Source organism: Hevea brasiliensis, chromosome 11 (genome assembly GCF_030052815.1).
Source record: "Hevea brasiliensis isolate MT/VB/25A 57/8 chromosome 11, ASM3005281v1, whole genome shotgun sequence".
In the NCBI taxonomy this organism is placed as follows: Eukaryota; Viridiplantae; Streptophyta; class Magnoliopsida; order Malpighiales; family Euphorbiaceae; genus Hevea; species Hevea brasiliensis.
Window position 1 is genome coordinate 20,900,664 of NC_079503.1, and position 72,089 is coordinate 20,972,752.

General features: G+C 35.3%; 2 protein-coding genes across 5 annotated transcripts; one reads left to right on the forward strand and one right to left on the reverse strand.

Moving 5' to 3' along the window:
* The first annotated feature begins 12,251 nt into the window (after window positions 1–12,251).
* Window positions 12,252–37,514, forward strand: LOC110673086 (uncharacterized). 2 transcript variants are annotated; one of them, XM_021836097.2, is made up of 13 exons: window positions 12,252–12,555; window positions 13,065–13,710; window positions 16,532–16,716; window positions 17,400–17,480; window positions 17,565–17,606; window positions 17,716–17,760; window positions 30,278–30,379; window positions 30,633–30,759; window positions 30,857–30,937; window positions 32,019–32,144; window positions 33,179–33,243; window positions 36,582–36,687; window positions 37,159–37,514. In XM_021836097.2, exons 1-13 carry the CDS (start codon window positions 12,523–12,525, stop codon window positions 37,257–37,259), a joined length of 1,740 nt encoding a protein of 579 aa, XP_021691789.2. In that variant the 5' UTR covers window positions 12,252–12,522; the 3' UTR covers window positions 37,260–37,514. The 2 variants fall into 2 exon arrangements, with proteins under 2 accessions (XP_021691789.2, XP_021691790.2); XM_021836098.2 differs by having other exon boundaries at window positions 12,253–12,555; window positions 30,296–30,379.
* Window positions 18,711–22,921, reverse strand: LOC110660928 (uncharacterized). Of its 3 annotated transcripts, none has more exons than XM_058129999.1 (5): window positions 22,795–22,921; window positions 20,492–21,495; window positions 19,586–20,398; window positions 19,376–19,494; window positions 18,711–19,272 (listed from the first exon to the last, which is right to left on the reverse strand). In XM_058129999.1, the coding sequence occupies exons 2-5, from the start codon at window positions 21,486–21,488 to the stop codon at window positions 18,826–18,828; spliced, it is 2,376 nt and encodes a 791-aa protein (XP_057985982.1). In that variant the 5' UTR covers window positions 21,489–21,495; window positions 22,795–22,921; the 3' UTR covers window positions 18,711–18,825. The 3 variants fall into 3 exon arrangements, with proteins under 3 accessions (XP_057985982.1, XP_057985983.1, XP_057985984.1); XM_058130001.1 differs by having other exon boundaries at window positions 19,221–19,264; XM_058130000.1 differs by lacking the exon at window positions 22,795–22,921 and having other exon boundaries at window positions 20,492–21,943.
* Window positions 37,515–72,089: the final 34,575 nt, after the last annotated feature.

The following is a 72,089-nucleotide window of genomic DNA, read 5'->3' on the forward strand; positions in this document are numbered from 1 at the left end:
GCTATGGTGCGGCTGGGATTTGGGAAGAAGATGGCTGTTTACTTTTTGTTTTCTTTGGTCTTTATTTATCTCTTTTATTAGTTAGTTAAGTGGTTGTTTAAATGCAATTGGTGGAAACTTTTAATTGACATCATAATGATGTCATAATTTGCTTTTTATGGATTTTTCTTTTCTTTTCTTTTCTACTAGCTTTACATTAATTTTTCATCACCCTTAATTCATATTTTATGCCATAATAATTATTTACTCAACTGGACAAGTCGGCCAAAAATTGTCTCTGAAGGCGAAATGATCAAAATGCCCTCCGTTTGGCTTAACGGGTCAGAATTGTCTGTACCGATTGAAAAATTTTTCTAAATATTTTCTTGGCATTCTAATGCCATAGGAACCTCAATGGCCCTTCTCTGGGGTCCCAAAAATTATTTTATAATTTTTCCCCCGGGTCTAGGGCTCCTTGTTGCGAGAACCGCAACTTCCCTCTGGGTTACCCATCGCTTGGGCACCGGCTCATTTAACTTGGCTGTATTTTATTTCTAAAATTTTTCCTAAATTTTTCTTATTAATATTTAAGTTAATTATGGTTCTTCACTTTAGTTTAAATATTTTTCCGGACGTTCTAGGTCATGGGACCGATCTTGATCACCGAGCAGTAGAATGTACGGAGTTGCTACCGGGAGGGTGTTACAACTCTTCCCCTCTAATTTAAATTTCGTCCTCGAAATTTACTTGATGCAAACAGTTGAGGAAACTATTGCCTCATCGTCTCTTCACTTTCCCAAGTTGCCTCCTCGGTATTGTGGTGTCTCCAAAGCACTTTCACCAGTGGAATCTGCTTATTTCTCAACTTTTTTACTTCCCGAGCCAGGATCCGTAGAGGTTCTTCTTCTTATGTCAAATCCGGCTGTATTTCAATTTCTTCCCTGGAGATGACATGTGAAGGGTCTGAGCGGTATCTTCTGAGCATGGACACGTGAAACACATTGTGGATCTTGTCCAGCACTGGTGGTAAAGCTAGCCTATAGGCCACTGGACCCACACGTTCAATGACTTCATATGGGCCAATGAACCTAGGGCTTAACTTACCTTTCCTTCCAAACCTCAATACCTTCTTCCACGGTGACACCTTGAGGAATACTTTGTCGCCAACCGCATATTCTATTTCTTTTCTCTTCAGGTCGGCATAAGATTTACATGCATGCGAGGCAACCTTCAGATTGGCTTTGATTAGTTTCACTTTCTCCTCGATCTGTTTCACAGTGCAGCCCCACCAGTTTGTATTCGCCCAATTCAGTCCAAAGACTGCTGGAGTTCTACATTTCCTCCCATACGATTACTTCATATGGGGCCATTTGGATACTAGCTTGGTAGCTATTGTTGTATGCAAATTACGCGATTGGGAGGTATCTATCCCAACTTCCTCAAACTCAATGACACAACTCCTCGGATATCCTCAAGGACCTGACATATATTTCATGTTATTATTATCATTTTAATTCAATATTTGTATCAATTCCATTGGTTTCAATTATTTACCTGGATTACTCTTTCGGATTGCCCATCCGTATGAGGATGGAAAGCTGTGCTGAAGTGGAGTTGTGTACCCAAGGACTCATGCAACTTCTTCCAAAATCTCGATGTAAACCTTGGGTCTCGATCAGATATGATGGAAAGTGGAATTCCTTGCGATCTAACTATCTCAGCGATATACAATTACGCTAACTTCTCCGGTGAGTAGTCGGTCTAATCGGCGAGAAAGTGTGCTGACTTTGTCAATCTATCAACTATCACCCATACTGCATCATGTTTCTTCTGGGCGAGAGGTAGACCACTTACAAAATCCATGGTGACCCGATCCTATTTCCATTCAGGTATGCGTATAGGCTGTAGCAAACCCGATGGAACTTGATGTTCTGCCTTGACTTGCTGACATGTCAAGCACTTAGTCACATAGTCAGCTATGTCTTTCTTCATACCAGGCCACCAATACTGAAGCTTCAGATCATGATACATCTTTGTACTTCCTGGGTGCATAGCATATACACTGGTGTGTGCCTCTTTTAGAATACTGGCCTTCAATTCCCCATCATCTGGTACACACAGTCTTCCTTTGTAATACAGACACCCATCTGCTTTCACCTCATAGTCAGTTGCTTTTCCCCCTGGGATTTTGCTCATAATAGCCATTAGCTTCTCATCTACCCTCTGCCCATCTAAAATCTGCTGTAACAGGTTTGGCCTCACTTGCAACTCAGCCAAAATAGTTCCATCTTGAACCAAAGATAGACGAGCATTCAATGATCTCAAAGCTGTCATGGATTTTCTGCTCAAAGCATCAGCAACTACATTTGCTTTCCCAGGATGGTAGTCAATTACACAATCATAGTCCTTCAGGAACTCAATCCATCGCCTCTGTCTAAGGTTGAGCTCCTTCTGAGTTGGCAAGTATTTCAGACTCTTGTGGTCTGTGTAAATGTAGCACTTTTCACCATACAAGTAATGTCTCCATATCTTCAGTGCGAAGATAATTGCTGCAAGCTCTAGATCATGGGTAGGGTAATTTTGTTCATGTGGCCTTAGCTGCCTGGAAGCATAAGCGACCACTTTCCCCTCTTGCATCAATACACACCCTAACCCATTATGAGAGGCATCACTGTAGACCACAAAGTCCTTTCACGACCTTGGTGTGTTAACACTGGTGCCTCTGTCAACATAGCCTTCAACTTCTCAAAACTGGTCTGACACTTGTCATTCCAGTCAAATCTGACATTCTTGTGTAACAACTTGGTCATTGGAGCAGCTATTAAAGAAAATCCCTTCACAAATCTTCTGTAATGCCCAGCTAGCCCCAAGAAGCTTCTGACCTCAGTTGTATTCCTGGGAGGCTTCCATTCCATCACTGCTTCTATTTTCTTGGGATCCACCCTAATCCCATCAGCTGACACTATGTGTCCAAGGAATGCAATCTCATTCAACTAAAAATCACACTTGGACAACTTAGCATACGGCTTCTTTTCTCTCAGGGTTTGCAGAACAATTCTCAAATGTTCATCATGTTCTTCCCTGGTCTTGGAATACACCAAAATATCATCAATAAAGACCACTACGAACCGATCTAAGTGTGGATGGAAGATATGGTTCATAAGGTCCATGAATGCCGCTGGTGCATTTGTTAGGCCAAAGGGCATCACTAGAAACTCATAATGCCCATATCGGGTCCTGAATGCAGTCTTTGGCATATCTGCATCCTTCACCCTCAACTGATGATACCCTGATCTGAGATCAATCTTAGAAAATACTCCTGCTCCCTTCAACTGATCAAATAGATCATCAATTCTAGGCAACGGATATTTGTTCTTCATAGTCACTTTATTCAACTGCCAGTAATCGATACATAACCTCAAAGTCCCATCCTTCTTTTTCACAAATAGCACTGGAGCTCCCCACGGTGACACACTGGGGCGTATGAACCCCTTATCAAGCAACTCTTGCAACTGAGTTTTCAACTCCCTCAATTCAGTGGGTGCCATCCTATAAGGAGCAATGGAAATGGGTGATGTACCCGGCAGTATCTCAATAGCAAATTCAACTTCCCTTTTTGGTGGCAAACTAGGCAACTCTTCAGGAAATACCTCTGGGAAGTCTCTTACTATGGGTATATCACTCAAGTTTGGCTTAGCCTGCCTAGTATCCATCACATGTGCTAGGTAGGCTTCACAGCCTTTTCTCATCATTCTTCTTGCAACTGTGGCTGAGATAACATTGGATAGGAAATCTGTCCTTTCACCCACAACAGTGATCTCATTACCCTCTGAAGTTTTCAGAGAAATTCTCTTTAATTTGCAATCAACTATTGCCTGATGACGTGAAAACCAGTCCATTCCCAAAATCACGTCAAACTCGTGGAAGGGCAACTCAATTAGGTCTGCCAAGAATTCATACCCCTGAATCCTTAACGGGCAACCCTTGTATACTTTGTTCACCACTACACTGTGGCCCAATGGATTAGTGACCAAACTGTCTTGGTCACTCTCCCCTACTAGTATCCCCCTTTCTACGGGTAAGTTGATGCAGATGTATGAATGAGTGGATCTTGGATCCACCAATGCATGCACAGATGTATTGTAGAGGGAGAACGTACCCCTGATGACGTCCGGGGCATCTTGCTCCTCCTGAGCTCTCAGGGCATAAGCTTTGGCAGGTGGTCTGTTATCTGGCCTCTCTGCTGGCTCAGATGCAGGCCTCTGTAATGGTCCTACTGCCTCAGATTTGCCAGATTTCCTACCCCTTTGTGGTGCAGGAGCAGGTCTGTCTACTTGTGTTGGAGCAGCTGTAGTAGTTCTGCGTGGACAGTTCTTCAACTGATGCTCTATTGACCCACACCTTAAGCAGGCACCAGTTACTCTCCAACACTCCCCCTTATGCCATTTCAAACAGTGTGGACATGCAGAAGATCTTGCTGGTCCTGAACCCCATCCATGGAGAGTCGCCTTGATGGTGTGGGTGACCTCTCCTAGGGGTAAAGCGTGGCTGGGCCTGAGGTGACCACGACCGTGTGGTGGCTGAACTCTGGGCAGGTGGACCCTTGAACCTCTTCCCAGATGCAGGAGCTGAACTAGACTGACCTGGGCTCCTCTTCTGCTGTCTTTCCCTTCTAGTCTGCTCACTGATTCTTACTTTCTCCACTTTTAATGCAGCTTCCACTAACTTGGTGAAGTCAGTGATTCCCAAGGCGGTGATCTGGATCTTTATGTTGTCATTTAATCCCTCTTCAAATCTCTTACACCTTTCAGCCTCATTAGGGACTATCTCCCTTCCATAGAGGCTCAATCTTATGAATTCCTTCTCATACTCGGCCACTGACAACTGTCTCTGCCTCAGGTTAATGAATTCCCTTCTTCTCTCTTCTAGATATACAGTACCCACATATTTCTTCTTAAATTCGGAGAGGAAGAAGTCCCAAGTTATAGCTTCTGGCTATACTTCACTGGACACCGTATCCCACCATTCATAAGCATCATCTTGCAACAGAGATATGACAGCTTCCAAGTTTTGCTCTGGGGTGCAGTGGAGTTGTTTTAAAACTCACATGCTGCATTCAACCAATTTTCTACCAGCAAGAATCAACTTCTCTCTTGCCAAAGAAGTCCACTGCTCCAAACTTCTTCAATTTTTCCAGGTGTGATTTTGGTTGTGGAGGTGGTGGTGGTGGTCTTGGCATTACCCGACCATTTGTTGCAAGAATTCGGCCATTTCTTTGAAACATGGCTCGTGGAGGTTGAGCGAGCTCGCTTGAGTGGCGGGCGAGTTCTCCCATACCCCCAGTCTAAGCTGCTGCAGGTGGAGCATGACTCTCCACCTCCTCCTCAACTGCTCTCTGTGATGTAGGGTCCATATCCTATTCAAAATAAGAAAGACAAACAGATCTGCATTAGTGTCACCTCGACTCTTACAAATGCAATGCATGGTATGGACTCAATCTAGGCTCATAAATGACTAAACCATGCTCTGATACCACTAAATGTGACACCCCTTACTCGTGTACAGTATACCCGAGTAAGCAATGTCACACGGTGTACCGGCACACTCTATTATACCTTAATTAACTTTTATCATACTTTTGAATATAACTTGTGAAATATAATATCTTTGAGCCATTTTTCAAAATTATAATTTATTGAGGTTCCGAAGATTTTATAGAAAATCCGGCAGAGTACCGGCTAAAAATGGAGAAAACAGTTCTTCGGAACCTGTGAAAAACACTTCCAATATTCATATTCAATCAATCCCAAACTCCAATATCAAAATCTCAACATTTTTCAATTTCATTTCTCAATCATTCGTCTCATGTGATAATCATGTATAAATCACAAATAAACATTCACTTTTCCATTCACAAACACAATTCTCATTATTTACATGAACATCAAAATACATTATATAAGTTCAATTACATATGAGAAAATAAAAATTTAGTTACAAAATACCAAAATGAAACCTAGTGTCCTACCAATGCACTGTGGAGAGTGAGGTGACACGGACACTATGCAAAGCTGCAGGATGGACTCACCTAGTCTGCGGTCTACTGGGCTCACGATCAGTATCTCCAGAACCTACGCGTGGCAAAAGCAACGTGCTAAGCAATGATGCTTAGTGGTGCAATAATAAAATAAAAGAAAATAGCAGAAAATAAATATGTATTGAATGTACATGTCTTATTTGTTTTGTATTTGTTATATTTATTTATTTCTTTAACTTTGTCCATTTTCATTTATTTAGTTGCCCAAGTAACCTATCTTTGGGCATCGACTGGATAAGCGGTAAACTGCGCCTTTGGGTATCACGTACCTCGTGCCGTCACACCATCGGTCACATATGTATCTCCCGGTGTGCAACAGAACAGCTAACAAGCTGTAAATAGTATTAGGCACGAGGCCAAGTCTCAACACAATATCAAAATGGCTAAAAGCCATAAAATCACATAATGGCATAATGCCATGTGCAGTACTGCTAACTGAACCCTATTGGCATGCCAAACTATCCAAACCAATCTTGTTAGGTATACTAGGGCATTTGATACTTTTGAATTCTTCAAATTTTGAATTTCAAGTTTTGGTGTCACTATTCACCTCATTGGTCAACAAAAATGTTGACTTTTTGATAAAAAATAGGTACATTGGTTTTGACACTCCCAACATACCACATTTTGCATTCAAAACTTGTTGGCATTAAGCATTAATACCATTTCTAAGCTTAAATCCAAGAGAGCAGAATTTGCAGTTTTTGAACCCTAACTTTACTGTTCCATTAAGCACTGTTGCAATGGGAATTTGAGGAAATAGTAAACATGAAAGTTGTTCCTTATTTTGTCTAGTTGAATTTCTTTTTTTTTTTTAATCACTCCATTTGGAGTTTTGTAGCTCCAGATATGGTCCAAAAACCACAGCTGGCCGGATTAGAAAACTGCAGAATTTACCAAATCTACAGTACAATGAACAGTGACTATGAGTGCCTTGTTGGATAGGTTCTGGTCATAATTTAGGGTAGGTTCTTTATGAAAGTTGTTTGTCTATATCTTATCTTGTTTCTGTAAAAATTTCAGGTCAAATGGACCATTCTACAGTGAGTTATGGCCAAATGAACAGTTACTGTTCATTTGGTCATTCTGCAGAATTTAATTGCAGGGTATCCGGATTGGGGCCAATTTTTGGTCCACTTGCTTTGGTCTTTTGGACATGGTTTCTTCAGCAAAATTGTGCCATTATAAGTCTAGTTTCATATCCAATTGGCCAAACACCAATTGGACCTACACAACCAATGTTATGGCTGTCTAAGTGGGCTGGAATCACAGCCACCCTGCTGCACTCACTAGGCAGCATACACATTTCACTTTGCCATGCTATATTTCAGTCCAAATTATGGTCAACTTACCTCAAATGGTTACTAATTGACCATTAAAATGTTCTTTAATAATTTCATAAACCAAGTCAAATTTTCACTCCCAAACCCTAGCCCAAATTCAAGGTTCAAGGTTCACCCATGTTACCTTATTTAACTAACCAATTCATTATCCTTATATTTACATACTTTAAATATGATCTCTAGTTCACTCCAAGTCCATCAAGACACTCAATCTTGTTCCTTCCTTAGGGCTGCCGAAATTCATGGTAAACATAAACATAGATTTCATTCATTTGACTTTCAAATTCTTACTCATTTTTAAGTCTTTAACATGGAAATAAAGAGTTCTAAGTATATATGTGCACTAACCTCTTGTAGGGCAGAATTTTCCAAGCTTCCTTCCCCTTTCTTGGCTGCCAAAAGGTTATGCAAGATGCAAGGATAAATTTTAGTGAAAGTGACTTAGGGTTTTAAGGTGAGGTTTGAGAGATCTTTAAGCTTGAATGAAGAAGAAAAAAAATGGAGGGTTTCTTGGCTATGGTGCGGCTGGGATTTGGGAAGAAGATGGCTGTTTACTTTTTGTTTTCTTTGGTCTTTATTTATCTCTTTTATTAGTTAGTTAAGTGGTTGTTTAAATGCAATTGGTGGAAACTTTTAATTGACATCATAATGATGTCATAATTTGCTTTTTATGGATTTTTCTTTTCTTTTCTTTTCTACTAGCTTTACATTAATTTTTCATCACCCTTAATTCATATTTTATGTCATAATAATTATTTACTCAACTGGACAAGTTGGCCAAAAATTGTCTCTGAAGGCGAAATGACCAAAATGCCCTCCGTTTGGCTTAACGGGTCAGAATTGTCTGTACCGATTGAAAAATTTTTCTAAATATTTTCTTGGCATTCTAATGCCATAGGAACCTCAATGGCCCTTCTCTGGAATTCCAAAAATTATTTTATAATTTTTCCCCCTGGTCTAGGGCTCCTAGTTGCGAGAACCGCAACTTCCCTCTGGGTTACCCATCGCTTGGGCACCGGCTCATTTAGCTTGGTTGTATTTTATTTCTAAAATTTTTCCTAAATTTTTCTTATTAATATTTAAGTTAATTATGGTTCTTTACTTTAGTTTAAATATTTTTCCGGACGTTTTAGCTGTCCGGACCGACACTGGTCACCGAAACAGTAGAATGTACGGAGTTGCTATCGGGAGGGTGTTACATCAATGTGATTACAAATAGTCCAAATAAATTAGTAAAATCAGAATCGAAAATGCCTAAAAAGGAAACTAAAATTTAGATTTGACCTAGTTATGGTTAATTGACCATAACTTGAGCTATACAACTCCAAATGGAGTGATTCAAAAAGAAAATTTAAGAAGACACAATGAGAAACAATTTAATGAAGAGAAATCTGTTAAATTTAAACTGTAGCTTGGTCCAATAGACAGTAAACATTGCCCATGAAATCTGAATAATTACAATAAAATGCAATAAGCTTTGAAATGAAATTAGCAACATATATCAACATGTGAGGAATGAAAAATGGAACATATTAGTGACATTAAAACTAATTCACCTATTGTGCATTAAAGGTCAATATTATAGGTTGACTAATGAAAGGAATAGTATTAATAAAATTTAATTATTGAACCTTATTATTAGAAACAATTTAAATGAGTACTGAAACACTTTAAATTGTGTGTTTCAGTTAGAAAAGACACTGGGAAGGGAAAAGACCCACTGAGTCAAGGCCAAGAGGCAACTCATCAAAGGTTTGTACACAACTAGTTTTTAATTAATTTTGTTCTGAATATTTCATATGATTAAATGACGTTATTTTCTTTATGTATTATGTTTATCAAGTATTGGATTTAATTCAATGATTATTGAAATTGTTATAGTATGTATGAATTTAGCTTTATGAAATGGTATTTCAACAAGTATTAAGCATTGTTGTAGATTGAATAAATTATGTTTTGGAAAATTGTGATAAAATATGTTTTGAATTGTGATGAGTATAAAAATTATTGGATATTGAAATTGACTTTGAATTGAATTGTGTTGTGATTTATGCTCACAAAAAGGACAAAGAGATTCATGATATTGTTTTGTATCTCACTATAGATGCTTGACTAGGTTATTACCTGTCTCTCTCATTTGTTGAGGAGACAATGGAGTTAGCTTTATTTTGATTATCATAGTACATGCACAGGCTTAGATTCTCCTCTTATTAGAGATTAGATATAAGTTTTTCATGGCCCTTTCGGAAGTTTCATTATTGTGTTGTGTACTGTGCACAATGATTCGACCTCCCCGACCATAGAGAGTTAGAATCACCCCAGAGATGGCCCTTTCGGATTAGTCTTGCATAGTTTCTAAGATAAAGAATGATTTTTGAATAGTAAAGAATTTTGATTTCAAATGGGATTTATGCAAACTTGATTTTGTTGAAATTAATATTTATTTCCATAAATTGCTGGAATTACTTTAATTGTTCAGTTGTGATTTGACAAATTGAAATTCTTGATCAAAGTTATTTTAACAAATGATTATATTATTGGCAACGATTATTTTGACCTTTGAAATTTTTATGAAGTTCAAGATTTTCAAATTATTTGTTATAATTTTGTCAACATATATATGGTATTATATTTTAAATTATAGTTGTGTACCACTGAGTTCACTACTCAGCAATAGCTTTGCATGCTGTCGCAAGTAAAAAGAGTATAGAGCATGTGAGTAAGCTTTCTTAAAGACACTTTTAGATTAGCTCTATACCCATGTACATAGGTTTTGATGTATACATGTAATAATATGTATGTAAGTTATTTGAGCAGTTGTATAAAAACTCTTGTAAAATATTTTGGTATGTAATTAAATATAAATTATTGTAATGTAAATTTGAGATTTCATTTACCTGTATAGTTTTGTAATATTAATTTTTGAGTCTTATAATAAATGAAATGTTTCTTTTATGATGAGGTTGGTTTGAAAATAAATTGATTTGATTATTGAGATTTGAATTGTGAGATGAAATGAAGTTTATTGGAGTTGTATTTGAGAAATCATATTGGAAGTGTGTTTCTTTGCAGGTTTTGAAGAACTGTTATCTCAAAATACAGCCGGCACTCCGCCGAAATTTTAAAAATTTTTTGTAACACCAGATTTTAATCAATGATTTAATTTCACGAAAATTATTTTAAAATCCCTTGTAGTATATTTAATGGGTTACTAGTAGGTAAAGTATGATAATTTATTAGGTGTACTACGGGATCATGTTACATCTTACGGAGGAGTAGGGTGTGACAGCTAATGATATTATGAACAGTTAAATGTGTAAAGTCGAGCTTGCTATGGGTTCCAATAGCTTTAAGCCAACCACTCTAGTGTTGGCAATGGTCCGAATTTGGGCTGTTATCATTTTTAGTAATGTTAAAACTCTATCTTGCTTAACACTACTTTAGAGTAGAACTTTGTTTGGAAAAGAATCCTTTTGCATCTAATTAACTTAGAGACATGTTAATTAGAGGAAATGGAACTATGGTAAGTTCAATTTAGGAAAAAGGAATGTTTAGGGCATTATATGCAAATGATATGGTTGATTACTCTATTAATATGTGTGTGTAATTTAGAATGCATTCTTGTATAATTAAGAAATTTAATAATAAGATAATAAGACAGACTTTGGTAAACACAAATGGATGTTAGCCCAATACCTAGTATGGATAAGTTCGAATGGAGATGGTGCCAATATTCTAATCCTTTCTTCCTTATTTCTCTCTTACCTTCATTTGTTTCTCTCTTCCCTTATATCTTTCCCCTCTAAATCCACATCCTTTTTCCTCTCTCTAATTCCCCCCTTCCGCTCCTTCGATTCAAGTAACTCCAATGTTGATGGCCTTAAAACATAACTCCTCTCGTCAAAATATCAACAACTCCAATAACACTTTCTCGCTTCCTCGATAAGCAAACTTGTTTCTATCTCTAATGCTATATCTCTATCTCCCAACACTACTCTCCCAAATTGCCCAATGATCGAAACAGTGAGAGGACACTAGAGAGCCTGGCAATAGCTCCTCATTGGCTTTAGCATTCATTCAGTCCTTAGTCCTTACGCATGCATTCCATCTTCATGTTGTTAACAAGTTATTCTATTCTCTAAGTTCTCTCAAGTTGTAATCTTGAGTATCCTTTCAGTTCATTACTCAATTAGGTTTCTTACATAGCAACCAACCTAGAACTTGATTTTCCCCTTAGTTTATCTTTGAGTTGGTTCATTTTAAAATTTATATGTTGATAGACTTGTTTTTATAAAAATTTTTTATGCGGATGAATTATTTTTTAGTATTTTTCTAGATTTGTTGGAAGAACATGAAGAAGAATATATCCACCCATATATATATATATATATATATATATATATATATATATATATATATATATATATATATATATATATTTAAAAGATTTGAATTAATTGACTATTGAAGAAAGAATGGTAAGTGGATAAGAATTAATAAGCAAAGGAAATGGATGGAGACATCAAGTAGTTGAGTTAATCAAATATCATAGATTACAGATGATATTTTTGATAATAGGAGAATTAAATCATTAATTTTACATTACTTCATTGATTAAACAGTAATTTATTAACTTTTAATTTAAAAAAAAATAAAAGTTAAAAAGTTGTAAGAATGCGTAAGTTCCAGCTCGAATTGACAGCAGAATGAAATAAAAATGATCAAATTAAATATTTACATCTATGTTATACGAACTAGTATATTTTAATTAATTTTACACTTATTTCCATATAAATATTTAATTTAACTTATTTCATGTACCCATATTAAATGAAACAAATTTGTATTATTTTCATCAAGAACCGTTGTATCATAAATTTCCCGCGTACCAAAAAGACGAAAACGAGAAGACAATTTTAAGTCATTGACAGTAGATGAGTTGTTCCAATGGCGGAGTCTTCCACCTTTCATATAATGTCTTCTTCGTTTCTTCCTCGTCCGCTCCATGGAATCTGCCGTCTCTTCGCTCCTCCCAGATTATATCAAAGTCTCCTCTTCTCTCTCTCTCTATCTCTCTCTCCATCCAACTCCAACTAGAACAACATGATGAGCTCTCCCAGAGGAATCCCCCTTCAGGTTTCTCTATTTTTCTACTCTTAATTTTCTTGGTTTTCATTGTTGTTGGTACTTTGAAATTAGGGTTACTGGCCCATTTTCTTGTTCAGTCGTTCCATCTCTGTAAAATTTGAATCATATGATTGTTCATATTCTTCCTGTTTCTCGTTTCATGCCATTTCTGTTATTAATCGACTTTTCGGATTTAAGATTTCATCAATGCTTCCAACAGTTCAAATTTCCAATTTTCAACAGCGCCTAATAGCTTAGTTGATATTCAAATAAACTTGATAGTTCAAATTAAGCTTCTACAATATGGGAATTTAGTACCTTATAATGATGAATATAAAATAAACCCCTTTGACCATTTTTTTAAAATTATTATTTTATCGTAGTCGTCTTCAGTGCAAATAGATATTTAGGTGTACACTTTGATTTGCGAGAGCAAGGGATACCATCATACCAATATTGGCTTCTATATGCTACTAATTTAACTTGCTCTCTTCTGAATTTTTTTTTTTGGTTTTCAGGAACCATATATCCGTACCAGAGAGAATCCATACTTTGATGGTCTATTAAGAGATGATAATGCCTCAAGGGATCAGAGTTCTACCTTGGGCTTTCAAGGAAACGATGAAAGCCGGAATATTTCTCGGACCACATCTGATATTAGTGATTCAAGAAGTAAAAGTTTTGTTCAAGATATATCTGATAAGTCCATGGAATCGATGGATGACTCATTCTCAGATGTTGTTCTGAATCCCATAGGGCAGTCTACATTTAGGAGGTTGTCAAAGATTGCTAAAGCAACTTCATTCGGATTCCCAAATATTCAAGCTGATTTGAGGTTAGAGTTAGGTGATACATGTAAGTCAATGGAAGAATATAGCCCAAAAGCCTCTGAAGCAACTGAAGAGTGTCATATTTTATCTACACTATCGAGACCTATAATAGAAAAATCCTATAGCCTGAACCAAAGGAAACAAAACCTGTTAATGATACCACTTCCTCAGTCTGCGGCATTCTTTTATAATGTATTGTCCCCCCTAGTTGAAATTGTGGAATCATCTGAAAGCATTAATAGGCTGAATTTGTACTTAAAAGCCAGAAGAGATGATGTAAGTGCTGGTGTTCCTGGAAGATTCTTGCATGCTGTCATTGGGCAATATGTCTCTGGTAATTTTCTTTGATATACTCTGATGACACTGCTTGATCAGCTCCTTCAATCTCTTAAATTTTTTTCCTCCCAAATTGGGCAACTATTTTTCCTTATTTTGCTTTGGAAAACCCCTGTATGCACTAATGTAGTGTAATAGGATTTACGTTTAGAATAGAATTTGAAGAGAATGGACAATGTTTTAAAGATTAAACCAACTTTTCCATTGTGTTAATTAAAAGTTTTCTGGTTAACTGAGAATTGGAAACTTGTTGATTCTGTAAAGACGGTTAGATCATGTCATCATTCGTAAAAGATTTGGTAGGGGTTTCAAATATTTCTTTGCCATTTCATTGTGTTTTTTCTTGGAACTGTATGCAGTTTTTAAAAACCTTTTAATTTTCATCGATTCATTATGGAACATTCAAGAATAACTGAAACTTCATATTTGAGAAGGATTTTCAAAGTACCCAAATTTTGATTGAAATTCATGTTCTTTTGTCATTCTAGATATATTTACGATCACTTTTTTCTCTTTATACGTAACATTTTATTGATTTTGCTGCTAATATCCTGCATACGGGTGTGTGCGGTTCAGTTTAACACCTGGAACTCTTTAGTTTTTGAAGCATTGGAACCATAACTATACTTCTTGAGAACCTGAACCAAATTGAACCAAAATTTAGTTCAGTACAGTTTGGCTGTTCAATTCTCTCCATTCACCAGTTACTTAGGGGGCCCCATTATGGGCCAAATCCTTTGTATTTGATGTGGGAATCTGTCATGTAACCAGGTTCTCAATCACAAAAAGAATCGACATTAGAGAGGAAACAGATAAAGAAAGGGAAGAAGGAATAGAAAAAGAAGAGAAAGAAAAGTTATGTATTTGATATTAGTAATGGAATGAATTACATGGGTGCAATATGGCTTTATTTTTATACAGTTCCAGTCCCTCTCTCTCGCGTCTATAATTGTCCTAACTAAAATAACTGTATCTCACCCTTTTCCCTCCTTTCACTCAACTGCATCTAAATTCATTGATTTATTGCATATAAACATAATGTATATAGAAGTATATAAGTGTAATTGAATTGATTATATATAAGCATAAAACTATATATGTATTATATATAATATAATACAATTTATTAATGTCTAATAAATCATATAAAAACATATTATAGTTGGTTTTGTTTCAGTTCGCTATGATATATTATGATTCTTGGTTCAATTATAAATAAAGAACTAGAATTGTACCAAAATATTAAAATAAGTTAGTTCAGAATAGTTAATTCTTATAATGTTAAGTTCTTTTTCAGTTTAGTGTTTTGGCTTGGTTTGGGAAAACCAAGAACTGTGCAAACCCCTATTGTGTATAGTGGTTTAGGTAATTTATCTTTTTCATCAATTTGTAATTAAACAACCATTTGTAAGACTTCTTCTAGGGCATAAAAACAAAGTCTTTGTTGTCAGTCAATAACATCTTATCATAATGATAAGTTTTGAAAACTTGAAATATGGCTTGTGGGAACAAATCCCATTTCTACAATGTACAAGAAAATTAAAGGATATATAAGTGCAAGCAGTGTTGTCAAGAGGTGCTCGGGCACCTGGGCAATGTGCCTAGAGTGCCCGGGCGAGGCGAAATCTAGGCACCTCACCTAGGAAGCCTATAGGCAAGGCGCCTTCAACTAGGTGCTACCTAGATGCGGTATCACTAGGCTCCCCGAGGTGAGAAATTAATTTAAAACAAAAAAGAAAAGAAGAAGAAGAAAAGTTGAGAAAGAGAAACTTACCTAATTTGTTTTCATCTTTTGGCATCCAGGTGATGACTAGATAATTAGAATTTTCAGATTGCACAACATAATGAATGAAACTGAGCAATTCATCTAAAATTTTAAATTGTATTATGCGATTTATAGTTTTTGCTTTAACTTTTTGTGTTATTAGAGCTTTTGATTTTAAAGCTTAAAACATAAAATATATTATGAAATATGAATATGAAATTTGACAATTTATAAATTGTGTAATATGACTTTTTTACACTATATATTTAGTTATTTGTTATTTTATAATAAATTAGCACCTCACCTCGCTCAGGCAAGCGCCTAGCACCTTGAGCAATGGAGGACCTTCTCGCCTTAAGGGTGCCTAATGCTTTTCACAACACTGAGTTCAAGGTAAAACAAACCAAAATGGCTTAGGCCATTTTGGTGATAGGGAGCCCTTTGTTTTTTTATTTTTTATTTTTTTATTTTTTTTATGCAATTGGCTCCAACTAGGACTCAAACATGAGATCTTATAGTTCTGGATATGACTTCAGTACCAATGAGCTAAATCTAATTAGTATAAAGAGCCTTTTTTCATGCTTAGTTCAGCACTGAGGCTGCTTGTTTGATGTTCCACACTCCTGGGCCCATATTTCTCAACAATAAGAATGCTGGCTAGATAACTTGCGTGCCCAAACTTCAAGTTTTAAAACTCTCTTAATGATCAAGATAAAAAAAATGGAAGTTAACCTAGTGATTTCAATAAAAGAACTTATTGTGAAAGATCAATGTGTATAATTACCAAGTAACATCCCTTCATTTTCTAGTAATAATTCTTGGAATGATATTTGACAGATTTCTTGGAGTTGACCTTGTGGTCATGTTAGTACCTTATGATTAGTTGATAACTAATGAAAAGAAAAATGTGTCATATTAATATGATAGGAAGAAACAAAAAGTGGTAAAAAATACAGAAAGTGAGAAGGACTAAGAACATCTATGAGATGTTTTTTTCAACTGGCAACCAATTGTAAAGAGCATGCTCATGTAATTATGTTTTAAATTTTTACAGATGTTGGATCCATTGCTTCAACCATCATGTATGCCTTCTATTTGAATGAAACTCTTGAAAGTGACCAGTTATGCAGTGTACCTGTTATCAATATGAAAAGGGCAGACCTAAGCTCTCATTCTGAACTGAAATGGTTGCTGGATTCATGCCAAATTGATGAGTCATCTCTAATTTTTGTAGATGAGGTATGCTCTGTTAGACTGATAAATAGTCATCCCTAAAATAGTTATTTTTTCTGTAGTTACCTTTATTGTTAATATTTTTAGTATTGCTAATACATATTTACTAATTCCACATAAACTCAATGGTCCAAGGTGAAATTCAAGTTTTCCTTAAAAATCTCAGTTTTCTCACTCTGTTGTAACCATAAACTTCTATACTGGTTGCATGATCTGATTTTGATTCCTTTGTGTTATGAAACTTTAGCATATAACATAGTTCTGTCATCGTTTATAGTTTATAGAAATTATAATGATTAAATAATTATCTTGAATAATTTGACACATTGTTACATGAACAATAGTTAAAGATCATACTAATTACATAGAGTAATTGGTGAACATAGTCTATACTACTCACTGCAAAAGTTCCCGATGTTAGTTCCTATGAATTAACAATCTCATGTGCACTGTATGTTTATTTTAGTTAATTTTGAGAAAAAAAATCATCTGGACCATTTTATATTATGAGATAGTTTGACCAGGGTATGAACAGAACTATGCTGTAGAATCCTTTCATAATTGGATGTGCATTTTACATAGATCTTATGTTTGTCCTTTTTCTTTAAGTTCTGGAAGTAGCTTAATTTTAAACTGAAGTTTAGGCTCAAGTGAAATCCCTTTTTTCTGAGCAATGAAATGTTGAGCAGATTGACCTGTCATATTATGATCTGTTTGGGAGTCTTAGGCTGGTTCTGCTAAATGGGCACAAGCTCCCAGCCAAACAAGAGGTAATAATTTGTTGAAAGAACTGAATCTTATTTTGATTATGATCAACAGAAAGGCCTGTACTTATTAGTTCCATATTTGAACAGGCATTAAAGGGAGCAGTAGTTGAAATTTTCAATTGCAGAAAGGTGGTTTTTTTTTTTTTTTTTTAAAAAATATGGTTAACTTTAGAAAACTTCTCTTGGCCTTCAAGAAGTACATGTGTGAAATCACGTAACTTATCTGCCTTTTTTTCAGGGTGAATCTGTGTATCCTGGGGTTGAGAATGCTACTGTGGGGCAGGTATGATACTAAATTATGCCTTTGTGTGAAGCTATTTATAGTTTGGAAACAGAATCTATTTGGGCACCAAACCTACACCAAACCTATCAGCTCCAATTTTGCCTTTTTATGGATAAAGGGTAAAGCTTTAGGAGATCTTGATTGACCAAATAGAACAAATAATAATAGATCAGTTGGCAGGATTATCATAAATTTTATTCTATTTAGTGATAAATATGAAGAAAAATTACTAGAAGGCATCAACAGGGATGCAATCCTTGAACAAAATCTAAAAGAGAATAAAAATAGCAAGATAGAATCCCTACATCAGAATGAATAGTTTTAGTCCAACAATATAAAATGATGGAGCAAGTTAATTCCTTTGTATCAAAAGCCCTTCTATTAGGTATCCTTTCCAATTTTCCTTCAATGCCCTTCATCTTGTGATGCAGCAGAAGCTGTGATGGAAAATTTAAGGGCTTCAAAGGACCAGAGGCTGTTCCATGAGATTAAATGGGCAAGCCAACCAGTGTCATCAAGGCGAAAGGCGACACTAAGGCGATAGAGCATTCTATTGCCTTAGGCGAGAGGCGAGAGGCGAGGCGAGGGCCTTTTTGAAGCGAGGCGCCGTAACCTTAATTGTTTAAATTATATATATATATATATATACTTTTAAATAGTTGATAAGTAAAAAAACATATTAAAAAGAAAAAAAATATGATTTACACTATGTTTATATCTAAAATAAGAGAAATTGAAAATAGTGCATACCTGTATTTCCAGCTTAAGTATAAGATACAAGTGAAAGTATGAGACTGTAAAATTAAAATATATAGCATGAGTAAAAACACACATAATAATAAGAGATGTTAAAAAAAGAAATAGTTCATACCTGAATTTTCAGCAGATGTATATGATAAAAGTGACGCTATAAAATTATACATAATAAATAAAAAATTAGAAATAAGTCATAAGTCACATAATAGAAAATATAAATTATAGAAGTTCAGACATTAATACATAAAAATAAGTTGTAAGTCATAATAAACAGAATGCAATAAGTACATAAAAAACTTATAACTAAAACTACTCATCATCAAGATTTCCAAAATCATCTTCATTTTCAACAACGTCCATCACAAATTCTTCCTCCTCTTCATCATCATCAACTTGCGAAGAGGATGCACCTGTCATTGCACGAGGCCTTCGAAATGATGGAGTTTCAATTGGTGGTGTTGATCTTGCAGCCGTTCTCGATTCATAACGAGATTCAGAAACTCCAGCTGCTCTACCAACATCACCCCAGGTCAATATGTCATTCATGAAAACAAGAGAATCATCATCATCATCATCCCCATCACCTTTTTCTAATTCACCAAGCAACCATTCATTACTCTCATCAATATTTGCCAAATCAATAGGTGTTGTGATATCCCCAAAAGTGTGTCGGCGTAGCAACGCTCTATTGTACTTCACATATACCAAATTGTCCAAGCGTTCTTGAAATAGCCGATTTCTTTTCTTACTATGAAGCTGTCATTTATTTTACAGTAACAAATAAGTTAAACTTCAAACTCAAAAGGCTCAAGATAAAATAACAAATTAAGAAATCTATATATATATATATATTACTTACATGCTCAAATACACTCCAATTTCTTTCGCAACCACTTGCACTACATGTGAGACTCAGAACCTTTACAGCAAACTTTTGTAGGTTTGGAGTTGAAGAACCATATGTTTTCCACCAAGCAGCTATTAAAATATAGAACCAATGATTGTTAAATTCATGATATAAATTAATAAATGAGCAAAATGAAAAATTAATAAGAATTAAATTAATAACCTGGAGATTTGGTTGTTCTTCCTCTAATAGCTGAAGGAAAACCAAAGGTCCCTGCAGCTGCCTTGTATTTCTCAATTTCATCAAGAATCATATCAACTTTTGCTGAATTTTTTTCCATTTTATGAATGCATGAAAGCAATCCTGTATTGACCTCTTCATCAGATTCAATTCTCATCTTATTTGGATAAAAAAATTCAGGATTCAAAAAGTATCCAGCAGCATGCAAAGGACGATGCAATTGAAGTGACCATCTCGCATCAATAATCTCAAAAATGCTCTTGTATTTCTCTTCATTGCCATTGAGTGAGTTGGCAATGGCTTCTTTAGCCCTATCCATGGCTTCATAAATATATCCCATAGCTGGTTTTTTTTCATTATCAACAAGTCGAAGCACACGAACAAGAGGACCGGAAACCTTAAGAGCATAAACAACATGATTCCAGAAGGCAGGACTCAAAACCGTCCTTTCACACTTTTTGCCTTTCACCTCTTTAGCCCATTTACTAGTTGTCCAACTTTCCGAAGTAAACATTTTTCTAATGTTGGCTTTCTGAAGATGAATCCTTCCCAGTGTAATAAAAGCAGTAGCAAATCTAGTTTGCCCTGGCCTTAGCAATTCTACTCCATTAGTAAACTTCCGCAACATATTTAGAACTCCTGAAGAGCCATATGTGAAACCAGTAAGCTCAACAGCTTTGCGGAATGTTTCTTTGAAAACACGGATCTTAAAGATATCCTCCAACATCAAATCTATACAATGAGCTGCACATGGAGTCCAATATAGATGAGAAAAATTTGCTTCCAATATTCTCCCTGTCATAAACAAGTAGAAAAATTCATTCCATTAATAATAAAAATAAAATGATATTTTTTTTAGTAATATAAAAAATTAAATAAAAATTTTACCTGCTGCAACATTATTTGATGCATTATCTGTAACAACTTGAACTACTTTTTCAGGACCAATTTCCATCAATTCTTTCTCAATCAAACTAGCTAACAATGCCGCTGTCTTTGATTCATCACTTGCATCAACTGATTTAATAAATACACTTCCCTTTGGACTATTAACCAAGAAATTAATCAAGGTTCTCCCTTTTCTATCCGTCCATCCATCACACATCAATGTACATCCATAATTTTCCCATTCTTCTTTATGAGACTCGAGAAGATCATTTATGATTTGCACTTCTTTGTTAAGTAACCGAACTCTAACCTCATGAAAACTTGGAGGTTTCATTTCTTTCCCATAATTTCCAATTGCTCGAATCATTTCCCCAAAGCTATCATAATTCACAGCATTAAAAGCTATTCCAACATCATACATCCATCGTGCTATGGCAACACAAGCACGCTCCCTTAACTCCTTTTTAGCTGGACTATTTTCATCAATGGTAGTTTGCCTCATATTTTTTCCCAAAACAGCAGGTCTAGGGGAAAAATAACAGTCAATAGGCCCTCTACTACTTTGTGGTGGTAAAACTTTTGGTTTTTTAAAAGCACTAGTACCTGTAACTTCCAGTACTTGCCTTCTTCTTTCACTGCCAATTTCTTGCATCAACTCTTCCTCTTCCTCATTTTCATCTAATCCCAGTGCTTCAACATCATCAAATTCAGGTGGTCTTTCCATATTCATAATTGATTTTTGCTCTCTTTTTTTAGCAATGAATTCCTGCATTTGATTCCTTACATCTTCTGGACATTTTGGACACCGAATTACATTTTTGTAACCTCCAGCAAGATGTTGCTTGATTCTATTAATTCCTCCTTTGTAAACTTTCATACAGTACATGCATTGAAGATCATTGGTATTGTTTTCACTAACTTGAATTACATGTGCCCATCCTGGGTCCGTTCTTCTACTACTAGCAGAAGATCCAGATGTATTATTCTTATCACCCATTTATAATCTAGCAAAAAAATTAACAAGAATAAAAAAATAAATTAATTAACAACAAATTAACAATATCCAATATAAATTAAATAAGTAATTAACAAGAATAATAAGTAAAAAGTAAAATAGTAAACTAATTAACAACAAATTAACAATGCCCATATAAATTAAACAATTAATTAATAAGAACAAAAAGTAAAATCATAAATTAACAATGCCTATATAAATTAAACAATTAATTAATAAGAACAAAAAGTAAAATCATCAAATTAATAATAAATTAATAATACCATATAAAATAAACAACTAATGTCTAATTAACAAGACAAAAAGTAAAACTAATTAATCTAACAACTAATTAACAATGATAAGAAGTAAAAAGTAAACTAATTAACAACAAAGTAATAATGTCCATATAAATTACACAATTACTTACTAAGAACAAAAAGAAAAATAATCAAATTAACAATAAATTAATAATACCCATATAAAATAAACATCTAATATCTAATTAACAAGAAAAAAGTAAAATTAATCAAATTAAAACTAATTAACAATAATAACAAGTAAAAGGTAAACTAATTAATAATAAATTAACAATACCCATATAAATTAAACAATTAATTAATAATAATAAAAAGATAAAAAATTAAATTAACAATAAATTAATAATACCTATATAAAATAAATAAATAATTAATAAATAATGTCTAATTAACAAATCAAATTAATAAGAATAACAAATAAAAATTAAACTAAATACCAACAAATCAACAATACCCATATTAATTAATCAACTAATTAAACAAAAATACAAAGTAAAATAATTAATTTATCAATACCCATAAAATTTAAATAATTAATTAACAAAAATAAAATAAATAAATAAATAAATAAATAAATAATAATAACTAATTAATTAAAAGGAGGAGAAGAAAAAAAAAAGAAAAAATAAAAGGGACTGCTGAAAGAAGAAGGAGAGGAGAAAAAAAAAAAAAAGAAAAAAGAAAAAATAAAAACAGAGCAGCAGGAAAGGGACGTGCAGTAGAAGAAAAGTGAGATGGAAACAGAGGAGAGCAGCAGTAGAAGAAAAGTGGAGAGGGAGAAAAAAAAAAAAAAAAAAAAAAAAATAGGACCTCAGAGCGATCGCAATAGCAAAGAAATAGGAAAGAAAAAAAAAAAATGAGGTCCCGTGAGAGTTATCGAACTGAGGTGGAGAGGGAAGCAGAAAAAAAAAAAAAAAAAAGGGAACAGAGAGAGAGATCGAAGCGGGAGAAGAAGAAGAAGAAGAAGAAGAAGAAGAGGAAGAGCGTACCTGTTGTCGTCGAGGTTGAGCCGTTGAGGAGCGTCTTCGTGAGGTTGAGAAGAAAAGGCTGTCTGCTGGTGGAATGGCTGACGGTACGCAGATAAATTTATCGACTTTTTAATTTAAAAAAAAAAAAAAACAACACTTTACCGTTGCTGTGAAGAGGCGCCTCGCTGCGTCGCCTCTCGCCTCTCGGCTGAGGCCTCCTCCAAGCCGAGCCAGCGTTCGAGGCGGCGAGGGGCGCTCGCCGCTGGCGCCTGGCGCCTTGCTCGCCTTTGATAACACTGAAGCCAACTATATAGAAAAAACCATTATCACATAGCAATCCTAAATATTGCTTAGTAATGCGTACTAGAATTCAAATTTAGTATGGCATCTCACTGTAGACAAGGCATTAAGGTTAAAAATTCTCACTCAGAACTTCCATTTTATGGGAGCAGTTGTTGATAGCATCTTGGTAAGTGTAGAAAGAGATGATTCTCCTTAATTTCAATTAATCTGTGGGTATATATATACAATTGATTCCTATAATTGTGTTCTACTAATTAGGAAGAAATCCTAAATAAGAGATCCTAAATAGGAATACAGAATACAGAATATACAAAGAAATAATATAGTGATTGATTTTCCATAACACTCCTCCTCAAGTTGGAGCATAGATGTTAATCATGCCCAACTTGTTACAAATGTAGTCAATCCTAGCTCCATTCAGAGCTTTTGTGAAAATATCTCCTAACTGCTCTTCAGTTTTGATGTGTCCTGTTGAGATGATCTGTTGTTGAATTTTTTAACGAACAAAGTGACAATCAATCTCAATATGTTTGGTCCGCTCATGAAACACCGGATTAGAAGCAATATGGAGAGCAGCTTGATTATCACACCAAAATTTCGCAGGCAGGGAGGTCTTAAAACTTGTTTCATCTAGTAATTGAAGTATCCATATTACCTCACATACTGATTGTGCCATGACTCTGTATTCAGATTCAGCACTAGATCGAGAAACTACACTCTGCTTCTTGCTTCTCCAAGACACCAAATTTTCTCCAACAAAAACGCAATATCCAAAGAGTTGACCTCTCACAACCTTAGATCCATCAACAAGATCTGAAAAACATTCAACATTTAAATGCCCATGATTACTATATAACAAACCTCTTCTTGGAGCACTCTTCAGATAACACAAGATTTGTCCGAAGGCTTCCCAATGAGCAACAGTTGGGGAAGACATAAACTGACTTACCACACTAACGGCATAGCAAAGTCAGGACGAGTGACTGTAAGGTAGTTCAATTTTCCTACCAATCTCCTGTATCTCTCTGGATCTTCAAACAACTCACTATCCCCTGCTAACAGTTGTAAATTTGGAGTCATTGGTGTACTACAAGGCTTAGCCCCTAATTTTCCTGTCTCTGTCAATAAATCGAGGACATATTTTCTTTGAGACAAGAAAATACCATTCTTACTTCTCATAACTTCAATACCCAAGAAATACTTTAACAATCCCAAGTCTTTGGTCCGAAACTGGGTTTGGAGAAAGGTTTTAAGAGATGAAATACCTGCAGAGTCACTCCTAGTGATGACAATGTCATCCACATAGACTATCAGGAGAATTAGACTAGCATCAGATTACCTATAAATAACTAAGTAATCACACTTACTCTTTTGCATACCAAATTCCTGTACTGCTTCACTGAATCTCCCAAACCAGGCCTTAGGACTTTGTTTCAAGCCATAAAGAGACTTTCGAAGCCTACAAACTTTACCCAACTCCCCCTGAGCAACAAACCTAGGTGGTTGCTCCATATACACCTCCTCCTGAAGATCACCATGAAGGAAAGCATTCTTGATATCCAATTGGTGTAGGGGCCAATCATATATAGCTGCTAAAGAGATAAACAAGCGAACAGAAGTAAGTTTAACTACAGGAGAAAAAGTGTCAGAGTAATCAATCCCATATGTTTTAGCATATCCTTTTGCTACAAGGCGTGCTTTTAACCTAGCCATAGAACCATCCAGATTTACCTTTACTGTAAATACCCATTTGCAACCAATAGCTTTCTTACCAGTGGACAAACTTAACAGTTCCCATGTACCATTAGCATCCAAAGCCTCCATTTCCTCTATCATAGCAGCATACCAGCCAGGATGAGACAGTGCCTCACCAACAGTATTAGGGATAGGAACAGAGTCTAAAGAAGTAACAAAAAACCGAGAACAAGAAGACAATTGATTATAAGAAACAAAAGAAGAGATAGGGTAAGTACATGAACGTTTACCTTTACGAAGAGTAATTGGTAAGTCTAGATTAGAATCATGATCAGTATGAGGTACAGGATCTTCCAACAAAGTAGTTGGTGGAGGATCTGAGTCAGGAATCTCCAATCTCCTGGAATAAACAGGAACAACGGGAGGTCGAGTAGGTCTAGAGACAGAAGGAACAGGCTGTGGGAGAGGACTAGACATTGGTTGGACATTATATATTAAGAGATCATCCTCCTCCACCTGACTCTCATACACAGATGATTGAGGAAAAAATGGAGTGGACTCAAAAAATGTGACATCTGCAGAAACAAAATAACGATTAAGAGTAGGAGAGAAACAGCGGTACCCTTTTTGCAGCCGGGAGTACCCAAGGAAGACACATTTGAGAGACTTTGGATCCAATTTAGTAACCTATGGACGAATATCACGCACAAAATAGGTACAACAAAAAATACGGAGTTCAACAGGGAACAAAGATTTTGTAGGAAACAAAGCAGAATAAGGAATATCCCCATTAAGGATAGAAGACGGCATACGATTGATCAAAAAATATGCCGTAGAAACTGTATCCGCCCAAAAGTGTTTAGAAACTTTCATCTGAAAAAGAAAAGCACGAGTTAACTCAAGAAGATGCCGATTTTTTCTTTCGGTCACGCCATTTTGGGATGGGATATCAACACAGGAAGACTGATGAAGAATGTCATTTTGTGTCATATAAGACTGAAATTGTGCTGAAAAGTATTCTTGGGCATTGTTACTTCTTAATATGCACACAAAAATATTAAATTGAGTTTTGATTTCATTACAAAAGGCATAAAAGATAGAAAACAACTCAGAACGATTCTTCATTAAATATAACCAGGTAACACGAGAGTAATCATCAACAAAAGTAACAAAATAATGAAATCCAGTTTTAGAAGTAATAGAACAAGGATCCCAAATATCAGAATGAATTAACTCAAAGGGGGATGAAGCCCGTTTATTGACTCTAGACACAGAAGGCAAACGATGATGTTTTGCAAACTGACACGACTCACATTCTAGTACTGATAAAGACTAAAACTGAGGACATAGCTTTTTCATGGTAGAGAAAGAAGGATGGCCCAGTCTACAATGAGCTTCAAGAGGTGTTAAGGTACTGAAGCAAACAAGCGATCACAGTACATGATTTTCCAGAATGTAGAGACCACCTGACTCACGTCCTCTACTAATAATTTGCTTTGTCATAAGATCCTGAAACAAACACTGGTTAGGAAAAAAGGAAACAGAATAATTTAAGGTACGAGTAAGTTTACTAACAGAAAGTAGATTAAAAGAGAATTTTGGTAGACACAAAACAGATGACAAAGAAATTGATTTAGGTGTTAAGGTACTGAAGCAAACAAGCGATCACAGTACATGATTTTCCAGAATGTAGAGACCACCTGACTCACGTCCTCTACTAATAATTTGCTTTGTCGTAAGATCCTGAAACAAACACTGGTTAGGAAAAAAGGAAACAAAATAATTTAAGGTACGAGTAAGTTTACTAACAGAAAATAGATTAAAAGAGAATTTTGGTAGACACAAAACAGATGACAAAGAAATTGACGAAGTCGGGTTCACAGTTCCAGAACCCATTACACAAGAAGTAGAACAATCAATTAAAGTAATAGTAGAGGAAGTGAGATTAGACTGAAAAGCAGATAGAAGACTAGAATTACCTGTCATGTGATCTGTCGCACCAGAATCAATAGCCCATTTGGATGAGGAAGACACAAGGCATATAGTGGATTTACCTGACTCAACGATCACAGTGACAGGGGAACTGGTAGGCTTTAGAGATACCTGATACTGGGAAAACTGTGCAAAATCCTCTGCAGATACCAAAATAGTTTTCTCAGAGGAAGATACTGTAGAATCCTCTGCTGCCATATTTGCCATCTGTGATTGCTGATTTTCCTCTGAAGTTGCAAACAATTATATTTTGTATGGCTAGGCTCATGGCAATAATAACAAATGACTCCTCTTGAGTTAGAACTAGCCTCTACATTACGCTGATTACTTCTGTTGACTGTAATTCCTCCTCTACTTCCTCTTCTATTACCCTATTGTCCATTTGGATTACGGCTAATAAGAGCACTACTGGCAGGCTGTGAAGATTGGGTACTCTCTGTACGAAGGACCAGTGTGAACGTTTCATGCAAAGAGGAAATCTCAGAACTAGAGAGAATCTGAGATTTAGCAGTCTCATACTCTGAAGGAAGGCCTGCAAGAAAACTCATAATAGCCAGTTGCTCCCGTTGGGCTTGCTGAACTTTCACATCAGGATTAAAAGGCAACAATACATTAAGTTCCTCATATACCCGTTTAAAATCCACAAAATAAGCCATGAGAGACTTATCCTTTTTCTCAGCACGGTAGAATACCTTACAAACATCATAAATACGGGAGATATTCCCTTTACCAGAATACAGAAAATCTAAGTAATCCATTAATTCTTTAACAAATTCACAGTGATTAATTAAACTAATTACCTCACTGTGAATCGAGTTTCGAAGCTGCAAAAACAATCGAGCATCCTCCCTTAGCCAAGTTTGTCGTGTATCATCCGTAGGTGGATTTTTAGTAAGGTGATCATCCTTATCAATGCTACACAAATAGACCCTAACAGTCTTACTCCACTCCAGGTAATTCGAACCATTAAGTTTGTGTTCCGTGATCTTAGTCATCACCGGAATCACATCAGAAATAACATTCTTATTGTCTGTGATTTGTTGAGACAAAGAAAACTAACCAAAACGCTAATCCAAAGTGCTTACAGCAGCAAAATAACCCAAAATCACAAATCAAGCAAATACCAAAATAAGATCTGAGAGCCAAACCTCAGAAGTCCTTTAATGGTATACTGGTTCAGGCAACAGCACACAGTGGTGGAATGAGGGGGTTGAGGCGACGCCGGCGATGTTGATCGGAGTCGAAACTGCCGGTCGGCGGCCAAGGTCTCTCCTGAGCCGGGTGGTGAGGACAAATAGTCACCCTAGATAGATAACCTGCTTTGATACCATGTAGAAAGAGATAATTCTCCTTAATTTCAATTAATCTGTACATGGGTATGTATATACAATTGATTCCTATAATTGTGTTCTACTAATTAGGAAGAAATCCTAAATAAGAAATCCTAAATAGGAATACAGAATACAGAATATACAAAGAAATAATATAGTGATTGACTTTCCATAACAGTAAGAAGCTGCTGATGATATGCAACTTGTTAACAAACTTATAGAATTGCTCCCAACAAAGCCCACCAAATTGATCGATTTATCCATTAGTTTTTTGACATATGAGAATTTGTTTCTGATAAATTTAGAGCTTTCCTTTTCCATCTTTTTTTCCACATCCATCTGCATGAAAAATAAATCTTTTCAAATCTTGATTATTATTAGCAGTGCATTTGTTGCAATATTGGAATTTGATTCAATCTAAAATATGTAGGAATTATATTCATTGTAGAATTAGGAAGTTTAGAGTTTTGTTATTTAGAAATTCTATTTAGGAAGTAGTATTTTATTTTATTTGGAAATTTTAGTTGATTTGGGATTCCTAATCTTAGTAGTAATAGGACTAGTTATTTTACTATAATAGCTATATCTTCTAGGTATTTTATTTAGATTTGATTATGATGATATTATTGACAATTAAATAAACATTTTGATAATTAGTTGTTTGGAGAATTTGTTTCTCTTCGTTTCAATCTCGGGAATTTGTTTCTTTGAATCTTTATTTTTTCGGTTCTACATCAATGTGGTATCATCAGAACTTAAAAATTCAACCTATGTTTTAGCTTCCTTTAGATTTTCCTTCATTAGCCTATTGTTAAAAAAAAAGGGAACAGTGAAGCTTTTTGAATCAGAAGCAATGCTCTCTTTGTTATGAAGCTAGGCTGCTGCCTCCTTAATACCAACCATCACTTCCTTCATTGAACAGCCTCAACAAAACCGCCAAAAAACTCCTTGGTCTGAGGCGACTTCAACGCTGCAACTTTGGCTACCGTAAGTTTCACAGGAAGGAGATTTGTTCGGGTAGGATCCCAACCTGACCCCAGATTATACGTGAACTTGATTGTTACAGAAGTTCGGTCCACCCCAATATCTCATCAATGTCCCGTGACCCTATCCTTGTTGTTGAAACTTAATTCTGGTGCCCCAGCTACAAGAACTCGACGAGTCGAGTCAAAAACCATCGAGTGAGGAACACAAGCTCACACAGCCATTGTGAGCTGCAACACATAAGATGTCTCCTTGCTGACATCATCTACTAGCTCAATCCATGCACCTTATCAGGTTCCAAATCATCAATGCCATGTCATCTTTCAGTCCACATTATCTGCTATGTCATCAACATCAATGCCATGCAAACACTGCCACATTACCAACCATGTTAGCAATCATTGCCTTGTCAGCACCTTGTCAACAAAATTTTGAAAGTGTCCCTCTTTGCTAATTTCAACATTATGTGTCCGATTTTTTTTTTTTTTTTTTTTTTTTTTTTTTTTTTTTTTTTTTTAATAGAAATGACTCCTAATTGCTGAAATTTGAGTTTTTTTCAATGAGGTGTATTTTTTCTTGTAATTTAATGTTGTTGAATCACATATGTTTCAACTTTGTTACCCCTCACTTGATTCCTAATTCTTCCACACTTCAAAATTCGGGGTCAAGTTTTCACTAACCAAAGGAGAATGATGCAGTATTGGAATTTGATCAACCTAAAATTTTTAGGAATTATATTCATTGTAAAATTAGAAAATTTAGAGTCCTGTTATTTAGGAATTCTATTTAGTAATTAATATTTTATTTTATTTAGGAAATGTAGTTTTCTTGGGATTTCTAATCTTAGTAGTAACAGGACTAGTTATTTTATATCTAGGTAGTTTATAAATATATATGTCTTCTATGTCTTGGGATTTCTAGTTATTTGTTTCTTTTCCTTTCATTCTTGAGAATTTGTTTCTCTTGATTTTTATTCTTCCTGTTCTAGATCAGCATTTCAAGAGTAGGTTTGGAGCATTAGTTCAAAACTAGGCAATTTATCTATACATTATTGTAATATCAGAGTGGATGCATTTTTTTAATATAAACAACTATCAAATAAGTAAGGCCCTTAACCTTTGTGTTTGAGCAAATATTATTTGACATGTACATACTTCCTTTTGACACTACTATTATCACTGTAAACCCGTATGGATTAGCCTATTGCATATGTACAGGACTCTTGCTGCACCCTCATTGCCGAAAAGTTTGCTCTGACTTCTCCGGAGATTTTGGCTGCACAAGGATTCAGTAGACTTTTGGTACTTGTTGCCTCTTCATTCTCAAATCCCAAGTTTTCAAATGATTTTTCCATTCAGCTCTGTTTTTGTTTGCTCTATCTAGTTGCAATAATTAGGATTATACATGTGTGTGTGTGTGTCAGTTTCACTTTTTTTTTTTTTTACTGTTTTGTGGATAAAAAGCTCTAAATAGTAGAAGCATATCTTTTCATTTCTGAATTTTGAACCATTCTCCTCTTTCTTTTTAATTGTTGGTCCTCTTATTTGTGTGCAGTTGGCAGGCATCCTCTTGGACACTGGAAACCTCACTGGTCCACATTGTACAACTAAAGACAAATACATGGCTACATTGTTGGTCAATGGTGCTGGTCGCTTTGGATGCAATGGTCTTTACCAACTATGTATGTTTTGTCCTGAACTTCTATTTGGGATTCAAAGCTTGCTGCTTTTTATACTTGTCCAGTTCTAATTTATAGAGCAAAAAATTTGTGTTTGCAGTGAGATACAAAATGTGTGATGTCTCTGATCTCACAGTAGTTGACATATTGCGGAAGGATTTTAAGAAGTGGACAAGAGTAGGTCTGGACTTGCACTACCCTCTAGCTTTGTTGTTAACATGCAACTGATTTTATGGTGCTACAAGTTCTTATTATTATGGTTACATGTTAGCTTTTAATTCATATGATATTATATCAAATATTTCCTTGCAAGGTAACCATATTTACGAGTCGATATATTTGTATTAAATAGATCCTGTCATGGATACTGTTTATAGTGAGCTTATCTAGTATGACCATTTTGTTGACTTATGAGTAGGAGACTTGTACAAAATTAGTGACAGCAAATGGTGTCTGTAGGATAGTGAAATTACTTTTTTTTGGTGATTAAAGTTGAAAATTAATCATTTTGTAGTCAGATACAGCCATTTAATAACAGATCCAACAGACTGTCTCAACCTCTCTTGTAAACAATCGTGAACTTCATGAACACAAGTAAGATGGTATTACTTTTTCATGGTATACAGAGGTATCAGGATATAAATTTTGGTAGATTCAAGCCAAGCATCCAACTTATGATAAAGGTTATGTATTGCTAATTATCAACTAGCATTTGCTTGCTACTTGCTTTTGAGAATTATATTATCATTTCAATCATTAATGCTCCAGTTATAAACCTCTACAATACAATTTCCAACATTGTCAAAAGCTTAATATTTCTTATCGACTGACTAAATAGGCTACTGATTTGGGATTACAGATCCCTGCTTGTAAGTGTTATTTTCTTCATTATCATATTGAAACTTTAGTTTACTTGCACCAATGTATTGCCCAGTATGGTTTTATTTGTTATATTACAGATTTATATCTTCGGAATTATTACTCAGTGAGTTAGTGACTAATAAGTGCAAATAAATTTCACAATTGCACTCAGGCATCATAGAATATAATGGATTCTTTAACTTGCCTCATCTTCTAGAGTGTATATGGATGATGGATGCACCAGAACCATCCACCCATCTATTTATTTGCTGGTTTACTTGAAAATTTAAAATTAATTGTAAATTATTTGCTCTTTTTTTATATGTTGGTATGAGATGAAGTTTTTCTTGACATGTAATAGCATTATTACCTACGTTTTAACAAGGAAATTGTTTGACCAGGCAAGGTAGATAGTGTTGGTTCAAGATCAGTGATGTCATATATTGGGATGAGTTCTATTGGCATATCAATTGAGCAACTTCTTGCTCATGACGCTACTTCAACTGAAGAAATCAAATATTTCCAGCGTGAGTAAATGAATTCATATTCAACTTTAAAATCTAACTTTAAAATGATTCTGTTTTCACCTTGAGGGCAAGTTGCTGTAACGTAAAGCAATAAGGGCTTAGTCCTTAAATGCTTACTTTGGGTGCACATTGTCTGTCACTTGGACTCATTTTTGCTACCATAAAAATACAAGATTCTGCATACTTTTGTGCTATCTTCTTTTCTTGTGAACATTCTTCAAGCCCTTAGTTTGGTCCATGTTTTCCTTTGTTCAAGGAGTCTGGAGTATGCTCTTTTAATATTCCCTTATTGATAATCGAGGAACAATCTTATTTGGCTATAACAAAAGAAGGCTAGAAGTTTCATCAAATTTGTGATTATGGTCCTAATATGGAAATAAACAAATCTAGCCCATACTTCAACTATTGGTTGTAGTCATAGCCAGGCCACCCAAACTCAATTCATATATGTAAAAATGACTTATTAAAAAAAAAAATTGAAATGTACATGCCAATAAATTTGATGGCCTACCATCTGTAAGTCCATCCCTTTATTTTTTGGTACAATTGGCCCCAACTGGGACTCGAACTCGAGAACTTACAACCCTAGAGACGACTCAATTAGGTAAAGCTTATTGCTAAGTCCATTCTTTTATTGACATATCATTTTTATAATGATCATTTTAAGAGCTGATTTTACATATAACTAAATGAGTTTGCTCCTCATAGCTCGAGTGCAGTACATAATTATCATTTCTAAAGCATAAGCCATAATTGCAAATTTTATGAAATTTCTGTGAACCCTTATTGTTTCATTGCTGTTAGCATTACCTGATAAAAACAAGTTTGTGGATTCATTTTCTTCAATGATATATAAGACATACAGTATGTTGTTAATAGAACTTTTTAAATGGGAACACGTGCTAAAACACCTTTTTTGTCAACTTTATGCAATTATGCTCTCTACAATTGTATTTGATTTTGTTTTGACTTCTAAATAATAACTTTTGGAGATGTTTTGACCGTTTCTGTAATGCTTTGTTGTTAAATCTCAGAGTTGGAGAAACTTCAGCTACTCATGATTGTATCTGGGTATTATGATTCACAGAAGAACTTCAAGGTCTGTAGAAATTATTGTTTTATCATTTTGTTTATTTGGTATCACAACTTTAAACACAGGCCATAAGCCAAGCCCATTTGGTCCACTGGCACATTCACTGGCTAAGCAAGTCTCTACATAGAAGCTGACTGATATTATAATATGATACATTACCAATAGATTATAGTTGAAAACAGGAATGTATAATCCAAAAACACTGTTTGGAACAGTGTGTGTAGATAGAACTAATATAAATAAAAGATCTTCTCTAGCGCATTGTTGAAAAATTTAAACTGAATGTAACAAAGCATGTGGGTGTCTTATTGGCCAATTTATAAAAATACCATCAAGCTGAGAATGCAAGATGATGAGACTCTAACAGAATGGTTCAAGTAGCCAAACTTTTAGCTTATCAATTATGAAAACTATCATTCGTACACTAATCTTCAGAGATACTAAGGAGGTAAATAAATGCATCTTTTTAGTATGAAAATTCTAACTATTAAAAAAAAAACTGCATACCTAGAGGACCAATATGGTAGTCCTATGAAAATTTCAACTTAAAATTGCAAGTTACTGTACAAATATTTTAAATTCTATGGAAATGAATTATATGAAACTTCAAGTTCAGTTTTTATTGTAATAAAATTGAAGACCATTGGGTGAATACTAGTTTTTGCTTAAAAGATTTTTCTTTCTTTAGTAAAACTTGGCCACAATATTTCTGTCACCCCATTAGTACCTCATGTAACACTTGGGCAATCAAAGTGGACTTTACATGAAATTGAGGAAAATACTGATTTCCTCTTTACTAACTACAAATGAATAACTAAGTTGGAGGAAGAGAGTGATTAATGTAGAACAAAGAAGAACACAAAAGGTCGAGAAACAAATTCTAGGGAGAGAAATAAATTATTTATTGAAACATATTCCTAAATTCTCAATAATAATTTCATAATAAGCTCTCTCTAAAATAACTAAATGGCATAGCTATAACTAGCCCTACTAATACTAGGATTTGGAATTTCAAAATAAAAAAATATTAAATCCATACTAATTAGGAAATATAAAATCAATACTAACTATAAAATTCCAAACAATAGAATTCCTAAATAATTAAAATATTAGTATTTAATTAAATATCTTAAAGTTCATTTTAAAATATGTGGACTTAAAATCTCTAGTAGAAGGTCCTGCATTATTCCCCTTGGTTGAAAAAAAAAAAAAAAAAAAAAAAACTCTGTAGAGCAGAACTGTAAATAAAAACTCATAAGGGAATGATCCAAAGTTTTAAATTCTTCTTCAGTGATCCAGGTAGCATTAGAGTCAAAACAACCATGAACATCCATTAGATATGAACTAGATTTATTTTTTAAAAAATTTTTTTAAAGAAATTCCTCACCATGGGAGAGGAAATCTACAAGTGCTTATTGAATCTATCGAAACTTGCTTTGATAGTGGTTTGTTTGTGGGAAGAGTGAAGGCCTAGAGAAACACAAAAAAGCAACACCAAAAGAAGGAAAGAGCTTAGGTAGCAAGAGTGACCAATAGCAATGCAGCAAAATTAACAAAGAAGCGCTAATTGAATTTTTTGGGTAATTTTGACAAGCAATTAGATCAAAAACTCTGATACCAAATAGATGTAGAACGAAGAACACAAAAAGTTACAAGCATTGTATCAAAAACTCTAATACCAAATTGATGTAAAACAAAGAAGAACACAAAGGATTGCAGGCAATTGGATCAAAAGCTTTGATACCAAATTGATGTAGAATGAACAACACAAAAGGTAAAGAAGCACATTTTTGGAAAAGAAGAGAAATAAATTCTCAATTTTTTTTGTTCTCAATAATAATATCATAATAAGCTGTCTCTAAAATACCTACATGACATAGGTATTTATAGTAAAATAACTAGTCCTACTAACAATAGAAGTAAGAATTCCAAAATAAGAAAACATTAAATCAATATTAATTAGGTATATAAATCCAACACTAAGTAGGAAATTCTAAATAATGGAATTTTGTTTGCTGTGAAAATAATTTGATTGACAAACAATTTGAAATTGCGGACATATCAGATATTGAGTGTATCAATTAAAATGAGCTTATAACTTCGGCCTAATAATAATTAATGAGCTAGAATTAATTATTTTGGGCTAAAACAATTGTTAAATAATTGAAAATAATTTAGTTGATAAACAATTTGAAATTGCGGACGTATCAGATATTGAGCGTATCAATTAAAATGAGCTTGTAACTTTGGCCTAATAATAATTAAAGAGTTAGAATTAATTATTTTGGGCTAAACCAATTGTTAAATAATTGAAATTCTAATACTTAATTAAATATCTTAAATTTTTTTACTAAAATAGGTAGACCTAAAATATCTAGTAAAAGGTTCTGCGTTAGTGATCCTCTCAAATAACTATCCCGTTGGTTACCATTTTCGTGGATTAGCATCCTTTTATTATTGATTATGGGAATAGATATAGGAATTATCTGAGTATAGGTATAGGAATACTTTTGTGAATTTATCACATAACATTCCTTTTCAAGTCCATACTTAGCAAAATAAACACTAAAATGGACTTCTTAATCATAGGGTTTACATTTAAAATGGACTAGATAAAAGGTTTTGTATTCTAAATAGGTAGCAACAAATTCATTTTATCAATCATTGAACTCATGGTCCTTTGGTGTAGTATATGCAAAGCATCATGAGCACTTGAAGTTAGGAACCGATCGAATAGAAATTAAAATTATAGTATCTTAGGAAATTTCTAAGGCTAATTCAGTATTCTTAACAAGGAAAATTAGTCATTTATTCAAATTCTACTATACATGTGCGAAGTCCAATAGTGAGTCAACAAAATGAAGTATTGAAAGGAAGAGTATGGTAGACTAATATGCATTCAATTGAACAATTGAAATTCATAAATGGTTAATGAGTTTGGACATCATATTTAATGTGGCCATCAAATACCAAGTCTCAATGCATGTTCATTGTTATTGATTTTGAACTTTTCTTTTCATTCTTCTAACCATTTTTTTATTTAAAAAAAGCCACGAAAGAAAGTGCGATTGAAAGCAAATTAATATAAGAAAAATTTAATAATAGATTCAAAAGAAAAAAAAATTATGGAAAAAAATTGTAGTAAGTAATAAAAGAATATTACTCTAAATTTGCTTTTATGTTTGAAAATAAAATTAAAATTATGAACATTGTGCAATTATATAAAATGAATTTATGTGTGTGTGCACGGATTGGTATATGTTGCCCTTATTAATATAAACTTTTAGATATGTCATTAAGAAAGTGACATCACTTGCTACCCTGCATATTCTTGTGTAATTTAGAGAGAGATATTGGTCACTGCTGAATCTGTGGAGCTTATGAAGAATCTACTCATGTTCTTAAATTCAAAGGCCTCACACTTACCACTCAAAGTTCTCCATGACCCAGGTTAGTTTTACTGTAAAAATGCCTCCTGTAAAAATCATTTGGCAGCAAAATTTTTCTTTTTTCTACACCTACTAAAAGTGAAATAGAGCATTATGAGCGAAGTGTGACAGATAAGTGATTTAGTGTACTCAGATGTGCCATTTTGTTGCTAGATCATTGTAGTCTAATAACCTGTATTTTTTTTTTTTCACCTTTCCTCTTTAAGAGCCTTGTAAATAATACAATCAACTGCTGATTTTTCTAACTTGCCTAGATATTATCCTAGGACTTCTAGGTTAGATATCTAGTACTAATAAGAGACTTAAACTAGAAAAATATATTTATCATTTTCTTTTTGCAAAATTCTTAGTGTTAGAAAATTGAAATTTGGATTTAAATTATGGGGACCTATTTACCACAGTGTACAGTCGTATTTCCATTACATTAACTTGAGCATGTGTTGAACCTCCCTATTTTTTAATGATCTTGTAGGTCTCAAAGATGACATGAAGGTATTTGAGATTGACAAGATCACATCAAGAAAGACCATCGAGCGTCTCTTAGAAGAATTTGGTGGAGCATCAAAAGGCTAATGTTAAGTTAACACGCAAATAATGGTGCAGAAACAAGTAAATTTAGCGAGGAATATAGCCAACCATGATTGAAGAGTTTTGTAAGAGATATCACTGGCTATGTGTGATTAAAAGCAAGTTTTTTTTTTTTTTTGTTCAGACTTGTATTCTTCAAATTTAATTTTCGAGCTTATTTTCCTTATCTAAGATGCATCAAAAGCCTAAGAAACTGCATTCTTGCTGTTAGATAAGCGTGTTTTTTAAGTGATTGAATTATATATGGAGAAAAATATTGGTCTTAACCCATAAATTAGTTCATCAACATGATTTGACTGTTATTAATCCATTAGTTTCTATATTGTTCAATTCTTTTCAGTTATTAATTAATTAATATTATTAGTGGGTCTTACTTTTTTTTTTCTTTCTAATTTTTTTGGAATATTCCTCCATTTTGAAGGTTAACGTTTACATTAGTGTTTTTTTTTTTTTTTTTTCCTCATCTCATAACATTTTCAATAGGTTAATTTATTTGCCATGAATGTTTATCTAGTACAAAATTTTTTGATTAAACTATAAACCATCACCCTATATCACCTATTGAGAAGGCTCCTAAATGTGTTAAAGTCTTGATATTGTGATAAGATTTGTTTTATATTTTTTATATTATTAATATGGATGCCAAGCGTTAAGCATGAAATTTGTAGATTTGACAAAGCATAAGCAAATAACCTTAGATTCTAACTGTACATAATGTCTACAATAAGATTCATTTCAATTTTAAATAAATTTTATTTGGGCAAAAAGTTCATTTTAGCCCCTCTACTAAAGGGTGGCATTAAGTTTCACTCCCATATTTTAATTGGGCCCAATTAATCCATTTATCTATAAGGAAAGTAGATAATTGATCCTTAGTTAGACCATCTGCGGCACATGTTCATAATATCTATAAATCAAAAGCAAAATTTGCTTTGAAAAAATGTTGGCCACATAATTACTTTTACAAATTGATTGCCTGTGCCAAAATCTATTTATTACTGTTAGAATCATTGTATTTATTTGTATATCCATGTATTATAGAAGAATTCATTCTTTCCTATTTATATTTGGTCTTCCCACCTATATGAGATTACCTTTCCTTTTGTATTTAGGATTACTTTTTAAGGTAGATTTCATGTATAAATACGGCTTACGTACAAAGTTTGTGGTATAGATAAATACGCAAAATTTTCTCCAAAACTTTGTTTCAATATGGTATCAAAGCTCTACCATCCTTTCTTAGTGTGAGTTCATAAGCAATCAGAGTTAGGGTCAGGTTTTGCTTAGGTTATGCTTCTAGCAATGTCCATAAGGGGGATCAACTTACATCGCCTGCCTTAGAAGGAAGGACAACTGCTGAACAGCTTGTCACTAGAGGGAGTGCAATCGTTTGGTGTTGCACGTGACCTCATGCAACGCTACAAGTTTCGACATCATTCCCATGTGTTGGCATGTGAAGCCTTTTCTGGTGATATTTTCCAGCCATTCTCTTTTTTGACGACCTTCCACTTTAGTATGCCTTTGTCTAACATGTTCTCCTAACCTAATTTGCTCTGTGTCACCTAGACTTCTTTGTTTTTCCTTCAATTGTTACTGTAATTTTGCCTTTTCCCTAAAAAATGGCCGAGGGAAAAAAGAGATTACTGAAACTAATATGGATAATATGACTAACCATCTTTCTTTATAAATTAATCCTATGAAGCTTAATAGTAATAATTATCTTGCGTGGTCAAGATTTTGTTTGTTGTTCATTCAAGCTAAAGGATTGCAAGGACATGTCACTAGGCATAAATAAAAAACGAAAGCTGATATATGTCATTATGGATAAATAAAAAATTGAAGCTGATAGTTCTACTTATAGCTAGTGGGAATTAAAGAATTCCCTTGTGATGTCCTAGCTTATTAATTCGATGCAACCTCAAATAGCCCATAGATATTTTTTGTTGAATAGTGCAACTGTTATTTGGAATACAGTTTCCCGAACTTACTCTTAAATGGGCAATGATGCACAGATTTATGAACTACAGAACAAGGTTCAGAGTACAAAATGATGTGAGATGACCATTGCTCAATATTTTGCTAAATTGAGTGGTTATAGCAAGAATTGGACTACTACTAAGATTTTCAAGTCACATGTATTGTAATTTTGTTAAGTTGTAGAAACTGATTGAGGAAAAAACAAATTTAGGACTTTCTTACTGGGTTGAATATAGAGTATAATCAAATTTGTGTCCAAGTACTTAGTAAGGATTCCATGCATTCCTTGAGGCAAACCTATTCTTCTATGCAATAGGAAGAGAGCTAAAGTAGTGTCATGATCCACTTTACACCTACTGGCAAGGTAGGGTTAGTAGCTATTTCTTCCTGAAAGCAGTCACATGCCTCCTACAATCGTCCATCAAACAAGGATCATTTGCACTATGACTACAATGGGAAATTCCAATATACAAAGGAACATTATTGGAAACTGCATGGTTACCTAACTAAAAGGCATTGTCACACCCTACCCCTCTGTAAGGCATAACATGATCCCGTAATATACCTAATGAATTACCAACTCCGTCTACGGATAACCCATTAAATACACTACAAGGGATTTTAAAAACTTTTCTTACTTATTTTACAGTGGTGAGCACTATTTACAGGTATTAAAAACTTTGGTAAACTGAAGTGAAACAATTAACTCATTTGATTTATTTGGAATTTCTGTAAAAATTTTTGGCAGAGTGCTATCTGTATTTTGGATAAAACAGTTCTTCAGAAAACCTGTAAAAGACACTTCAATAATTTTGCAAATCTCAACTCCAATACATTTCTCAACACAACAATTTATCAACTCAATTCCATAGAAATTTTTCAAAGTCTGAGATAAGGAAATATAATACAATTTTCACAAGTCAAATAACTCATAATTAATTTACAACTTCAAGGTACAATTTGAATTTACAACTGCTCAAAACCAAAAAAATATACATACAAAGGAATATACATTACAAGACAAAATGCCAAATGTGGTATACTCACTATACCCAAAAATCTCTCATTGGTACTAGCAAATTTAGTCTCACGCCTGTCCGTCTCTCTACCTACGACAGCAATAGAAAGCTATCGCTGAGACAATGTCTCAGTGGTGCACAACATTAACCAAATACAATTTAAATCGCAATTCATAAATCATATCAATAGTGGATACTTAAAATCATAGTTAAATTCAAGACAGTAATTGTCAACAAGAATTTAAACTCCATTTGTCAATATCACAATAATTTTCAATAAGTCAGATCATGGTTGAATTCAATAGACAGTATATGTCAATGAGAGTTTAAATCAATTTCACAATCTCACAATACATATCAATAAATCACACACAGCTTAATCATGATCTATAGTTCAATTCGTCCCAAAAGCCGATGGCTAATGAGGTATTCAATTCGTTCCAAAAGTCGATGACTAATGAGGAATAATATAGCTAGCTAGCAAAAATATGAGTACTCATCCAATTCGTCCTCAACAGGCACACACCTCAACACTAAAAAAAGAGAGGGAATTCAATTCGTCCCACTAGACAAGCTAATGAGGAATACAATCAATATACATGATAGCTGTGGTTTCAAACCATTTCCAATGCTTTTAAATCAATAAGTATCCATCAATGTCATTCAAACAATTTCTCACAGTTTCAAATCATTTACAATGCTTTTCAAGCAATAAATATTCATTCAAATACATTTCCACAATTTAAAACAATAATATACAAATAGTCAATATTTATTTCAATTGAAAATAATTCAAAAGAAATAGTTGTTGTGCACAAACCTCTGATATTTGTCTCCTGGTCTTGACTCAGTATTTCTTTCCCTTTTGCTGAGTCCTTGTTAACTGAGAAACACAATTTGAAGTGTTTCAGTACTAAATTAAATTGTCTCTAACGATAATGTTCGATAAGTAATTCACTGAATACCTTTATTTGCTTAATCACCTAATATACCGACCCTCGATGTTTTCTAGGTAAATTAGGTTTTAGTGTCCTTTATATGTCACATTCGATAGGGTTTTAGAGTTGGTAGGTGTTGCCAAACTCAATTCTATGTATATTGCGTTTTCTTGCATTTCATTGCAAATTGCTGGATTTCGGGATACTAGTTTGACCTAGCCGGACGATCTAGTTCCCTCGGTTTTCGGGTTTCGGTCAAAACTACAAACTTGTAGATCTATGTCTTATTGCACGCGGGGCAAAATTTCAGGTCAATCCGAGTTAAGTAGACCAAGTTATGGTCATTATACTATTGCTGGTCAAATGGCATCAAATTAGGTCAATTTTAGGTCAATTTGGTCAACTTTGGTTCAGCCAGTTTTTGGACCCGAACTTGTGCAAGCTTTTTGACTTGCTTCTGGTCATTTCTGGGTTTTAGTGTCTTCATAAGACTTGTAGGTATGGGTCTTAACTATTCATGGTTAAAATTTCAGGTCAATTGGACCTGTTTTGAGTGAGTTATGGCCTAAACACTCACTGCTGCCCAATTGGTCATTTTTCAGGTCCTAATTGCACCTAATCCGAATTGGTCATTTTCTTAGGTCACCTTGCAAGCAAAATTTTGGTATGTTTTCTCAATGAAAGTTGGCACATTTTGTGCCTAGTTTCACCTCCAATTGGTCTCATACCAATTGAGGTTACACATTTAAACTTATTGGCTAAAATGTACACTGCCCTTGGTTACTTTGCTTAACACACATCAATTACACACATTTACCTTGCAATATGTTTACTTCCCTACCAAATCTGTTTTGGTACATTACCAAAAACACATTCCCCTTTACATTAACATCATTTTGGGCAGATTGCAATTATCCTCAACACACCAATATAACTCTAATTCCCAAAGTTCAAATACCATTACACATACACATAAATATTACTGGTTTTTACATACTCTTTACACAACAAGTTCATATACATATCCATCAATCCTTCTATGTCAATATTCTGCCAACACTTCCATGAATACATACATTTATTCAAGTGTCCCCAAGCTGCCGAAAATCTTCTTCAACACCAAAGTGTCCTATAATTCATCAATTCCCATCCAAGTGCCAAAAATCACCATATAAATATGAAGTAATTCACTAGGTTATTAAATCATCACAACCAACATAATTCTCATCAATTATATGTACAAATACTTCATCAATACATGATTACATGGCTGTCCAAAATGAACACAACAATAACTCTTCAAACTCAAAAATTTTCTTCACAAATCCAACACCCATAACATGCACACAAAACTTAACAAAGCTATCTTCAAAAATACTAACTTACCTTATGGTTGAAACTTGCCAAACCTTGATTAAACTTCTTAAAATTGGTATCAAACTCTTCCTTGTGATGTGTAGACAATTTTTCATGAAGCTACTTAAGGGATTGGAGTTGAAATGGAAGGATTAGATGAGCTTGCATGCACACACCAATGGAGGTTTCCTCTCACCTTCAATTCGGCTAGGTTTATGAAATGAGGAAGATGAAATTTTCTGATGGTGTAATGGAAGTACACCTGCCCCACTATGTGTTTAATTAATCCTTTAATGGTCCACTAACTCCAAATAATCATATAATAAGCTAATTGTTCATTTATTCCACATTAACCCATGATTTTAGCTATTTGTATTAGGAACCACTAAACTAATTTTTCATTTTATTTTCTAAGTGTAATACTATTTATTTTTAATGGAAATTTAGGTCAAAAGACAATTCAGGATGTCAAATGACCATAATGCCCCTGTTCGGGTTGCATTCCCGATTTTTCGGTAACACCGAGTTTTGTCTGTTTTTCGATTTCTCACTTTTTTTTGTACTAATTATTTAATTTTTTTTTGATCTTTCTAATGATATTTATTCTTCAATAAGGGTCTATTTAAGTCCTAAAAATGTTTTCCAAGGTTCCCCGCAGTCCAGGGCTAGTCAACGGTCCACGCCGTGACTTCCCGGTGCGGTCACCCATCGTTAGGTTTCCCGGCTCGCTTAACTTGATCACATTTCTTTGCTATTATTTTTCCTTTGTTTTTCTTGTACTTTCTTTTCTTATATTTCATTATTTTATGTCTCCTCACTCATATTGAAGTGTAGTTCTAGGCATCCTAGCTGTCCGGACAACACTTGTCACCGGAGCAGTAGAACGCACTACCGAACTTTGGGGTGTTACAACTCTCTCCCCCTTAAAATAAATTTCGTCTCGAAATTTTACCTGGCATTAGTCTCTGAACAGCTGTGGGTGCTGTCTCCTCATATCCTCTTCACGTTCCCAAGTAGCTTCCTGGCCTGAATGATGGTTCCACAGCTCTTTAACCAGGTATATCTGTTTGTTCCTCAGCTGCTTCACCTCATATGCCAGAATTTTTATGGGTTCTTCCTCATATGAAAGGTCTGGATTTACTTCAATCTCTTCAACTGATAGTACATGAGATGGGTCAGATCTGTACCTCCTTAACATGGACACATGGAAGACACTGTGTATCCTTGCTAGCTCTGGAGGTAATGCCAACCGATATGCCAAAGGACCCACTCTTTCCAGAACTTCATATGGTCCGATGAAACGAGGACTCAGTTTCCCCTTTCTGCCAAATCTCATAATTCTCTTCCAAGGAGAAACTTTGAGGAATACCTTATCACCCATCACAGACTCAATATCTCTTCTTTTCATATCAACATAGGACTTCTGACGGTCTGATGCAGCCTTGAGTCTATCTCTAATCAATCTGATCTTTTCCTCTGTCTGCTGAACAATTTTTGGCCCAATCATCTTCCTTTCACCTATCTCATCCCAACATAGGGGAGTTTTGCACTTCCTGCCATACAATGCTTCATATGGAGGCATCCCAATGCTTGATTGGTAGCTGTTATTATAAGCAAACTCAATCAAAGGCAAGTGTGTATCCCAACTACCTTCAAATTCAATCACACAAGCCCGTAGCATATCCTCCAATATTTGAATGACCCTTTCGTGATCGCCATCCGTCTGTGGGTTGAATCTTGTCTTTGAAGTTCAATCTAGTTCCTAGGGCTCTCTCAAGACTACCCTGAATCTAGAAGTGAACCTAGGATCTCTGCTGACACAATTGATACCGCACTCCATGCGCTTTACAATCTCATATCGCATAATCCGCCAATCTTTCCGTGCTATAATCCATCCGAATCGCAAAAAGTGAGCGGACTTGGTCAATCACAACTATAACCCATACCGCATCATGACTACTCGTGTCCTTGGAAGTCCTGTAACAAAATCCATAGTTATTCGCTCCCATTTCCACTGCATCGACAAAGGATGTAACAAACCAGCTGAAACTTGATGTTCTGCCTTTACTTGCTGACAAGTTAGGCATTTGGAAACAAATTCAGCTATATCTCTCTTCATACCCATCCACCAGAAATGTTCTTTCAGCCCTCTGTACATTTTAGTTCCACCAGGGTGCATAGCAAAAGGTGTAACATCCTCCCAGTAGCAACTCCGTACATTCTACTGTTCCGGTGACTAGTGTCGGTCCGGACAGCTAGAACGTCCGGAAAAATATTTAAACTAAAGTCAGGAACCATAATTAACTCAAATATTAATAAGAAAAATTTAGTAAAAATTTTAGAAATAAAATACAACCAAGTTAAATGAGCCGGTGCCCAAGCGATGGGTAACCAGAGGTAAGTTGCGGTTCTCGCAACGAGGAGCCCTAGACCCGGGGGAAAAATTATAAAATAATTTTTGGGACTCCAGAGAAGGGTCATTGAGGTTCCTATGGCATTAGAATGCCAAGAAAATATTTAGAAAAATTTTTCAATCGGTACAGACAATTTTTGACCCGTTAAGCCAAACGGAGGGCATTATGGTCATTTCGCCTTCACAGGTGATTTTTGGCCGACTTGTCCAGTTAAGTAAATAATTATTATGATCTAAAATATGAATAAATAACGCTAAAAATTAAATTGAAAATGAGTAGTGAAGAAAAGAAAAGAAAAATCAAAGAAAAGCTCATTTATGACATCTTGATGATGTCATTTATAAATTATGACCAATCACAATTAAGCCATCCTTTGACTAACTAATAAAGAGACTAAATGAAGACCAAATAACCAAAAATTACAGCAGCCATTCTTCTTCTTCTTCACCAAAACGTGACTTCTCCCCATCTCCCTCCATTGATGCACTCACCCAAGCTCCAAAACCTAGCCAATTACACCATAAAACCCCTATATGCCTTCATAAAACTTGGTCCTCACACCTAGAGCAAGCTTTGGACAGAAAAAAGAAAGGAAGAAAGTGAAGTTTTGAAGTCTTAGAAGTGGCTCCATTCAAGGCTGGTGCACTATATACCTAAAACTCTTTAATTTCATGAATGGGAACTTGAATTGAGTAAGAAGTGTAACTAAAATGAACAAGAATTATGAGTATGTGTACATGAATTTCAGCTGCCCTAGCTATGGAATAGGAGGGAGTGTTTTTTATGAGCTTGAAGTGAACTAGAATCATGTAGGAAGTTTATAAACATAAGAATAATAAGTTGGTATGCTAACTAAGGCATTTTGTAGAAAACCTAATGTGAAGCTAGGGTTTTGGGGAGTGAAAATTGACTTGGCTTAGGAAATTGTTAGAGCACATTTTAATGGTCAATTAGTGACCATTTTAGGTAAGTTGACCATAATATGGACTGAAAATAGGATTGCAAAGTGAAGTTGTAGGCTGCCCTAGGACAGCAGCAGAGGGACTGAAAATTCAGTCCACTTGCACTGCCATAACTTGGGCTGTGTTGGTTCAATTGGTGTTTGGCCAATTGGACATGAAACTAGGCTTATAATGGCACATTTTTGCTGAAGAAACCATGCCCAAAAGACCAAAGCAAGAGGACCAAAACTTGGCCCCAATCCGGACACCCTGCAACAGCCCCTGCAGAATTGACCAAATGAACAGTAACTGTTCATTTGGCCATAACTCACTGTAGATTTGGTCAATTAACCTGAACTTCTTACAGAAACAAGTTAAGACATAGATAAACAACTTTCATGAAGGAACCTACCCCAAATTATGGCCAGAACCTAACCCAAATGGCAGTGGCAGTCACTGTTCATGTTACTGTAGATATGGCAATTTCTGCAGAATGCAAATCCGGCCAGCTGTGGTTTTTGGACCATATCTGGAGCTACAAAACTCCAAATGGAGTGATTCAAAAAATGAAATTCAACTAGACAAAATAAGGAATAACTTTCATGTTTGTCATTTCTTCAAATTCCCACTGGAACAGGGCCCAATGGAACAGTAAATTTGGGTCTCCAAAACTGAAATTTCTGCCCTCTTAGATTTAAGTTGAGAAATGGAAATGGCAATCAATTCCAACAAGTTTTAAATACAAAATGTGGTATGTTTGGGGTGTTAAAACCAATACACCTATTTTCTATCCAAAAGTCAACATTTTTGTTGACCAATGAGGTGAATAGTGACACCAAAACCAAAAATTGGCAATTTTGCCAAAATGACCTAAGCTTTGAGAAAGTGACCAAAACTAACAAGTTTTGAATACAAAATGTGGTATGTTGGGAGTATTAAAACTAATGTACCTATTGTTTATGCAAAAGTCAACATTTTAGTTGACTAATGAAATGAATAGTGACATGAAAACTTGAAATTCAAAAAAATTATGAAACTTAAAAATGCAAAATGCCCTAGTAGGCCTAATGTGATTGGTTTGGATAGTTTGGCATGCCAATAGGGTATTGTTTTAGCAGTACTGCGAAAGGAAAGGCTTTATGCCTGTATTCATGGCTTTTATGCCAGTATTCATGGCTTTTATGCCCGATTATGTGATATCATGGCTTTTTAGCCATACTGACTGCATACATGGTTGACGTTCTGCGTCCCATGGTATGACGGCCCGAGACACCGCGGTGTCCAGTGCCAACGACCCGTCATCCAGTCCAGTCGTCCAGTATAGGTTACTTGGGCATGGAAAAGTATAACTGTGATTGAACTGATTATTAAAGAAAATACGAAAATTAAGTATCACGCATGATTACAAAAATACAAAGAAGCTCAAGATCATGAAGAAAATAATTAACGAAATGCATGAAGAAGTTAATATCATAAAACATGATTAGCCCTCGACTAAACATTAAGTTGGTAATTATTCAGTTCTTATGAACACAATGGCCAAGAAAGTATGATTTTTATTTGCATATTATTTTTTTTCTATTTTATTATTTGCACCACTAAGCTTTATGCTTAGCGCGTCGCTCTTGCAACGCGTGAGTGCCAAGATACCGATCGTGAGCGATAGACCACAGATTGGGTAAGTCCATCCTGCAGCTCTGCATAGTGTCCGTGTCACCTCAACTTCTGCAGTGCATTGGTAGGACACTAGGTGTCATTTTGGCATTCTGTAATAAATTTTGATTTTCTCATATGTAATGAAACTTATGTAATGTATTTTGATTTTCATGTAAATAATGCAAATTTGTGTTTGTAAATGGGAAAGTGAATATTGATATGTAACTGGTACATGATTATCAAATGAGGTGAATGATTGAGAAATGAATGTGAACTGAAAAGTATTGAGATTTTGATAAATGGAGTTGAGATGAATGAATAAGAATATAGGAAGTGTTTTTCACAGGTTTCGAAGAACGGTTTTCTCCATTTTTAGCCGGTACTCTGCCGGATTTTCTATAAAATTTTCGGAACCTCAAATAAATTATAATTTAGACAAAAGGCTTAAATAAATTATATTTCACAAGTTATATTAAAAAGGAAGAATAAAAATGAATTAAGATAAAATAGAGTGCTCGGCACACTGAGTGGCATAACTTGCTCGGCTACACTGTAGTCGGGTAAGGGGTGTCACATTTAGTGGTATCAGAGCACGATTTAGGCGTTTCTGGGCCTAAATTGAGTCCATACCATGCATTGCATTTGTAAGAGTCGAGGTGACACTAATGCAGATCTGTTTGTCTTTCTTATTTTGAATAGGATATGGACCCTACATCTCAGAGGGCAGTTGAGGAGGAAGTGGAGAGTCATGCTCCACCTGCAACAGCTGAGACTGGGGGCATGGGAGAACCTGCTCCACCAGCTCAGGCAGAGCCTGCTCAACCTCCACAGGCCATGTTCCAGCAAATGGCCGATTTCTTTAGACAAATGGCCGGGGTAATGCCAGTACCACCACCACCAGCTCCACAGCAGAAATCACATCTGGAAAGGCTAAGAAAGTTTGGAGCAGTGGACTTTTATGGTAAGAGAGAAGATGACTCATTGCAGTAGAATTGGGTGGTTGAGCAGAGTGAGTACTAAAACAACTCCACTGCACTCCAGAGCAAAACCTGGAAGCTGCCATCTGTTTGCTGCAAGATGATGCATATGAGTGGTGGGACACTGTGTCCAGTGAAGTGCAGCCAGAAGCTGTAACTTGGGACTTCTTCCTCTCCGAATTCAAGAAGAAATATGTGGGTACTGTATACCTGGAAGAGAGAAGAAGAGAGTTTATTAACCTGAGGCAGAGACAGTTGTCAGTGGCCGAATATGAGAAGGAATTCGTAAGATTGAGCCGCTATGGAAGGGAGATAGTCCCTAATGAAACTGAAAGGTGCAAGAGATTTGAAGAGGGACTAAATGACAACATAAAGATCATGATCACTGCCTTGGGGATCACAGACTTCACCAAGCTAGTGGAAGCTACATTAAAAGTGGAGAAAGTGAGAATAAATGAACAAAATAGGAAAGATAGGCAGCGTAAGAGGGAATTTGGACCAAGACAGTCAAGTATACCGACTGATAGTAAGAAGTTTAAGGGTTCTGGTTCACAAGATCAGACACAGGGCCACAGAGGCCAAATTGGAATATCTATAGCTAGTTCCCCGGGCACAATAACAAGGGGATCAACCCCAGTGCCTGAATGTATGCATTGTGGTAGAAGACACAGAGGGGAGTGTCGACTGTTAACTGGAGAGTGTTTCAAATGTGGGGCTACGGATCATTCCATAAGAGATTGCCCTCAGAGGAGTGGCTCAATAGCTCCTGTACAAGTTCATAGACCTTCCCCTATAGTTCAAAGGGGTAAAGGATCGGGTAGAGCGGCTTGGTGACATTTCACGTAAGATTGTTTCGAGACGGTTGAAAAGCCAAGTCGTGGTGGCACCACAAGTATATGCAATGGAAGCTCGGGAAGAGCCAAACCTGCATAATCGATGAGGCAATACAAGGAAGTGAAGACACAAGGAGGTAGTAACTCCCCGATTACTTAAGTCAGGTAAATTTCGAGGACGAAATTTAAATAAGAGGAGAAGAGTTGTAACATCCTCCCGGTAGCAACTCCGTACATTCTACTGTTCCGGTGACTAGTGTCGGTCCGGACAGCTAGAACGTCCGGAAAAATATTTAAACTAAAGTCAGGAACCATAATTAACTCAAATATTAATAAGAAAAATTTAGTAAAAATTTTAGAAATAAAATACAACCAAGTTAAATGAGCCGGTGCCCAAGCGATGGGTAACCAGAGGAAAGTTGCGGTTCTAACGAGGAGCCCTAGACTGGGAAAAATTATAAAATAATTTTTGGGACTCCAGAGAAGGGTCATTGAGGTTCCTATGGCATTAGAATGCCAAGAAAATATTTAGAAAAATTTTTCAATCGGTACAGACAATTTTGACCCGTTAAGCCAAACGGAGGGCATTTTGGTCATTTCGCCTTCACAGGTGATTTTTGGCCGACTTGTCCAGTTAAGTAAATAATTATTATGATCTAAAATATGAATAAATAACACTAAAAATTAAATTGAAAATGAGTAGTGAAGAAAAGAAAAGAAAAATCAAAGAAAAGCTCATTTATGACATCTTGATGATGTCATTTATAAATTATGACCAATCACAATTAAGCCATCCTTTGACTAACTAATAAAGAGACTAAATGAAGACCAAATAACCAAAAATTACAGCAGCCATTCTTCTTCTTCTTCACCAAAACGTGACTTCTCCCCATCTCCCTCCATTGATGCACTCACCCAAGCTCCAAAACCTAGCCAATTACACCATAAAACCCCTATATGCCTTCATAAAACTTGGTCCTCACACCTAGAGCAAGCTTTGGACAGAAAAAAGAAAGGAAGAAAGTGAAGTTTTGAAGTCTTAGAAGTGGCTCCATTCAAGGTTAGTGCACTATATACCTAAAACTCTTTAATTTCATGAATGGGAACTTGAATTGAGTAAGAAGTGTAACTAAAATGAACAAGAATTATGAGTATGTGTACATGACTTTCAGCTGCCCTAGCTATGGAATAGGAGGGAGTGTTTTTGATGAGCTTGAAGTGAACTAGAATCATGTAGGAAGTTTATAAACATAAGAATAATAAGTTGGTATGCTAACTAAGGCATTTTGTAGAAAACCTAATGTGAAGCTAGGGTTTTGGGGAGTGAAAATTGACTTGGCTTAGGAAATTGTTAGAGCACATTTTAATGGTCAATTAGTGACCATTTTAGGTAAGTTGACCATAATATGGACTGAAAATAGGATTGCAAAGTGAAGTTGTAGGCTGCCCTAGGACAGCAGCAGAGGGACTGAAAATTCAGTCCACTTGCACTGCCATAACTTGGGATGTGTTGGTTCAATTGGTGTTTGGCCAATTGGACATGAAACTAGGCTTATAATGGCACATTTTTGCTGAAGAAACCATGCCCAAAAGACCAAAGCAAGAGGACCAAAACTTGGCCCCAATCCGGACACCCTGCAACAGCCCCTGCAGAATTGACCAAATGAATAGTAACTGTTCATTTGGCCATAACTCACTGAAGATTTGGTCAATTGACCTGAAGTTCTTACAGAAACAAGTTAAGATATAGACAAACAACTTTCATGAAGGAACCTACCCCAAATTATGGCCAGAACCTAACCCAAATGGCAGTGGCGATCCACTGCTCATATTATCAGATATGGCAATTTCTGCAGAATGCAAATCCGGCCAGCTGTGGTTTTTGGACCATATCTGGAGCTACAAAACTCCAAATGGAGTGATTCAAAAAATGAAATTCAACTAGACAAAATAAGGAACAACTTTCATGTTTGTCATTTCTTCAAATTCCCACTGCAACAGGGCCCAATGGAACAGTAAAATTGGGTCTCCAAAACTGAAATTTCTGCCCTCTTAGATTTAAGTTGAGAAATGGAAATGGCAATCAATTCCAACAAGTTTTAAATACAAAATGTGGTATGTTTGGGGTGTTAAAACCAATACACCTATTTTCTATCCAAAAGTCAACATTTTTGTTGACCAATGAGGTGAATAGTGACACCAAAACTAAAAATTGGCAATTTTGCTAAAATGACCTAAGCTTTGAGAAAGTGACCAAAACTAACAAGTTTTGAATACAAAATGTGGTATGTTGGGAGTATTAAAACCAATGTACCTATTGTTTATGCAAAAGTCAACATTTTAGTTGACTAATGAAATGAATAGTGACATGAAAACTTGAAATTCAAAAAAATTGTGAAACTTAAAAATGCAAAATGCCCTAGTAGGCCTAATGTGATTGGTTTGGATAGTTTGGCATGCCAATAGGGTATTGTTTTAGCAGTACTGCGAAAGGAAATGCTTTATGCCTGTATTCATGGCTTTATGCCCGTATTCATGGCTTTTATGCCAGTATTCATGGCTTTTATGCCCGATTATGTGATATCATGGCTTTTTAGCCATACTGACTGCATACATGGTTGACGTTCTGCGTCCCATGGTATGACGGCCCGAGACACCGCGGTGTCCAGTGCCAACGACCCGTTATCCAGTCCAGTCGTCCAGTATAGGTTACTTGGGCATGGAAAAGTATAACTGTGATTGAACTGATTATTAAAGAAAATACGAAAATTAAGTATCACGCATGATTACAAAAATACAAAGAAGCTCAAGATCATGAAGAAAATAATTAACGAAATGCATGAAGAAGTTAATATCATAAAACATGATTAGCCCTCGACTAAACATTAAGTTGGTAATTATTCAGTTCTTATGAACACAATGGCCAAGAAAGTATGATTTTTATTTGCATATTATTTTTTTTCTATTTTATTATTTGCACCACTAAGCTTTATGCTTAGCGCATCGCTCTTGCAATGCGTAGGTACTGAAGATACTGATCGTGAGCCAGTAGACCACAGATTGGGTAAGTCCATCCTGTAGCTCTGCATAGTGTCCGTGTCACCTCAACTTCTGCAGTGCATTGGTAGGACACTAGGTGTCATTTTGGCATTCTGTAATAAATTTTGATTTTCACATATGTAATGAAACTTATGTAATGTATTTTGATTTAGCGCATCGCTCTTGCAATGCGTAGGTACTGAAGATACTGATCGTGAGCCAGTAGACCACAGATTGGGTAAGTCCATCCTGCAGCTCTGCATAGTGTCCGTGTCACTTCAACTTCTGCAGTGCATTGGTAGGACACTAGGTGTCATTTTGGCATTCTGTAATAAATTTTGATTTTCTCATATGTAATGAAACTTATGTAATGTATTTTGATTTTCATGAAAATAATGCAAATTTGTGTTTGTAAATGGGAAAGTGAATATTGATCTGTAACTGGTACATGATTATCAAATGAGGTGAATGATTGAGAAATGAATGTGAACTGAAAAGTATTGAGATTTTGATAAATGGAGTTGAGATGAATGAATAAGAATATAGGAAGTGTTTTTCACAGGTTCAGAAGAACGGTTTTCTCCATTTTTAGCTGGTACTCTGCCGGATTTTCTATAAAATTTTCGGAACCTCAAATAAATTATAATTTAGACAAAAGGCTTAAATAAATTATATTTCACAAGTTATATTAAAAAGGAAGAATAAAAATGAATTAAGATAAAATAGAGTGCTCGGCACACTGAGTGGCATAACTTGCTCGGCTACACTGTAGTCGGGTAAGGGGTGTCACAAAAGGAGATTCATGTGCTTCCTTCAAAATGATTTGTCTCAATTCCACATCACTAGGAACGCACATTCTACCCTGATGTAGCAATAAACCATCATCTCTCACAGAGAATTCAGGTTTCTTGCCCTGCTGGACTTCTTTCAGTAGCTTCTGATACTTTTCATCACTCGAGCACCATTACGACCGATCAATCAACACTGGCTGTACATGCCAAGCAACTACTGTCTGTCCCTCATCATCAATCTCTAAACTGGCATGCTGTGCTTTCAATTCACATACCATGGACATAGGCGAAACTCTGAGATTTGCCATAGTCTTGCGACTTAAGGCGTCAGCCACTACATTTGCTTTCCCTGGCTGATAGTCTATTAAGCAATCATAGTCTTTAATGAGTTCCAACCATCTCCTCTGCCTCAAATTCAATTCCTTCTGGGTGCCTAAGTACTTCAAGCTCTTGTGATCTGTGTAAATGTAGCATTTCTCTCCATACAGATAGTGTCTCCAGATCTTCAGAGCAAAAACAATAGCTGCTAACTCCAGGTCATGTGTTGGGTAATTCCTCTCATGCGGTTTCAGCTGGCGTGATGCATAAGCAATGACATTCCGATCTTGCATCAGTACACATCCTAACCCATTATGAGAAGCATCACTATAAAATGTGTATTCTTTACCCGGAGTAGGTAAAGTGAGGACTGGAGCTTCAGTTAAACAGCTCTTCAACTCATTAAAACTCACGACATTTATCACCCACCGAAATTTCACATCTTTCCGGCAAATTGGTCGGTGGAGAAGATAACATAGAAAACCCCTTCACAAACCGACGGTAATATCCAGCTAAACCTAAAATCGCGAATTCTCGTGATGTTCTGGCGGCTTCCAATTAAGGATAGCTTCTATCTTGCTGGAATCTACCTTGATCCCTTCAGCTGACACAACATGTCCCAAAAAGGAGATTTCTTTCAGCCAAAATTCACATTTCGACAATTTGGCGTATAGTTGTTTCTCCCTTAAAGTCTGCAGTACAATCCGCAGATGTCTGTCATGCTCCTCTGCATTCCTCGAGTATATCAAAATGTCATCAATAAACACCACCCCAAATTGATCGAGATATGGTCTGAAGATAGTGTTCATCAGATCCATAAAAGCAGCTGGAGCATTTGTTAACCCGAATGGCATTACTAGGAACTCATAGTGGCCATATCGAGTTCTGAAAGCAGTTTTTGGAATACTCTGCTCTTGCACCTTTAACTGATAATAACCAGATCGCAAATCAATTTTGGAGAATACAGCTGCACCCTTCAGCTGATCAAACAGATCATCAATGCAAGGCAATGGATATCTGTTCTTTATTGTCACCTTATTCAACTGCCGGTAGTCAATGCATAAGCGGAGAGTACCATCCTTCTTCTTAACAAACAACACTGGTGCTCCCCAAGGTGACACACTAGGGCGGATGAAGCCCTTTTCAAGTAGTTCTTGCAATTGTATCTTCAACTCCTTCAACTCTGCTGGTGCCATTCTGTATGGCGTTATGGAGATTGGATCCACACCAGGCATAACATTAATTTCAAATTGCACTTCTCTTTCCGGAGGTAATCCTGGCAATTCATCAGGAAACACATCTGGAAAGTCATGTACTGTAGGGATGTCCTTCAATGCTGGACTCCCCACTTGGGTGTCTACCACATGTGCCAAGTATGCTTCACACCCCTTTCTGATCATTTTTCTGGCTAGTGCAGCCGAAATGATGTTTGATGGCAATAACTGCCTCTCCCCTTGTATCACCACATCACTGTACTGAGGAAGGCCAAAAGTGACTGTCTTCAGCCTATAGCCAATCATGGCATGATGCCTAGCTAACCAATCCATGCCCAAGATGATATCATAATCTCTAAAGGGCATTTCAATGAAATCAGACAGGAAAGTGTGTCCTTGGATCACCAAAGGACAATCTCTATACATTCTATTAACTCTGACTTCCTGTCCTAGTGGACTTGTTACTAGCACCTCAAAGTCCATTTTTGTACATGGAACAGCAATGCAATCAATGATGCTAGCACTCACATAAGAATGGGTAGAGCCCGGATCAAATAACACAAATACATTTTGGTTAAAAGTTGAGAAGGTACCAGCCACAACATCAGATGTCTTGGCCTCTTCCCTCTGCCTCATTGCATAGACTCGACCGAGCAATCGCCTTGCTCAATGTTTCATCGTGCCTTGGCTCACTGGGTTACCTCTACCCCGCCTCTACCTCTGTGGGTGGTTGTGAACTTCGTGACAGGCTCGAATCGACCCTTTGCGAGTAGGAGGTGGTCCAACTCTGCGACTACTGGTGCAGTCCTTGGCAAAGTGTCCTGTGCCTCCATAGTTATAACAGGCTCTAATAGCCTTATAACATATCCCACCATGATTTTTTCCACAAGTTTCACATTGGCGGGGAGGGTAGGAACCTCTGGTACTCTGCTGACCAGATAGGGGAGGTCTCTGTCCTGAATATCTTCTCCTACCAGATTTCTTGCCACCTCTGCCATGTCCCCCATAGTTCTTCCTCTTTCCAGTATGACCACTGGAACTCTGTTCTACTGATTTTCCCTCTTTCTTTGTCTTCTCTGATCTCTTTTTCTCTGGAGCAGTCTCAAACTCAACTCTTTCCAACTCTAGGGCTTGAGAAACAAGTTCAGAGAAGTTAATGTGTTTGAAGCCGATCACTTGTACTCTGATACTGGGCTTCAAGCCAGTTTCAAACCTCTTGCATCTCCCCCTGCTGGTAGCAAGCAAACTTACTGCATAATGGCTTAGGCGGGAAAATTCTCTTTCACACTCAGCCACTGATCTGTTCCCCTGTTTCAAACTTAGGAACTCTTGCAGCTTCTGGTCTACATAAGCATCAGGGACATATTTCTGCCTGAATTCCCTGAGGAAGTCATTCCATGTTAGCATCACAGCCTTCTACTGCATCGTGGGGAATGGTTTTCCACCAGTCATAAGCATCCCTCTGTAGTAAGGACACTGAGTATTCAAATCTAAGCTCTTCTGTACAATGTAGCTTCTTGAACACCCTATCTATCCTCTCTAACCATTGTTCAGCTTCTAGAGGATCTACTGTCCCCTTAAACTCTGTAGCCCCATATTTCATCAATTTATCATACTGCCTAGTCGGAGATTGTGGTTGTACCACTGGTGTCTGTATTGGGACTTGAGTAGGCACATTGCCAGCCATTTGTTGGAACATTGCAGACCATCTCACGAGCGAATCGAAAGCAGAAATCATGCATCGCAGGGTCTTGCCGCCAACCACTAACATTTTGTAGGCCTGGGGCATCCCCTTGCACCTCAGCCTCAATAGATTGATCGACTGAACGATCACCCTCTTCCATATTCAATGCGAGGATTTAAGATCTCCTGAACTAATAACACAAGGATATTTACTCTCGTTAGTGCATATTTATACTGTAATGTACTGTATGTATCAAACAATGATATTGAGCAGTTGTACTATGAAGAAAGAACATTCAAGTAACAGGTGAAAACAGAGTTTAAAAACTTTGCTCTGATACCACCAAAACATGTCACACCCTACCCCTCTGTAAGGCATAACATGATCCCGTAGTATACCTAATGAATTACCAACTCCGTCTACGGATAACCCATTAAATACATTATAAGGGATTTTAAAAACTTTTCTTTCTTATTTTACAGTGGTGAGCACTATTTACAGGTATTAAAAACTTTGGTGAACTGAAGTGAAACAATTAACTCATTTGGTTTATTTGGAATTTCTGTAAAAATTTTTGGTAGAGTGCTATCTGTATTTTGGATAAAACAGTTCTTCAGAAAACCTGTAAAAGACACTTCAATAATTTTTCAAATCTCAACTCCAATACATTTCTCAACACAACAATTTATCAACTCAATTCCATAGAAATTTTTCGAAGTCTGAGATAAGGAAATATAATACAATTTTCACAAGTCAAATAACTCATAATTAATTTACAACTTCAAGGTGCAATTTGAATTTACAACTGCTCAAAACCAAAAACAAAATATACATACAAAGGAATATACATTACAAGATAAAATGCCAAATGTGGTATACTCACTATACCCAAAATCTCTCATCTTTAGTACTAGCGCTAGTCTGCCTGTCTGTCTCTCTACTGCGATAAAGAATAGAAAGCTATCGCTGAGACAATGTCTCAGTTGTGCACAACATTAACCAAATACAATTTAAGTCACAATTCATAAATCATATCAATAGTGGATACTTAAAATCATAGTTAAATTCAAGACAGTAATTGTCAACAAGAATTTAAACTCCATTTGTCAATATCACAATAATTTTCAATAAGTCAGATCATGGTTGAATTCAATAGACAGTATATGTCAATGAGAGTTTAAATCAATTTCACAATCTCACAATACATATCAATAAATCACACACAGCTTAATCATGATCCATAGTTCAATTCGTCCCAAAAGCCGATGGCTAATGAGGAATTCAATTCGTCCCAAAAGTCGATGACTAATGAGGAATAACATAGCTAGCTAGCAAAAATATGAGTACTCATCCAATTCGTCCTCAACAGGCACACACCTCAACACTTCAGCCAGAGAGGGAATTCAATTCGTCCCACTAGACAAGCTAATGAGGAATACAATCAATATACATGATAGCTGTGGTTTCAAACCATTTCCAATGCTTTTAAATCAATAAGTATCCATCAATGACATTCAAACAATTTCTCACAGTTTCAAATCATTTACAATGCTTTTCAAGCAATAAATATTCATTCAAATACATTTCCACAATTTAAAACAATAATATACAAATAGTCAATATTTATTTCAATTGAAAATAATTCAAAAGAAATAGTTGTTGTGCACAAACCTCTGATATTTGTCTCCTGGTCTTGACTCGATTTCTTTCCTTTTGTTGAGTCCTTGTTAATCAAAACACAATTTGAAGTGTTTCAGTACTAAATTAAATTGTCTCTAACGATAATGTTCGATAAGTAATTCACTGAATACCTTTATTTGCTTAATCACCTAATATACCGACCCTCGATGTTTTCTAGGTAAATTAGGTTTTAGTGTCCTTTATATGTCACATTCGATAGGGTTTTAGGGTTGGTACGTGTTACCAAACTCAATTCTATGTATATTGCATTTTCTTGCATTTCATTGCAAAATGTTGGATTTCGGGATACTAGTTTGACCTAGCCGGACGATCTAGTTCCATCAGTTTTCGGGTTTCGGTCAAAACTACAAACTTGTAGATCTATGTCTTATTGCACGCGGGGAAAAATTTCAAGTCAATCCGAGTTAAGTAGACCAAGTTATGGTCATTATACTATTGCTGGTCAAATGGCATCAAATTAGGTCAATTTTAGGTCAATTTGGTCAACTTTGGTTCGGCCAGTTTTTGGACCCGAACTTGTGCAAGCTTTTTGACTTGCTTCTGGTCATTTCTGGGTTTTAGTGTCTTCATAAGATTTGTAGGTACGGGTCTTAACTATTCATGGTTAAAATTTCAGGTCAATTGGACCTGTTTTGAGTGAGTTATGGCCTAAACACTCACTGCTGCCCAATTGGTCATTTTTCAGGTCCTAATTGCACCTAATCCGAATTGGTCATTTTCTTAGGTCACCTTGCAAGCAAAATTTTGGTATGTTTTCTCAATGAAAGTTGGCACATTTTGTGCCTAGTTTCACCTCCAATTGGTCTCATACCAATTGAGGTTACACATTTAAACTTATTGGCTAAAATGTACACTGCCCTTGGTTACTTTGCTTAACACACATCAATTACACACATTTACCTTGCAATATGTTTACTTCCCTACCAAATCTGTTTTGGTACATTACCAAAAACACATTCCCCTTTACATTAACATCATTTTGGGCAGATTGCAATTATCCTCAACACACCAATATAACTCTAATTCCCAAAGTTCAAATACCATTACACATACACATAAACATTACTAGTTTTTACATACTCTTTACACAACAAGTTCATATACATATCCATCAATCCTTCTATGTCAATATTCTGCCAACACTTCCATGAATACATACATTTATTCAAGTGTCCCCAAGCTGCCGAAAATCTTCTTCAACACCAAATTGTCCTACAATTCATCAATTCCCATCCAAGTGCCAAAAATCACCATATAAATATGAAGTAATTCACTAGGTTATTAAATCATCACAACCAACATAATTCTCATCAATTATATGTACAAATACTTCATCAATACATGATTACATGGCTGTACAAAATGAACACAACAATAACTCTTCAAACTCAAAAATTTTCTTCACAAATCCAACACCCATAACATGCACACAAAACTTAACAAAGCTATCTTCAAAAATACTAACTTACCTTATGGTTGAGACTTGCCAAACCTTGATTAAACTTCTTAAAATTGGTATCAAACTCTTCCTTGTGATGTGTAGACAATTTTTCATGAAGCTACTTAAGGGATTGGAGTTGAAATGGAAGGATTAGATGAGCTTGCATGCACACGCCAATGGAGGTTTCCTTTCACCTTCAATTCGGCTAGGTTTATGAAATGAGGAAGATGAAATTTTCTGATGGTGTAATGGAAGTACACCTGCCCCACTATGTGTTTAATTAATCCTTTAATGGTCCACTAACTCCAAATAATCATATAATAAGCTAATTGTTCATTTATTCCACATTAACCCATGATTTTAGCTATTTGTATTAGGAACCACTAAACTAATTTTTCATTTTATTTTCAAAGTGTAATACTATTTATTTTTAATGGAAATTTAGGTCAAAAGACAATTCGGGATGTCAAATGACCATAATACCCCTGTTCGGGTTGCATTCCCGATTTTTCGGTAACACCGGGTTTTGTCTGTTTTTCGATTTCTCACTTTTTTTTGTACTAATTATTTAATTTTTCTTTGATCTTTCTAATGATATTTATTCTTCAATAAGGGTCTATTTAAGTCCTAAAAATGTTTTCCAGGGTTCCCATGAGCTAGTCAACGGTCCACGCCGTGACTTCCCGGTGCGGTCACCCATCGTTAGGTTTCCCGTCTCGCTTAACTTGATCACATTTCTTTGCTATTATTTTTCCTTTGTTTTTCTTGTACTTTCTTTTCTTATATTTCATTATTTTATGTCTCCTCACTCATATTGAAGTGTAGTTCTAGGCATCCTAGCTGTCCGGACAACACTGGTCACTGGAGCAGTAGAACGCACTACCGAACTTTGGAGTGTTACGGGCATGGAGGTAAACGAATCATTACAAGAATTTTGAAAGACAAAAACTGAATTTAAAAATGAATTAACATCGATTTGTAATTTGAAACCGTTTTTGAAAAAAAAAATTGAGTAGAACTGATCAAATATATTAGTAACCGATTAGAAACAAATTTGAAATTAAAATTATTAGAAAAAGAAACCCATCCATATCAAAAATACATGCTAAAATTTGCGGCAAATTTAGCATCAGCTAGAAATCGATTATAAGCTGACTTTTGAAATGGAAGTACGATCTATTTCTAATTTAACCAAATTAGAAACTAATTACTTTTGGCTTCAAACATTAAGATATTATTTATTTGATTTATCAAATTTGAAGGACAAATTGGAAATCGAATTTTATCTATTTCTAATTCCTTATATTTAGAAACCGATTCTTTTCAGTTTCAAAAGTGTTGTTTATTTGATTTATTAAATTTAAAGCCAAATTAGAAACCGAATCTAGTTGGTTTGTAATTCTTTATATTTAGAAATCAATTGTTTTCGGTTTTAAAAGTATTATATGTTTGATAAATCAAATTTGAAAGCCAAATTAGAAACTGAATCTTGTCGGCTTTTAATTCTTTATATTTAGAAACTGATTGTTTTCGATTTCAAAAGGGTTTTATTTTTGTCTTGTCTATTTTACAAGTAAGAAACTAATTGGAAACAAAAATCAATTTTAGGTCACTAGAAACTGAAATATATCGGTTTCTAATGTGAAATAGATTTAGTTACGGAAGTTGTTCAATTTTTAAGTTTAAAATGGAAATTTTCGTTTCAAATCTATTTTAGAATTAAGAGCGAATGTCATATTTCGTTTTTAATTTACATAAAACACCTGGTTTGTAAACCGAATATTTGTGTTTCAAGTTGTTTTCTAATCAAAATTAGAAATAGATTTTTAATGTTTTAAAACTATTTTTTGACTTCTAATCTCTTTTTTTTTTTTTTTTCTTCTAGTGAACAGGCTCAGCAAAACCTCAAGCAAATATATGTAAGATAGTAGATTATTTTTCTTTTTATTACTGATTCAGGATTCAAATCATAACACCAACATAGAATTTCCTCCATGGTCACTAAGTCTTGGCCCCATGCCTAAGGCTAAATGGGTTTATAGACTAATGACACAACTCAAGGTATGCCTATTTGATCTACTAAACCTTACTGTTATTAGAAGGAAATAAGATGTCAAAGTTGCGGTCAGCACAATAAAATACTACCAAAATCAGTAGACATGTATTTAGACATACTGAGCTTGTCGTTTTCGAAGACATATTTTACTTTTATATAATAGATTTGTACTCTTACTTTTCTTTCTCAGTATGTTTTTTCTTTACTAGTAACTAGGTCCAATCTCATAAAGCTAGTGTTTTGATACCATATTTGTAATAGCCCGAATTCATACCATTATTGGAGCTAAAACACTAAAAGGCATAAGGCAATCAAAGCCCACAGTAAGCCTTAATTATATTAAAATCTCATGTAAAGCCATACTATTCATATAAATAATTTATTTAATATAAATAGTAATAATAACTCTTTTTATATTACAAAATATTAAGTGGCAAAGCATAGTATAAAAATAACAAAATTTACATATTGACAAATAGAGTTCCAAAATATGTACATTTACCTTTAAGCGAAATTGAGGCAGTATCATCTAGAACTCAACTAACCAAAATTACTAATTATGTCTTATATACTTGTCCCTAAAGGGGAAGAAAGAGAAAGGGTTTGACCTAGGGGCTCAGTGAGTAAAAGCCTATTCTGGGGAATAAAAAAAAGTAGTAAAATAGTTTATAGTCAAGCATGTGATATGCAACATTCATATAACGTTTACACAACAAAAACAAGCCACATCAAGGAGTTCATATCACCAGTGGTTCCCTAGCTATTTCAATAATCATGAACATATATCCAAGATGCATGGCCCATCAAAGGAGCTCCTCAAGATTTTCTCTTAGCATTTACATAATGGATAATACTAAGGACAAAAAATTCATATCTTACCTAGAGGTTGTTTCTAGAACCTTGGTATCTGGATGTCAAATACACAAAATTGCCTTACCCAACATCCCATAACATAGATATAGTGAGCTCATATGGATGCATGCCTTTATTTTTTTTCTTTTCCCTTACTTTCCCATTAGGAACCAGTGGGTCGTCTATGAACTACCAACACAATACAATTAATAATGCAACACTTTCATTATATGCAACTTCTAATAATATATAATGAATCATGTAATTTATAATTAGAACATATAACATAGCTACCATGATGCATGAAAGTGCGTGGAGTATAATAAAGTAGTAAAATAAATCAATTAAAAACTGTTAAGTTAGTTCTACTAACAGATTGGGTAACCTTTTACTGTTACTGAATCTACTAAGCTGCTATCACTGTTAGTTGGATTGAACTATGCAATGTACAAACAGTTTATTATACACTTATCATTAATTAACTGTATTTACGAAATTAATTATTTACAAAATTAATATAACTTAATTATCTTAATCATCCTGTCAGAAATCTATCCCTAAAAAGAAACATAATCATAGAGCCTCAGGTTCACATGAACATCACAATGCCCATTTGGGGCCTATAGCAAATCCCAATCTAAGTTCAATAGCTTAATTCTGCAATTAGGGCTCCTAACTCCTCTATAGTCCAATTATCTATGTTTTGTATTCTGAAAATTACATAAATATTCCATGAGGTCCTCACAGTATTCTAATGTTGTTACATTTCATTTTACTTTGTTATAGCATATGCCAGGAATATTTATGAATGTATGCAGTAAACAACTAAACAACATTAATTTTATTTAAATAATTAACTTGATTATCTTAAAGTTCTAGACTCCTAGGTTCTAGGTCTTAGGTATTCTATTCTCCAAGTTTATAAAATACGACATGGATCCCACTGATGTATGATAATATAATAAAAAAGGAGGTGTGAAAGCAAAATCTACTGAGTTGTAGGAAATTTGGTGGCCAAACCCATATTCAGCGGCCAAAGTTTCCATGCACTATACATGTTATTGTATACGTGACTATTCATGCAGATTTTGGATACCAAAGTTATGCTTTGGTCGTCACAGCTAGGTTTTATAGCCTTCGTTCCCAAATTAGGTTTTATGCCATTTTGCTTCCTTAGCACCCAAATCAAGTCTCATTCACTTCCTTAAGTACTAATAAGATCATAAAATAAATTGATTAAATTCTAGTTAGTTTAGATTTAGGGTTTTCCTTTTGATATTCACCCCAACCCTAACTATTCTCCATTCTAACCAAAACTTCCTTTACTTTTTTTACACTTTCCAAAAAACATTTAAGGAAGTAGAAAAGAGGTTAAAGAGCATAAATACCTACTCCAAACTCTTAGGGTTTGCTAGAGTAATATCTTCCCTTATAGCCCTTATTTCAATCCAAGTTGTAGAACAAGTAAAGAGGAATGATTCTAGCACTTTAAGGAGTTAAAAGGAGACTATGGGCATTGAGAACATTTGGGAGTGAGGGATTTGGAAGAATAGAGAGAGAGAGAGAGAGAGAGAGAGAGAGAGAGAGAGAGAGAGAGAGAGAGAGAGAAAGAGAGTCTACTGGAGGGGTTAATGTCGGGTTTAAGGAGGCAAGTTCGAGAAAAATGAGACAAAGTAGGGTTTCTCTGCCTTTATATTAAAAGGAACTTCGGCATCCAAAGTTGTAAATGTCAAAGATCGAAGTTGCTTATTATAGCAGATCCCCACTTTTTGTTCACCTTTCCTTACTCTTATCACTAACCATATTTTTCTTCCCTCTTTTAGCACATATCCCAACTTTGAGCACGTATTCTAGCCACCCTGGATGGCAGGTGTTATAAAGATGGTGACAAAGGATAACTAGAGCTAGTTACCACGGCTTATAACCCTACTAAACTAGAAGACAAAGAAGAACGATAGATCTTATGGTTAGAGTTAAATAAAGGAGATGCTGGAAGAGCCAACTGTTGAGAGTTGGAACTTCAAAAATGATGAAACTAGCAATTGAGCTAGTAACTTAGAAAGTGAATAGATGGATGAGTTAACAATGATAGAATGGGTACCTCTGTAACTAAAAGGATAAGGAAGAGGAGGCAAGGTAGAGGATAGGTAAGATGGACACTATAAGCATAGAGATAGAGACTAGTTGAAGAAGAAGCACATTTTTAACGACCCAAGTAGGGACCATTACTGGCACTAGGGATCGGGTCAGCTTAAGGCTGTCGGAACATATAGCAAACCTAAAACCTATTAATCATAAGCTCATTCCATACATATACCAAAACCTAAGCAACTCATAACGAATCACACTTTAGCATTTACATAGAAACATAATTCATTTTCTTTTAAAATGGCTCAGAATTTGAACTTTTTCATCTCATACATAACAATTAAAGTGTAATCCTTTCGTACATTTGTAAAAAGTTAATGAGTGTGCCTATAGATTAAGGTAAACATACATATATATCTTAAATTAAACAATACATAGTATAATTTTTTACAATCGAGCACATTATCTAACTATTATAATTTATATGCCCATTATATAAACTCAATACACATAAAACTTGCTAAAGCTTCTCTTGTTGCTAGCTCTCCTTGAAGACACCTCTATTCCTACAACTTTGAATCTGGGTTTAAAAGAGTGGGGTAACTTGAAAGAGCTCAATAAGTAAACTAACCAAACATAAATTATTTATTTCATACGTAAGCAACGAATCAATCATGTGAGTTTTTCACATCACAAATATTTCATATAAAATGGACTTGTTCCTAGTTATTTCCCATATCCAATGTGCTCGGTTCATGTAGAGGCTCTTCAAGACTCCTACTTAAATACATAACAATTCCAATGTGCCCAGCTCATATAAAGGCTCTTTAGGCCTTCCGCTTAAAAGCATAGTGAGCCAAAGGCTTATTAGGCCTTACCTGGTCTTACCACATCATATCATATTATATCATGCATGATCATAAACATATAACATAATTGTACCATGGGGAAAAATAGTGGGTCATCAAATGTCCATCAGCATCAACAGTAATTATGCATAAATGCAACATCTTCGTGTTCTAGATATATATATATATCCTAATAAATAATGAAATGATGCATGTGAATGATTATGATTTTAATTACATAAGTTTCATTCATTAGGGTTAATGTTACTCACCTCTTATAACCTATCAACCACGTAAACAAATGGCAGCTATCCTTGGATCCTTGGCTTCCCGAATCCCTCAAGTCCAATCCTATAAACATCAGACCCTAAAGAGTTATTCGGGCTCAAAAACTCTATACATATGTAAAACATCTTATTTTAGGTCCTTTTGGATCTTATAAATATGTTTTGGAGCCTTAGAACAAAAAGGGAAATAAGTCTAGCAGAACTAACTTCGGCTACCAACAACCAAACCTAGAAAACTTTAAAGAACTGTAGCCACTCTGACTGCCAAAATAATGGTTTTTCGTAACCAAACCTGGAAATTTTCAGAATTTCTAAGTTCAAATTCTGCAACAAACTTACCCTCAAAATTTCAAAAACACATCTCAGGGCTCCTCAAACATGATCCAACCAAACAAACACATACTTAGGACCTCCATTAACTTGAAACTACCCTTTGATGTTACATGCATTCAACTAAGAACCAAAAATCAAGATTATACTCAAACTTCATTCAAGAACACTAAAGTTACAAATATGAGTAGACTTAATTCACATTATTTTCTTCAAATACTTCCCAAAACATGCTTATAAACTCTTTAAACTTATCAAAAATCTCATAAAAGAACATATCATTGAAAACAACAACACCCTTATGCATGCAATAACCCTCCCAAACTCAAAAGCCTAAGGCTACTCAAATTCCACATGTAATTCAAATTATGCCCTTCTAGCCATGAACACATGCTACAAAAACATATAGAAAATTAATTTAAGAGAGGAAAATTACCTTCCTTCCTAGGAATCAAGATGGAGAGAGAGAGAGATTGGAGGAACTTCAAAAATCTTGAAATCTTTGAGCTTCCCAATAAAAATCAAGACTTCTAGTTTTCAAAACTTCAAATCAATTGAACTTCAAGAAAGAAAATCCTTTGCATGCAACAGAGTTTGAGAGAGAGAAAGATATGGGAAAATTGCTTTTTCTTTGAAATCTGAACTAAAATGGGCTATTTATAACCCCTATTGTCGAAGAGACTTTCGGCTGCCGAAAGCTCATCTTTCAACTGGAGTTCATTTTATCTAAAAGGGCATTTAAATAGTAAAAAGAACTTTGCTGTTGAAGTTTCTTATGCCCAAAACAACACTAAAAACCTTTCTTGACCAAGACAAGTAAAATATTTTCACTCTTAAATACATCTTTACACATCATATCATACATATAGAACTTACCACTATTTCTCTTATCCCTGAAACCCTAAGTTTCACGAGAATTTCCCATCAATGATAGGAATTCCAACGTTAAAAAAGTAGTGGGTGTTACATTCTCAGCATATCCTCTAAAGTTTGTATAGTTCTTTCTAATTGCCCATTGATCAGAGGATGAAAAGCTGTGTTGAAATATAATCTAGTGCCTATCTCATTTTAAAGATAACACCAAAACCTGGAGGTGAACTATGGTCCTTTGTCAAAAACTATTGTTACTAGAGCTCCATGCAACCTATATCTATCACATACACTTGAGCCAACTTATCCATAAAATAGTTAGCTCTCATAGGAATAAAGTGGGCATTCTTGGTCATTTTGTCCACTATCACCCATATAGAGTCATGTCTATTGAAGGCCAAAGGTAAAGCCATAACAAAGTCTATGGCCACATTCTCCCATTTCTATTCTGGAATGAGCAGTGGGTTTAGCATTCTTGCCGACTTCTGATGCTCTAGCTTCACTCTTTGATACATCTCATAAGCAGACACAAACAATGCAATATCTTTCTTCATAGAAGGCCAATACGCCTTCTTTACATCCCGATACATTTGGTGGCTCCAGGATGTATGTTGTACATTGCATTATGTACTTTTCTCATAATGTCTCTTTTGAGTATGATATTATTTGGTACAAACAATCTACTATTGTATCTCAAATTTCCTTTACCATTAAATTAGAACTCATGGATTGTACCCTTCTGTACTGCTTTAGCTATCTTCACCAATTCTGGATCCTTGTCCTGTTTCTTTTGTCACCTGTCTCAAGTACATTGATGCCACTTTCATCTGTGTTATCCAGATGCTTTTTGTCGATAATTTCTACTGTAACCCCTCTCCTTTCAATTAATGTAGCTCCTTCAAGATGAGTCACCCTTACACCGATATGTGAGCCAAACTACTAAATGATTTTTAGCTAAGGGCACATTCAACTTACCTAGATGATACTGGATAGTATAATCATAATCACTTAGCAGTTCCACCCACCTTCTTTGTCTAAGGTTCAACTCCTTCTAGTTGAAGATATACTGAAGAATCTTATGGTCCATGAAGATTTCATACTTAGCCCCATAAAAATAGCGTCTCCATATCTTTAGGCCAAAAACTACTATCGCCATTTCTAGGTCATGGGTGGGATAGTTAGCTTTATGCTTCTTTAACTGCCTCAAAGCATAAAGTATTACCTTGCCATTATGCATAAGAACACACCCCAAACCCACTCTAGAGGCATTACAATACACCGTGAAATCTTCATTGCTCGAAGACAAAGCCAGAACTAGTGCTATCACTAAACATTCCTTGAGCTTTTGAAAACTCTCTTCACACTGGTCCATCCACTCAAACTTCTTGTTCTTTTGAGTCAACCTGGTCATAGGAGTAGCTATCTTATAGAAATCATATATAAATCTCCTGTAATGACCAACCAATCCTAGGAAACTCTTGATCTCAATCACTGTAGTTGGCCTCAGCCAATCTGCCACTACTTCAACTTTCTTAGGATCCACTTCAATTCCATTCTCTAACATTACATATCCAAAGAAAGATATAATCTTCAACCATAACTCACACTTAGAGAACCTAGCATACAATTGAAGCTCTTTTAAAATCTAGAGAACCATTCTTAGATGTTGTGTATGTTCTTCCAGATTTCTGGAATATACTAAGATGTCATCAATAAAGATAATCATAAAGTGATCCAAATAAGATCTGAATACCCTATTCATGAGATCCATAAATTTAGCTAGGGCATTGGTTAACCTGAACGACATCACAAGAAACTCATAATGCCTGTATCTAGTCCGAAAATTAATCTTTGGAATGTTCATCTCCTTAATCCTTGACTGGTTATATCCGGACCTTAAGTCTATCTCAAAGAAATAACTAGCTCCTACTAGTTGATCAAAAAAGTCATCAATATGGGCAAAGGGTACTTGTTCTCTGTGGTCACTTTGTTTAACTGCCTATAGTCTATGCACAACCTTAAGGAACCATCCTTCTTCTTTACAAACAACACCGAAGCACCCCAAGGAGAAATGCTCAGTATGATGAATCCCTTGCCTACCAAATCCTACAACTGCTCCTTTATCTCATCTAGCTCTATAAAAGCTATCCTATAAGGAGGGATAAATATAGGTCTAGAACTAAGTACTAGATCAATCTCAAAATTTATCTCGCTTTCAAGTGGCAATCACGGTAGTTCCTCTAGAAAAACATCTAGAAACTACCTACTATTGGAACTAACCGTGGTCCACTTCAGTTCACCACAACTTCTTTGACATGGGCTATAAACCCCGTACATTCTCTTCTAAGCATCTTTCTGGCTTGCATCGCTGAGATCATTCCTTTCACAGGTGATACCTAGTCTCCTTAAAACACCACTTCTGTCCCATCCTACCCCCTAAACTTCACTATCTTATTTCTATAGTCTAAGGTAGCATAATTTGCTGAGAGCTAATCCATCACTAGAATGACATCAAAATCAGTCAATTCTAGAACCACTAGGTTAGCTGGAAAGCATATGTCCTCAATCATTACTAGACAAGAGTAACAAATCCTTTCTGTCACTAAAAGATCACACTTAGGTTCACTAACAAGCTATGATGACCTGAATTCTAGGCCTGATCGGCACTAAGACTTGGGTCAGCATAACACCATAGTAAGCCTAACTATTCTTAACCCATCCATGAAGCCCATAAATATAGTTCAATTTTGAGAAAACAAACGGATAGAGTCCGACCATAAATTGGACTATCCAATATAGAGTATTAATTCACCTAACCTGTAAACACAAAGTAACTCAATTTGGGGAGCCCAGTTCACCCTTACAATCTTCAAGCAAATAAATAATCAAATGAGAGCTCAGCTCCCTCATCCAAGGAAATATTTATCTCATACATCCAAACATACCCATATAAATAGGTTTATAACTCTCAAAATTTAAGTTATTACAATATTAGATAAGATTAATACACTATTGGCACATGCGGAGTTTTAGAATTTCAAAAAAGGAAAATAAAAACACAATTGAATTCTCTGGTAGACCTACAAGAAAGAAAACAAGTTATTCTCAAAGAATCCACCTATCAACTGAGGAAAAATAGTTGAATAGCAGTGAGCATTCAACTCATAAAGTAAGATATTGATTTCAAATACAATTTCTATAACTATCTAAATGTAAATGTATTCCTATGTATGAAATGCAACATACATACATATTTTTAAACAATTCAAATAATATTCACACAAAAGATAATTTGGAGTACTCACACACCCTTGTGTCACATCAATGTGTATATACATATGGGAGCTGATCTCCTATATAGCTCTCTTTATTCCAACACCTACCAGTGAGATCAACTCGAGTTAGACTTTCTCTTAATAATCCAAATACAGGGGTCAGCGAGATCAGCTCAAAGTCATACTTACCCCAACTTATCCACAAAAAGGATTAGGTCCCAACGAGTCAAGCTCCAACCGTGACTACCCGTTCTAGCCATATCCATAACCACACCACACGCACGCTGACACACGCACACAGCTCCAAATTGCCTTAAGGTAACATCCACAATAATCTTATCAAATAAAAAAGCAATACAAGGCATGCCTAGTATTTAACTACATAAATATATTTATAAGTGAATGCATGGGCATGCCTTAACTATATAATAATATTAAAATTATAAATAAAATCAATATCTACTCACAGATCAATCAGAGATCATTAAGGCAGCTGGGCAGAGGAGGAGGGTTAACCCAAATCACCTAAATAATTATATCCATGAATTTATGAATATTAAAATAAAATAAGAAAGTTAAAGAGTCAAAGAGATCCTAAATTTATGCTAGAAATTCCACAGTGTTTTTCTTACACCTAGAACCAATCCAACCTGTAAGACAACTCAAACAACACTTATAAATCTAATAGCCTCAGGCCCACATCACAATAACATCATACTATCTCTCCTAGGCCCGCCAAACCAGTCAAAAATCATATAACCATATATAAAATAATTATTTAAAAATTCAGGGTGTTACATTATTTCTCCTTTATGAAAAATTCGTCCTCGAATTTTACAAGACAGAATAATGACATAGAGTTACATATCAAACAAATATGGGTACTTGCTGCGCATATTTCACTCTGACTCCCAAGTGCATTCTTCTATAGATTAACTCCTCCGCAGGCTTTAACTAGGGATCTGCCTTGACTGAAGCTATCTCATCTGATAGTTTACTATGGCTACTGATTACTTCTCAAAAGTTAAATTCTCATTTAACTCTACTATGTCTGTTTGCAGCACATGAGAAGGTTTGCGAACATACTTCCTAAGTATCGAAATGTAGAATACTGGGTGCAAATGAGAAAAGTTTAGTGGTAACTTTAACCGATAGGCAACTGTTCCTACTCTGTCCATGATCTCAAAAGGTCCAATGTAACTGGGTGCCAACTTGCCTTTCTTTCCCAATCTAATAACCCCTTTCATAAGAGAAACTGATTAAGTCAAATTATATAGACATTTAAGGTTAACGGTCATTGCATTTTGTTAGCATTTAGTCTCAATTTTATGTTTATTTTTATGTGTTTTCATTATTATTTTAGAAAATATATTAATCCAACTCAATTCATTGATTTTTATATTTTATCAGGTGTTTTTATGTGATTCTAGAATAAAAGACAATTTTGAAAGAGATTTGGAGGTCAAAATGTGAAGAATACAGGGCCAGAAGCATTACATGGGCCGTGTAACCTGCCCCATGTAACTTCCTGGACCCTGTACAACTCTCTGGACTGAAGAAAACTTGAAAAACTAAGTGGCAGTGTAACGATCGGGAACCAGCCACTAGAGGAATTGTTCGCTTTGGCCATAAGCCTCACGGTTTTGTCCCATAGGTGGAATGGAGAACTTCCCAGGAGGTCACCCATCCTAGGATTTCTCTCAAACGAGCACGTTTAACCCTGGAGTTCTTCCAACTCTCCAGGCCATTCCACCAAAAGGCGCCTCTAGTGATTAGTTTCCCCATCTTATATATCATTACTTTGAGCCCAAGACCATCTCCGTGCTTTGCCGATGTGGGATTTGCCTAAGGGACCTTTCTCCCCCCCTTTCGAGACTCAGCGTCCTCGCTGAGGTTTGCCCCACCATCGC

What these genes read in the sequence shown, in the direction of transcription:
- LOC110673086 (XM_021836097.2), top strand. Translation starts at nt 12,523, where the DNA reads ATGATGAGCTCTCCCAGAGGAATCCCCCTTCAG. An exon ending in CCAGAGGAATCCCCCTTCAG is followed by an intron (nt 12,556 to 13,064) that starts GTTTCTCTATTT and finishes TTTGGTTTTCAG; the next exon opens with GAACCATATATCCGTACCAG. An exon ending in CATTGGGCAATATGTCTCTG is followed by an intron (nt 13,711 to 16,531) that starts GTAATTTTCTTT and finishes AAATTTTTACAG; the next exon opens with ATGTTGGATCCATTGCTTCA.
- LOC110660928 (XM_058129999.1), bottom strand. Translation starts at nt 21,488, where the DNA reads ATGGGTGATAAGAATAATACATCTGGATCTTCTGCTAGTAGTAGAAGA. An exon ending in AAGAACAACCAAATCTCCAG is followed by an intron (nt 19,495 to 19,585) that starts GTTATTAATTTA and finishes ATATTTTAATAG; the next exon opens with CTGCTTGGTGGAAAACATAT. An exon ending in ATTGGAGTGTATTTGAGCAT is followed by an intron (nt 19,273 to 19,375) that starts GTAAGTAATATA and finishes AATAAATGACAG; the next exon opens with CTTCATAGTAAGAAAAGAAA.